The following is a 72,089-nucleotide window of genomic DNA, read 5'->3' as shown; positions in this document are numbered from 1 at the left end:
GGTGTGTATTCACACACCCACCACTAACTGTTTCTGTTTCTGCCAGCAGTACCGGGTCTGACTGCTGAAGACAGTGGCCACCTGGGGCGCAGGGCTTGGCGGCTCCGGTGTTCTTCAGATCCGTTGGTGGTGGAAGCTGTGTGGGATCCGGCTCTTCTCTCGCCAGACGTCTTCTATCTTCGAACCTGCCCACACGTCACCTTGTGTATAATTGACAATCCACAGTATTGTTATTGTCTGTATTTCGTTGTGCGATTCACAACATTAAATTGTTACTTTTGGCTTATCCATTGTCCGTTCATTAACGCCCCCTGTTGTGGGTCCGTGTCACGACACCTTCCCGACAGCTGCCATGCGATTGGCCGCAACGAATAGCTATTTGTGTACCCAATAAATTGGGCAGTGATTGTATTTTTTATGCAATCTGTAGAAAACCAAAATGTGGACTTGTTTTTATGTTTTTGCTTTATAAATGTGTGTGTGTGTGTGTGTGTGTGTGTGTGTGTGTGTGTGTGTGTGTGTGTGTGTGTGAGAGAGAGAGAGAAAATCTTTGTCACAAAATGGGCATGGTGTTTTTTTGGTGCTAAAGTAGAGTGTAAAGGTGCCAAAGGCCATCAATATTTTATTTTTTAAATCTTTTATATAATTCCAAATGTTTCTGCTGTTAAATTTTCTATATTTAGCAACGTCACAAATATTAATAAAGTAGCTGTTATTGTATTCCTGAAGTAACCATTTTGAAAAATGTATAACTTGAAATAAAATTCTGTCTTCACCTAAATACTTGTCTTTTTTAAATGCATTTATTTATTATCATTGTTGAACATGAACTACGTACAGCCAGTCTGCTTTGTGTCAGCCTGATCCTGTCAGGTCACAGCTGCTAATCAGAGTAGGTCCTGATTAGTACTTGGATGGGAGACCTCTTTGGAAGCCCAAGGGCGTCAGGTAGGACACCCGGGGTAAAACTTGTGCCAAATCCCTTTGCAGGTCTGTACTGAATCTGCTGTGGCAACTCTAAGCAAACGGGCAGCTGAAAGTCAAACAACATTGTTGAATGTGAACACATTTTCCTGATATTTGCTTTATTCTTTGTAAACTGAAACACAGTAAATGACTCCGGTGTAATAACTTTTCTTTTAGGTGTGCGATTTAAGTGGAAATTGTACAAAAAACACTCAAATGTTATAAAGGGTTAATGGCAGATGCTGTTATTATTTCTGCCAACCAATGGAAAACAGGGAGCCCGGTGGCTGTTGCCACACAACAAAAAGGTCATGGGATTGCTAGGGATTGCTACCCACCCACCCAACCCCCGGCCCTTTCTGTGTGGAGTTTGCATGTTCTCCCCGTGTTTATTTGGGTTCCTGTTGGGTGCTCAGGCTTATTCCTACTTCCGAAGACATGCAGGTTAGGGAAATTGGTGACTCTAAATTGGCCGTAGGTGTGAATGTATTTGTCTGTCTTTATGTGGCCCTGTGAGAGACTGACGTCCTGTCATGGTTGTGCCCTGTGAATGCTGGGATAGGCTCCAGCCCCGTGACCCTTGAATGGAGAAAGCAGGTATAGAAAACAAATAATGGAAAACGGTTCTCAAATTTCTGATTTTTAGCCCAACATGTGGTTTGATTGATTTTGGTGGTCATTTACAGTTTGTACGTTCATGCCATTTGGTAAGGCTCTTCTGGATCGCCTGTATGTGAGCAACCAAGACGTTATGTGGACGTTATAAACTTTGATCTATCTTCTAATGTTTTTACATTATATCATCATTAAAGGCAAACAATCTCACAAATATTGAACTCAAATCTGTCAATATTATATACAACCCCTGGCAAAAATTATGGAATCACCGGCCTCGGAGGATGTTCATTCAGTTGTTTAATTTTGTAGAAAAAAAGCAGATCAGAGACATGACACAAAACTAAAGTAATTTCAAATGGCAACTTTCTGGCTTTAAGAAACACTATAAGAAATCAGGAAAAAAAAATTGTGGCAGTCAGTAACGGTTACTTTTTTAGACCAAGCAGAGGGAAAAAAAATGGAATCATTCAATTCTAAGGAAAAAATTATGGAATCATGAAAAACAAAAGAACGCTCCAACACATCACTAGTATTTTGTTGCACCACCTCTGGCTTTTATAACAGCTTGCAGTCTCTGAGGCATGGACTTAATGAGTGACAAACAGTACTCTTCATCAATCTGACTCCAACTTTCTCTGATTGCTGTTGCCAGATCAGCTTTGCAGGTTGGAGCCTTGTCATGGACCATTTTCTTCAACTTCCACCAAAGATTTTCAATTGGATTAAGATCCGGACTATTTGCAGGCAATGACATTGACCCTATGTGTCTTTTTGCAAGGAATGTTTTCACAGTTTTTGCTCTATGGCAAGATGCATTATCATCTTGAAAAATGATTTCATCATCCCCAAACATCCTTTCAATTGATTGGATAAGAAAAGTGTCCAAAATATCAACGTAAACTTGTGCATTTATTGATGATGTAATGACAGCCATCTCCCCAGTGCCATTACCTGACATGCAGCCCCATATCATCAATGACTGTGGAAATTTACATGTTCTCTTCAGGCAGTCATCTTTATAAATCTCATTGGAACGGCACCAAACAAAAGTTCCAGCATCATCACCTTGTCCAATGCAGATTTGAGATTCATCACTGAATATGACTTTCATCCAGTCATCCAAAGTCCACGATTGCTTTTCCTTAGCCCATTGTAACCTTGTTTTTTTCTGTTTAAGTGTTAATGATGGCTTTCGTTTAGCTTTTCTGTATGTAAATCCCATTTCCTTTAGGCGGTTTCTTACAGTTCGGTCACAGACGCTGACTCCAGTTTCCTCCCATTTGTTTTGTTGTGCATTTTCGATTTTTGAGACATATTTCTTATAGTGTTTCTTAAAGCCAGAAAGTTGCCATTTGAAATGACTTTAGTTTTGTGTCATGTCTGTGATCTGCTTTTTTTCTACAAAATTAAACAACTGAATGAACATCCTCCGAGGCCGGTGATTTCCATAATTTTTGCCAGGGGTTGTAGCAAAAATGACTGGTAAGAAATCAAAGGAAAACCCGGTGACACGGACCAAATGGTCCCCCCAAAAATCGGTCCGCCCGCCTTCACTGCACATGCATCATCAGCCGCGGGTCACGGATTATCACCTCGTTTCTGCTTAAAACTGCACTCCAGTCATCATCTATCTCAGCAACAGATATCTGAAGCTTTTGTACAACAATCATTTCCACATAAATTCAACATTATTTTGTAATAAAAGACAGAGGAAGTGATCAGAGTGCCGCGGCTACATGAGCTGCTGGCTGCTGCGTTCACTTACCGATTATCGCCTGTTTTCTGCTTAAAACTGATTTTAGAGTGATTTAAGTTTTTAGGTTTTACCGTGTCATCTGATGGTTAATAATCCCATTAATACATTTGATCACTTTGGGTGAAGAGACTGTCTTAGACAAATTAATTAGTCTGAAATGAGTTGACACATGGGCAGTGGAGGCAGGGTGGACCGATTTTTAGTGGGGGTTGTTCGGTCTGTGACACCGGGATTGAAAATATATAAAGATATGATGTCATAAATGCAATATGAAAAAAAAAAACAGCTGTGGATCAACATATATAATGGACTGCATTTATATATCGCTTTTCCATTTGCATCAGAAACTCAAAGCACTTTACAATTATGCCTCACATTCATCCGTTCACACACTCTAAAACATGCAGCTGCGTTTAGTTATGTCCACTTGCTACCTCTCTTTAACATAAAGAGCTCTTAAGTTTTGGATGTTGAACTCAACTTTGCAAGTTGAGTTGTAAAGTTGAGTTCAACATCCAAAACTTGTAAGAGCTCTTTACGTTAAAGAGATGCAGCAAGTGGACATAACTAACTGAGGCTGCAATGTTTTAGAGTGCACCAGTGTCAGGGTGCTGCCATGCAAGGTGATGAGTAGACACAAGGAGCAACAAGGGATTAAGGAACTTGTCCAAGGGACCCTTTGTGATTTTCCAGTCTGGATGGGTTTTGACCCAAGGATCCTCTGGTCTGAAGCCCAACGCTTAACCACTAGACCATCACCTCCCTGCCTCAGCTGTATATAATGTAATTGCATATAATCAACACCTTTTTGATCCTAAGACCATTTCTCCATCAAATACAATCAAAATCTGCTACATTTTGTGTTATTGTCTCCACAAACAGATGGGGGCGCTCACGTACCACACCTTCTCTGGATCTCTGTTAGCTGGAAGAGTTTAAAAAAAAAAAATCTCAAACATTTCTTGTGCTGGTTTGTGTTGACAAAGAGCAGAGTGCTCTCAAACTCAAAAATGGCCAAAAATGTGCAGGTGTTTCTTCTTTTCATTCGCTTCTTTTGGTGACTATTGAGGGTTAAAGGTTTCTGTGATTTTTATATATATTTTGTGGACTGCTGTTTCTGCTGCTTGGCTTCCAACTGCATTAGACAGCTGAGGTTAACTTCATTGCTTGTACAACATCTGTGCTGACTCATGACCCCAGGCCAAAGGGTAAGAACACTGCCAGCAGTGATTTAGAGTCATAAAACATCCAGGACAGATGATGCAGCTATTTTAAAAACACAATACTATAATAATAATTGGATATGTTTATTCAGGATATCCTGATTTTCCACTGAAGGCATTGAGTAATACGGGGTTTGGCCTACAGGCCCTGCGAGCTTATAATTTGTCTCAGTTGTGGGGGCAGATCTTTTTAGGGTGAAAAAACATGATTATTTCTCATGACATACTTACTTTCATGATTACTCCTCATACATGTGGACCATCACACATAAAATCTAATTAACCCTTAACAGTACTGCCCTGAAGTTGGCATGGACAGTTTCTCGATGAATGATTGCTTAAAAGCCCCTTTCACACTGGGCCAACATAGAGTTGCGTAATGCAGCGTACCGATTATGCCGAGCTTATGCAGCACTATGAGGCAACATTATGAGGGACGCAAAGTGGTTCGCGAAATGGATGCAACACTCAGCTGCTGTATGCAAGTCCACATAACACTGCGCAACTGTACACCGTGCTTTCGCAATTGTATGCTACCCTACGCCAGTCCAGCGAACAATCCTTTCAGGTTTTTTATCAGTACATACTTGCATTACAAGATTTTATTCATCCCACTGAACTTTGCTGGCAGTGAAGCTTCAAAACCACAGAAGAAGGGGGGGGGGGGCTTGGCACATTCATACACACACATTCCTGCGTACTAGATACGCAACAACAACACAAAAACAAAAGCACATATCGCATCTTGGACTGAACTATTGTGCTTGTTTTGTTTTGTTTTTTCCTTTGTGAACTGCAGGCCACATCCACAGTGGGGTGGACTGCAGCAGATCAAGTCTCCTGTTGGACGAGTTGCAGACTAAAACTTCTTTTTAGAACTGCGGGCCACAGGGACAGCAGAGTCTAAAACCTAAATTTGCAGGGTGGGCCGAAGAATTTTATTTGTGGAGCAGGTGTGGACATGTAAAATTTACTGATGCAGAGCCTTAATATAGACACCAGACATGTACAGCAGGGACCATATATTATATTTCACACTCATTCATGCTTCACAGTCATTCACACACTGAATGAACATGTTTTAACGCTGGGAGGACACCGGTGTACACAACACAAACCCATGCAGACACAAGGAGAACATGGAAACTTCACACAGATGGGAACTGCTCCTAGGTGTGAGGCAAGACAGATAAATGCTGTTCCCCTCTACTGCTAACCATGATTGCACCATACTACTCCAAATGTGGGTGAAAGTTAAAAAAAGATACGGCACACATCAAAATTGTTGCATTTACGTGACGTCGTTGACTACTAGTAAGAGTAAGTCCCTCTGGCTGCTCCCTTGTCAACCCAGTCTCACGGCACTTTGTGATGGTTTTATAAAAAGTACATTAATCTATTGGTTCGCGATAGGGGCATTAAAATGGGGCGCTTTAATGACAGGGGCACGACAAAAAACCATGAGACTGGATCGCCACTGTAGATCCTGGGTGGAGCTTAATTACCCTTCGACTGATATGGTAGAGCATTGGTCAAGTGAACAAGGAGTCCGGGAGTCACAATAATAGTATATTCCTCAGTTACATGAAGATGATATCAACTGCAGCTCACGATAATGTTTAGCGTCAACCTTGGTTAGTTCAGGGTTGGACTCCCTTTTTGCTTCAGAACTGCCCTAATACTTGCTCACATACAGTGCACCTGGAAAGTATTCACAGCGCGTCCATATTTTGTTATGTTACAGCCTTATTCGAAAATGGAATAAATAATTTTCACTCAAAATTATACTCACCCCATAACGACAACATGAAAAAGGTTTGTTGAAATTTTTGCAAATTTATTAAAAATAAAAATAAAAAACTAAGAAATCACTCATACATAAGTATTCACTCACTTTGCTCAATACTTTGTTGATGTAGTTTGGCAGCAATTACAACCTCAAGTTTTCTGGAATATGATGCCTCAAGCTTGGTGCACCTATCATTGGGCAGTTTTGCCCATTCCTCTGTGCTGCACCTGTCCAGGTCCATCAGGTTGGTTGAGGAGCGTCGGTGCACAGCCATTTTCAGATCTCTCCAGAGATGTTCAATCACAGACAGGTCTGGGCTCTGGCTGGGCCACTCAAGGACATTCACAGAGTTGTCCTGACAGAGTGTCCATTGTGTTCTTGGTCACCTCCCTGGCTAAGGCCCTTCTCCCCAGATCGCTCAGTTTAGACTGGCGGCCAGCTCTAGGTAGAGTCCTGGTGGATCCCTACGTCTTCCATTTATGGATGATGGAGGCCACTGTGCTCATTGGGGACTTCAGAGCAGCGGAAATGTTTCAGTACTCTTTCCCAGATTTGTGCCTTGAGACAATCCTGTCTCAGAGGTCTACAGACAATTCCTTTGACTTCATGCTTGGTTTGTGCTCTGACATGCACTGTCAACTGTGAACCTTTGCGTTTCATGGCATATATCATTGGGGTTTTGTTGAACCCCTGTCTGTTGTGGCCTCAGTTTCCTGTTCTTAGCTGACAGGAGTGGAAGACGGTGTGGTTTTCTGCTTCTGCAACCTGTCTGCTTCAAGGTGCAACATGTGCATTCAGAAATGGTCTACTGCATATCTTGATTGTCAAGACTTAATATTTGAATTAATGGTGCTTTTCTATCCAGTTGAACTCGTCTGACCATCAGTTCTTGGCCACCAACACTAGAGTTTCACCCAGAGAAGTGTGTCAAGCTGCGTGGAAAAACCAAGAACAAGCCAGAGTTTTTTGTCCTTCTGCACTCTGCCACAAGGAGGTGCTATTTATTTTAAACACCAACAATACAGAGGTGGCAGAGGACATGAAACGCAAGGCACTTTTCACTCATGATGACAACATGACTATTAACTAAACTGACTAACCTACTTGAACTACAAAAATACAACAAATCTATAAGACTAACAACACTGCTAAACCAACATGAATTACAATAACAACACTCAAAACCCCCCAAACTCTGAACTCCCATAATGCATTGCAGCACAACAAATCACAGTCTTAGCGACCGGCCCGGCTATTGTTAAATCACCATTGCTCAATGGATTTCTCTTCTTTAAACCCTTCAACCAGCTAGTCAGGTGCCAACAACTAAAGTTGCCATGCTGATGTTTGGTTTAAACTTTAGCAGATGCTCTTGGCCATGTCTACTGTACATGCCTAAATTAGAGCCCAAATGATATATCAGCTGAACAACAGTATCAGCTGATATGAGCCTTTCACAAAGATATCCTATCGGCATCATTTTTTACCAATATGAAACCTTTTATTTTACCAAATAAACAATGAGGAAAAACACCCTGGCTGGTGGAAATAGTGTCATAATGTATTTTGGCCAGCAGATGGCATTGTTTACAATGCTGTCAAGCATTGCTGGGACCCCTTAACCATTTGATCACATTAGCTACAAGAGGCAAAGTGACCAGCTACCATTAATTTTCAATCAGAGTGAGTGTTGTACAGTGACAAAACAAGTGGTCTCCATTACTGCTAGCTAGGCGGGTGGAATGCTAAGTGATGCAACACAGCAACCCAATCTGAGTGAAGGCGGCATGACGGCAGTGTGACGTATGCTGGTTGGTTGCTGGTTATATTTATAGTTATTTATAATAAAGTTTATGTTTAAACAATAACACATCAAGCCTCCTTTGTCATAAAAGTTTGATAATGAAATTTTAGGAATCATTGCAATATTTGGTGTACATATTGGCAGATATATCAGAATTTTTTTTCTCTCCCTAATATTGTATTGCTTTGACATCCAAAAATTATCAGTTGGGCTCTTCTACCCTGAATCCATTAAGGTTCTGCCCAGTTAACTGGTAGGGTATTTACTTTAATGAGCAGCTGAACAGGCGTACCTAATGAAGTGGCCAGTGACTGTATGTTGGCCTTGTTGAAGCAAGGCATCTCTGAAGCAAGTAACATTCAACTTAATAAGCAGTCTGAGATCAAACAGCTTTTGGCACCAGCAAAATAAACATTTAAGAATTAAGACCTTCACAGCTGCTGTGTGTCTTCACGAAAAGTGTAAATTACAGTAGTGTTCAGAATAATAGTAGTGCTATGTGACTAAAAAGATTAATCCAGGTTTTGAGTATATTTCTTATTGTTACATGGGAAACAAGGTACCAGTAGATTCAGTAGATTCTCACAAATCCAACAAGACCAAGCATTCATGATATGCACACTCTTAAGGCTATGAAATTGGGCTATTAGTAAAAAAAAAGTAGAAAAGGGGGTGTTCACAAAAATAGTAGTGTGGCATTCAGTCAGTGAGTTCGTCAATTCTGTGGAACAAACAGGTGTGAATCAGGTGTCCCCTATTTAAGGATGAAGCCAGGACCTGTTGAACATGCTTTTCTCTTTGAAAGCCTGAGGAAAATGGGACATTCAAGACATTGTTCAGAAGAACAGCGTAGTTTGATTAAAAAGTTGATTGGAGAGGGGAAAACTTATATGCAGGTGCAAAAAATTATAGGCTGTTCATCTCCAATGATCTCCAATGCTTTAAAATGGAAAAAAAAAAAAAAGACGCGTAGAAGAAAATGGAAAACAACCATCAAAATGGATAGAAGAATAACCAGAATGGCAAAGGCTCACCCACTGATCAGCTCCAGGATGATCAAAGACAGTCTGGAGTTACCTGTAAGTGTTGTGACAGTTAGAAGACGCCAAAGAACACATCAACTGGCCTAAAGAGAAATGGAGGAATATTTTGTGGATTGATGAGAGTAAAATTGTTCTTTTTGGGTCCAAGGGCCGCAGACAGTTTGTGAGACGACCCCCAAACTCTGAATTCAAGCCACAGTTCACAGTGAAGACAGTGAAACATGGTGGTGCAAGCATCATGATATGGGCATGTGTTGTGTGTGGGCCGCCAGAAGAGGAGGTACTGCTGGCCCACCACCAGTGGGCGCTCTGCCTGAAGTGCGGGCTTCAGGCACGAGAGGGCGCTGCCGCCATGGACACAGCCGGAGGTGACAGCTGTCGCTCATTACCTCTTGACAGCTGTCACCCATCTACTCAACATCATCTCACTTCATAAAGACCAGACGTCATCTCCACCTCGTTGCCAAGATATCATACTTCATTGGAGGTAATATCCTCAGCCTTTGTAAATCTGTTTATTGTGAGTGTTTGCAGGAGAACCGGTCGTTTTTGAGGAGGCTGTGCAAGACGGCGCTCCTTTTCAGCTGAGACCGCTGCAACGCGCTGAGTGTGAGGTGGAGGTGGCATTCCCACCGTTATTGTTACTGGGTGTACACACACCCACACTTGACTGTCTTTGTTCTTCGCCAGCAGTACCAGATCCGACAGTCGGGGACGGTGATCACCTGGGAATTCGGGACTTGGCGGCTCCAGTATTCACCAGGTTCTGGGGCGGCGGAAATCGTGTGGTTCCGACTCTCCTCAGGACAGACGTCTTCTATCCTCAAGCCTGCCCACACGTCACCTTTGTGTATTGACTGTTGTGATATTCTGAGATTGTCTGTATGTTCGTTGTGCACATTCACAACATTAAATTGTTATATTTTGGCTCATCTATTGACCGTTCATTTGCGCCCCCTGTTGTGGGTCCGTGTCACTACACTTTCCCAACAGGATATCTCGGCCAGCGTCATGGACTCCGAGGGGCGTCACCCGGCTGTTGAACGACCAATGGGAGAGCAGGGAGCGCAGGCGTCTGCAGGAGACGTGATTGGTGAGCTGCAGCACATTCTCACCGCCTTTACGGCTCGGTTGGATCAAATGACTGAGCAAAACATCCTCCTGAACCGCAGGGTGGAGGCTCTCTCCGCACAGATGGCGGCGAGCGCTCAGGGCGCTGCTGCAGCTCGTCCTCCTGCCGACCCTGTGCAGGATATAAATGTTCCAGTGGTGGTTCAACAACCCCTCCCACCATCCCCTGAAGCATACATAAGCCCTCCTGAGCCGTACGGAGGTTGTGTGGAGACGTGCGCGGACTTTCTTATGCAGTGTTCGCTCGTCTTCGCACAACGTCCCGTCATGTACGCGTCAGATGCTAGTAAAATAGCTTATGTGATTGCTCTGCTTCGGGGTAAAGCACGCGCCTGGGCTACGGCGCTCTGGGAACAGAACTCACGGTTGTTATCAGCATACACTGGGTTTGTGGGGGAGTTCAGAACAGTGTTTGATCACCCTAACAGAGGAGAGACCGCTTCAACAGTGCTGCTGTCAATGAGACAGGGACGCGAGAGCGCAGCCGCTTATGCAGTCAACTTCCGCATCGCGGCTGTGAGGTCCGGCTGGAATAACGTTGCGCTCCGCGCCGCCTTCATAAACGGACTGTCGTTGGTTCTGAAGGAGCAGCTGGTAGCTAAGGAGGAACCGCGGGATTTAGATGGGCTTATCGATCTCGTTATACGGTTAGACAATTGGTTGGAGGAACGCCGTCGGGAGCGAGGCGAAGGACGTGACCGGATACGCGCCGCCCCTCTCCCTTCCGGGTTCGAAAAGGGCCGCCCTCCCCACGCTCCACAGCCGCAGCGCTTTGTGGGGCAACAGCTCCCCCTGCTGACGTTGTTAGGGAAATGCACAGGGCCAAAATGGGGAGGCTGATCCGTGGAAAGTGTTTTCTCTGCAGCTCAACTGAGCACACACAGAGAAACTGCCCCAAACGGCCAAAACGACAACACTCGCCCTTAGAGACTGGGCTAAGGGGGGGTCAAAACATTCAAGTAAGACACACACAAATTGCCACACGACTCCCAGTCACAATCCTGAGTGGGGATTTAACCCTTCAAGCCCGAGCACTGGTGGACACGGGGTCAGAAGGGAATCTGCTAGACAGCAGATGGGCAAGGGAGGTAGGGCTCCCTCTGGTGGCGCTTCCTTCGCCATTGCAGGTGCGGGCACTAGATGGCACCCTCCTCCCTTTACTCACACACAAGACACAACCAGTAACTCTGGTGGTGTCTGGAAACCATCGGGAGGAGATTGAGTTTTTTGTAACTCCTTCTACCTCCCTGGTGATTTTGGGCATCCCATGGATGTTGAAGCACAATCCCCGCATTGATTGGCCGTCTGGGGTGGTGGTTCAGTGGAGCGAAACCTGCCATCGGGGGTGTTTAGGATCCTCGGTTCCTCCCGGTTCACAGGCTAAGGAGGAGGTCAAAGTCCCTCCGGTTGAGTACCACGATCTTGCTGACGTCTTCAGCAAGGATCTGGCACTCACCCTTCCCCCGCACCGTCCGTACGATTGTGCCATTGATTTGGTTCCAGGCGCTGAGTTCCCGTCCAGCAGGCTGTACAACCTCTCACGACCTGAGCGCGAATCAATGGAGACCTACATCCGGGACTCATTAGCTGCCGGGCTGATCCGGAACTCCACCTCCCCGATGGGGGCAGGTTTCTTTTTTGTGGGCAAGAAAGATGGCGGACTCCGTCCATGCATTGATTACAGGGGGCTGAATGAGATTACGGTTCGCAACCGATACCCGTTGCCATTGTTAGATTCCGTGTTCACCCCCCTGCATGGAGCCAAAATCTTTACTAAGCTGGATCTTAGAAATGCGTATCACCTGGTTCGGATCCGGAAGGGAGACGAATGGAAGACGGCATTTAACACCCCGTTAGGTCACTTTGAGTACCTGGTCATGCCGTTCGGCCTCACCAACGCCACCGCGACGTTCCAAGCCTTGGTTAACGACGTCTTGCGGGACTTCCTGCACCGATTAGTCTTCGTATATCTGGACGATATTCTCATCTTTTCTCCGGATCCTGAGACCCATGTCCAGCATGTACGTCAGGTCCTGCAGCGGTTGTTAGAGAACCGACTGTTTGTGAAGGGCGAGAAGTGCGAGTTTCACCGCACGTCTTTGTCCTTCCTGGGGTTTATAATCTCCTCCAACTCCGTCGCCCCTGATCCGGCCAAGGTTGCGGCGGTGAGAGATTGGCCCCAACCAACAAGCCGTAGGAAGCTGCAACAGTTCCTCGGTTTCGCTAATTTCTATAGGAGGTTCATTAAGGGCTACAGTCAGGTAGTTAGCCCCCTGACAGCCCTGACCTCTCCAAAAGTCCCCTTCACCTGGTCGGATCGGTGCGAAGCCGCGTTCAAGGAGTTGAAACGACGGTTCTCTACTGCGCCAGTTTTGGTGCAGCCCGACCCTAGCCGCCAGTTCATGGTTGAAGTGGACGCCTCTGACTCAGGGATAGGAGCCGTGCTGTCCCAGAGCGGAGAGACCGATAAGGTTCTTCACCCGTGTGCCTACTTTTCACGCAGGTTGACCCCGGCTGAACGGAACTATGACGTCGGCAATCGAGAACTCCTTGCGGTGAAAGAGGCTCTTGAGGAGTGGAGACACCTGTTGGAGGGAGCGTCTGTGCCGTTCACGGTTTTCACTGACCATCGGAACCTGGAGTATATCAGGACCGCCAAGCGGCTGAACCCCAGGCAAGCCCGCTGGTCACTGTTCTTCGGGCGTTTTGACTTCCGGATCACCTATCGCCCCGGGACCAAGAACCAGAGGTCGGATGCCTTGTCCCGGGTACACGAAGAGGAGGTCAAAACTGCACTGTCGGATCCACCGGAGCCCATCCTGCCTGAGTCCACTATCGTGGCCACCCTCACCTGGGACGTGGAGAAGACCGTCCGGGAGGCCCTGGCACGGAGCCCGGACCCAAGAACAGGTCCGAAGAACCGTCTGTACGTCCCACCAGAGGCCAGAGCTGCAGTCTTGGACTTCTGTCACGGTTCCAAGCTCTCCTGTCATCCAGGGGTGCGAAGGACCGTGGCAGTTGTCCGGCAGCGCTTCTGGTGGGCGTCTATGGAGGCAGACGTCCGGGAATATATCCAGGCCTGCACCACCTGTGCCAGGGGCAAGGCAGTACACACGAATGCCCAAGGACTCCTCCAGCCACTGCCGGTGCCTCATCGCCCCTGGTCCCACATCGGCCTGGATTTCGTCACGGGCCTCCCGCCGTCCCAGGGCAACACCACCATCTTCACGATAGTGGGCCGTTTCTCCAAGTCGGCCCACTTCGTGGCCCTCCCGAAGCTCCCAACAGCCCAGGAGACAGCAGACCTCCTGGTCCACCACGTTGTCCGTCTGCATGGGATACCCTCCGACATCGTCTCAGATCGTGGTCCCCAGTTCTCCTCACACGTCTGGAGGAGCTTCTGCAGGGAACTGGGGGCCACCGTGAGCCTCTCGTCCGGGTACCATCCACAGACGAACGGACAGGCAGAGCGGGTCAACCAGGAACTGGAACAGACCCTCCACTGCGTCACATCCGCGCACCCGACGGCCTGGAGTAACCATCTGGCCTGGATCGAGTATGCGCATAACAGCCAGGTGTCTTCGGCCACCGGCCTCTCCCCATTTGAGGTGTGTTTGGGGTATCAGCCCCCGTTGTTTCCCGTGGTGGAGGGAGAGGTCGGTGTGCCCTCGGTCCAGGCCCACCTGCGGAAGTGCCGTCGGGTGTGGCGCTCCGCCCGCTCTGCCTTGTTGAAGGCCCGGATGAGGGCGAAGACCCATGCAGACCGCCGGCGATCCCCGGCCCCTGCTTACCAGCCCGGGCAGGAGGTGTGGCTTTCCACGAAGGACATCCCCCTCCAGGTGGACCCCCGAAACTTCAGGACAGGTACATTGGCCCCTTCACGATCCTCAAAGTCCTCAGTCCTGCCGCAGTGAAGCTCCAACTCCCGGCTTCACTGCGGATCCATCCGGTTTTCCACGTGTCACGTATCAAACCTCATCACACCTCACCCCTCTGTGCTCCCGGACCGGCGCCCCCTCCTGCTCGGATCATCGACGGGGGGCCGGCTTGGACGGTGCGCCGGCTCCTGGACGTCCGTCGGATGGGTCGGGGGTTCCAGTACTTGGTGGACTGGGAGGGGTATGGACCCGAAGAACGCTCCTGGGTGAAGAGGAGCTTCATCCTGGATCCGGCCCTCCTGGCCGACTTCTACCGTCGACACCCCAACAAGCCGGGGGTTGAGGGGGGGGTCCTGTTGTGTGTGGGCCGCCAGAAGAGGAGGTACTGCTGGCCCACCACCAGTGGGCGCTCTGCCTGAAGTGCGGGCTTCAGGCACGAGAGGGCGCTGCCGCCATGGACACAGCCGGGGGTGACAGCTGTCGCTCATTACCTCTTGACAGCTGTCACCCATCTACTCAACTTACTTCATTGGAGGTAATATCCTCAGCCTTTGTAAATCTGTTTATTGTGAGTGTTTGCAGGAGAACCGGTCGTTTTTGAGGAGGCTGTGCAAGACGGCACTCCTTTTCAGCTGAGACCGCTGCAACGCGCTGAGTGTGAGGTGGAGGTGGCATTCCCACCGTTATTGTTACTGGGTGTACACACACCCACACTTGACTGTCTTTGTTCTTCGCCAGCAGTACCAGATCCGACAGTCGGGGACGGTGATCACCTGGGAATTCGGGACTTGGCGGCTCCAGTATTCACCAGGTTCTGGGGCGGCGGAAATCGTGTGGTTCCAGCTCTCCTCAGGACAGACGTCTTCTATCCTCGAGCCTGCCCACACGTCACCTTTGTGTATTGACTGTTGTGATATTCTGAGATTGTCTGTATGTTCGTTGTGCACATTCACAACATTAAATTGTTATATTTTGGCTCATCTATTGACCGTTCATTTGCGCCCCCTGTTGTGGGTCCGTGTCACTACACTTTCCCAACAGGCATGTTTCTCCTACTATGGTGTTGGGCCTATATATCGCATACCAGGTATCATGGATCAGTTTGGATATGTCAAAATACTTGAAGAGGTCATGTTGCCTTATGCTGAAGAGGACATGCCCTTGAAATGGGTGTTTCAACAAGACAATGACCCCAAGCACACTAGTAAACAAGCAAATTCTTGGTTCCAAACCAACAAAATTAATGCCTCGCAGATGTGAAGAAATCATGAAAAACTGTGGTTATACAACTAAATACTAGTTTAGTGATTCACAGGATTGCTAAAAAAGCAGTTTGAACATAATAGTTTTGAGTTTGTAGCGTCAGCAGCAGATGCTACTATTATTATGAACACCCCCTTTTCTACTTTTTTTTTTACTAATAGCCCAATTTCATAGCCTTAAGAGTGTGCATATCATGAATGCTTGGTCTTGTTGGATTTGTGAGAATCTACTGAATCTGCTGGTACCTTGTTTCCCATGTAACAATAAGAAATATACTCAAAACCTGGATTAATCTTTTTAGTCACATAGCACTACTATTATTCTGAACACTACTGTATAAGCAGTTTTCATTGTGACAACATAGAAAGGTCAGTGGATGAAACATTTATGATGTCTGTGATTTTCGGTATTGTGTTGTGTTGTTTTCCTATACATAATCAATAAACACATTCATCTGGCTCTTTCACACTTTTACAGCTTCAGCAGATCTCATCAGTGGGACAGCATTCAACACAGCAAGGTATTCTACTTTTCAGACATGTTGCATTTCTTTGTGAACCCGAAAGCAAAGTCAACATCTGAATGATAACCCATCGGTAAACTCCTGCTCTGGTCTGTGATCTCATGTCCAAAGGGCATGAAGGATCCAGCAGTGCAGCAGAAAGCGCCTGTGTGGTTATTATTACTGCTGTAACTGACAGCGTGTCAAAGCCCAGCCATGGTAGAGGAGAGAGGAGAACCGACACAGAGGAAAGGGGTGAGTGCAACACCCAGGAGGATTTGTACAACCATTACAAATCATATTTTTCTGAATGTTTGTGTTCAAAAGCAAGGTTTCACATGGGGGGGTTGTTGTTCCTGGCAGAGACTCACTGCTGTCTTGGCACTTGCAACACTTGTGTCGACATTTGGCTCGTCCTTTCAGTACGGCTATAATGTGGCTGTGATCAACTCGCCTGCACCGGTAAACCAACTTTCCTACACAGTTACAGTCACAGGCTGCATGTACATTTACAACCGAAGTGACCTGAATCAGATATTTTGTTTTTCATATTGGGCATGGTCCACATGAACCATTCTGATACACAGGTTAAAGAGGTCAGAAGAAACTGTGTCATTTAGACTTTTGATCATTTTGAGTCTGTAAATCATGCTGTGATGCCATTGTTTCATTATGTTGTAATGTTTTTAAATTATGTGTTATGTTGTGATGCAGTTGTTTCATTGTTGTAGACTTTAAAAACTATACTAGTGTGTTGCCCGTGGGGATCCATGGGTTCTAGATTGGGTAGAGTTTATAAAATGGGTAGCAGACATTTTTCAAGGTTGGTAACAAATTGTGCATAGTTTTTATAATGAGTTGGAATGATGTGTGAGTCGAACATTCAGAACATTAGACCTTAGAACTCAACCCTTTTATTTCCTGTTAATTAATTTTTTAATGTTAATTTATTGTCTTAATGTATTTATGAATTGTTTAGGGTTTTTTAATCATAAACACACTATTATTATTATTATTGTTTTTCTTATTATTGTTTTTATTATTTTTTTGTTTTATTATTCTATTTTATCATTTGATTTTTAAATGGACCATAATGGAATGGCGTATGAGTCCAGAATGTAATTATCAACGTACATTGTTCAGTGTTGTTAGCTAATATCAATAGTTTCTCCAAAAATATTAGTCCTATCAACGTTCTCTTTTGGAGGCGTTCATCCTTTACCTAAAAAATGTCAGCTCTCCCCAGTTTTTCCAGAATTGAAGTTATAAACATGCACACACGCACGCACGCACAGCTTTTTGTCTTTTATACATTGTGCTGTAAGCAGGTGCTTCTATTTTTAAACACCCACAAACAGAGACATGGCAGATGGCATCAAAAGCACTACACTTCTCACTCATGTTAACGGCAACATCACACTTAACTGACTAAACCAATTGAACTACAAAACACAATAAATCAATAACACTAACAAATCAGAGTGTTAAACTAACAAACTCCCATGGCGCATTGCAGCACAACGTCTATTGTTCACTGTTGTTAGCTAATATCGCTAATGTCTCAAAAAATATTAGTCATATCAACTTTCTGTTTTCACAGCGTTCATCCTGGACCCAAAATACATAAGCATACCAAATGGCAAATGCTGGCTCTCCCCAGTTTTTCCATGATCAAAGCCAAACACACGCACACACACCTTTTTTGTCTTTTCTGCATTCTGCTGCAGAAAAGACAAAATAGAAGCAGGTGTGTAAGAAACAGAAGCAAGTGCTTCTATTTCTTACACACCCACAGAGACGGTGGCGGATGACATCAAAGCACTACACTTCTTGCTCATGGTAACGGCAACATGACACTTAACTGACTAAACCAATTGAACTACAAAAACACAATAAATCAATAATACTAACAACACTGTTAAACTAACATGAACCACAATAACATTTAAAATCCCAAACACCAAACTCCCATGGCGCATTGCAGCGCAACATCCATTGTTCACTGTTGTTAGTTTATATCGCTAATTTTTCCAAAAATATCAGTCCTATCAACTTTCTGTTTCTGCAGTGTTCATCCTTGACCCAAAATACATAAGCATACCAAATAGAAAATGTCAGCTCTCCCTAGTTTCTCTGTAATTGAAACTGCATGCACGCACGTATGCACACAGAGGCCACTTTGCTATTATAATATAGATCTTATGCTGTGATGCAATTGTTTCATTTAGTCTTTTGAGCATTTTGAAACTATAAATTATTTTGTGAACCATTTGTTCGGGTGACTGAAAATATTTATTTTCTAAAAATGTAGTGCTTCAAATAGTTAAAAAAGTTAATCATTTTACAATATAGTTGTTTCACTTAATGTTTCTAGATTTATGAAGTTGTGATTCAGTTTGTCATACAATTGCATTGTTTTGTTTCAAGCATTTTTAGACAGTGAATCATTTTCCAAAAGACCTGTTTTATTGATTGTTTTAATGGTTCCAAACAATTATTTACTAAAGTAATTGTTTTATTCAATTTTTCCAGGTATTTCTAAACAATGAATTTGTTCCTGAAGCCATTGGTTTGTTTCGCTAAACGTTTTCAAAAAGCCATGATTCTGTCATCACAATAGTTGAAATACTTTGGCAGAGTTCAAACCCAAACCCACTACTTATGTCTGTGGTGAACCATCAACTCAGATCAGACTTTTGCCATGCTCTCTGCAGTTCATGCAGCAGTTCTATAACACCACCTACCTGGAACGTTATGGCAGGCCGATGGAGGGGAACCTGCTGACCCTGCTGTGGTCTCTGTCCGTGTCGATGTACCCTCTAGGAGGCTTCTTCGGCTCTCTGATGGTGGCCCCTCTCGCCAACAAATTAGGGAGGTAACACCCTGCCAGTATAAATCTCATTTAGTGTTCTCAGTAAAAAACAGCTTATTTTAATGTGACTTGATGTGCACTGATGCTACGGCAGGAAGGGCACCCTCCTCTTCAACAACATCTTTTCCATCATCCCTGCTGTGATGATGGGAGTGAGTGAGATCACCAAATCCTATGAGATAATCATTGTAGCTCGGTTCATAGTGGGGATCTGTGCAGGTCAGGACTAACATTCTGATCACTACTATGGATTGGCAGCAATGGTATGACTTCATCTGTTCTTCTTCCTGCAGGTCTTTCATCCAACGTGGTGCCTATGTATCTTGGCGAACTCTCTCCGAAGAATCTGAGGGGGGCCATTGGAATTATACCACAGCTGTTCATAACTATTGGGATCCTCAGTGCCCAAGTTCTGGGCATCAGAAACATACTGGGCAACAGCACAGGTACTGAGTGCCGTACGGCATCCTGCTCAATATTTGCCTTTCTTAAGCTGATGTTAAATAAGATTATTAGCTCTTATTAGTTGGTTCGAAGAAGTGTTCCCTGTCCATCCAGGTTGGACTCTAATGCTGGGCCTAACTGGTATTCCTGCCCTGATGGAACTACTGCTGTTGCCCTTTTTCCCTGAGAGTCCCAGGTACATGCTCATCCAGAGAGGAGATGAGGAGACTGCAAGGAAAGGTGATAAACCACAGATCACTGTCTCATGCCATTCCCCAGGGATGTGCTCTGGCTCCAACACTATTCAAAGCTTGCATGGACTGAGTGTTGGGTAGGGTTGTGGAAACCACTGCCTGTCTCGGCATGGAAAGGTGTAATCTTTAAGTGCTGTGATCTTTGTGTAATCAATGAGTACTCTGAGTGCAGCACTTGAGAGGATGAGTGTCTGGGTTTGTGATGCTCCTGGATAGAACCACATTTTCAATAACTCCATGGACTTAGCCATCAGCAGGCAAACGTTGTTGACCTTGTTGAAGAATTTGATTTATTTTCATTCATGTCCCTGGTTCCTGCACCTTTAATATCTGAATTTGCCTGGGAAAAACATATATAGTCTTGACAACATTGAATGGAGTTGTTTGGTGATGACAACACCTTTGCATGAGAACAAATGTGCAAGTCTTTGTACATTTCTTGCCATTGTATGGTTGTATGAGATGTGGACACTTATCAGTGACCTCAAGTGATGACTAGATGTCTTTGGCACTTATTTCAACAATGACATTCGTGTCTCTGCATCCTCGGCCTTTGAGAGACCCCTGGGAAGAGCTTGCGGAGTCATGAGTATGTGGGACAGAGGAATTTGATGCTGAAGACAAATTTCCACTATGGGGGACATTAAAATTTTTTTTTACAGGAGGACAAAGGTCCATGTCTTTATGATCCAAGTGCTTCCTGTCTTACACTGTGGTTGTGAGACTTAAATGATAACTATTAACCCAATTTGATGACTAGATGTCTTTGGTAACAGAGGATCCTCACTGGAATGACCATGTCAAATGAACAGTTATTTAGAGAGACAAAGACAGTATCTGTTATGGTTTGCCCAACCCAGGCTCACGGATTGTTGTGATTCAGCATCACAAAATATACATTAATCTATTGGTTCATCATATTGTCACGAAAAATGCTAAATTTTCATCATGGGAGCACAAATTCATTCTAAGTCCTTCCGTGACGGCTGTACAAAATTAAAAGTGCAGCAGGGGGGTCGGGGTGGTTATGGTTAGGGTTGGGGATTGGATTAGGGTTAGTAATACTGAGTTAAAAAAATTCCCCATCATGAAAATTTGAATCATTTCATGACGGGAAGATGACATAAAAAAAAAAAAAAAAAAAAAAATGTGAGCCTGGGCTGGGTCTGCCATAGGCAGAGTTACAATACCCCAAATGCAGGACAGCCAGACACAGGGATGGAGAAAGAATAGTTTAATATAAAGTGCATAAACGTCTTCCAGGTGTGACAAAACTCAGCTATCTTCTTCAGTATAAATGCAAACCGAACTCGGGTATAAAAGTGCAGATAAACTCAGATTTCCTCTTCAGTAGAGTGCAGACAAATGCATATCTTCAGAATTGGTGTGGTAGCAATGCAGACAAAAACTCAGGTTTCTTCCTTGTAATCTGCACAGACAAAAACTCAGATATCGTCTTCAACTGCGGGAGAGCAAAAAACAGATGTGTTTTTTCCTCAATACTTCTCCTCCACTGAGGGAGAGTGCAAACACAAATCTTCTCCAGAGCAAAAATAGACAGAGTACTTACAAGGACAGCTGGACTAGAGGGAAAACTACAACAAACTAGAAGGCGCAGGAACACCAGAGACAACCAACCACAGTGAGAATGTAATGGACCCACAACCTAAAGGAGGAAAGACAATGATTGAAATACCCAAACTAATCAGAAAGCAGGTGCAGAATCCAACAGGTGGGAAGAATCAACACTAAAGATGTATAGGGACAAGAATGAACACCAGAGGGAGATCAAGGGTGAGAGAGAACAGACACAGAGGAGACAGAGTGAAGTGTAAGGAACCTACAGGAAACAGACTAAGACAGACAGAGGAAATGAGGGAGACTAAACCAACTAAAATGGGAATACAGACAGAACTTCAAAAAACAACTTGACCTGAACTGGACCACGACAGTATCACTTGCATTGTGAGGGAACATCAGCTCTGATAATTTGTCTATGTGGTGCGTTTCTCTGTGCATGATCCAACATGCCAGGTTCTTCAGTGTTAAGGACCCCAGGGGCATGTTTCGCCTGTCTGTGGCAGATTGATGATTACTTTACAGAGGTGGTTGATTGGCCAGTTGTTTGCTTGGTATCAAGAACTAAAGGTAGTTCCATGGTGTGGTAGATACTGCAATGTGCAGCACCAGTGTGCCCATATTTCACCCAAATGTTAAAGGCATCACATAATCATTTAATTAAAGCACTGTCATCATTCCATATGCTTGTGCGCATGTGGATTAGGTATTTTCAAGCTTCAGGTTCATCGAATAAACGTTCCTTGGGTGCAGCATGCTTCTTTGTGGGTCTTAGAAAATGTGCTTCAGAGATGAGAAGTTCTTGCACATTGTTAGCATCCTTTCTTGTTGCTGATGGAGATTCCAACATGCTACTAACAGTGGCGGTAGCTTTGTTCGCTGATGGTGACCATTGCAAATGTTAATGTTAACATATGAATCCTGGACAGCGTTCGCAACATCTTTTCGGGATGAATCGCTTTCGGGTGCATCTGCCATTTTTGTCAGTCAAACTACCATTTTATTTATTTATTTTTCTATTTTTGTCTATGATGCTCATTGTGTGTCCCACTTCCAGTTTTATCATTAAACATTAAAGTGCAATTTTCTTTGACTAGTTAGTAGAATTACTATGTCATAACATTGTTCTTTTTCCTTGTGGCTGCTCCCGTTTTTTCAGGGTCACCACAGCAGATCCAACATGGATCCACATTGGGATTTTCCACAGTTTTTGCCACAGTAGCTCTTCCTGACACAACTCCAGTTTCATGTAGAGAAACAGACAGATCTGGTGGTCTTCCTAAGAGATCCCCCATCCAAGTACTAACCAGGTCTCTCTGCTTAACTTCTGAGACTTGGCAGGATCAGGCTTATACACAGCAGACTGCGTGCACTATGTTGTAACATTACCAGCAAGTAAACAGAGAACTGTATTGTTTAGGAGACCAGGAACCCCACATGTCTTTCCCATTTTAAATATTTATCATAAAACCACACATGCAACTTGAACTACATATTTTGTAAGCTACATATAGTTTTGATGGATCTGCTGTGGTGACCCCAAGTGAAAACAAGGTAGAAGTCGAAGGGACTTAGTTTTATTATTTGCCAACACACGTCCTGTGCATTGGGTGACTCTATAACATCTCAGCTGTTTGTAGCCTAAAGAGTTATGGTTCTGTGATGTTGTCATTATTGTACCAAACAACATTCAGAGTTTGGTGATGGTCTAAGCATTGGGCTTGAGACCAGAGGATCCTTGGTTCAAATCCCAGCCTGAGCAGAAAATCACTAAGGGCCCTTGGGTAAGGTCCTTAATCCCCTAGTTGCTCCCGGTGTGTAGTGAGCACCTTGCAGGGCAGCACCCTGACATCAGGGTGAATGTAAGGCATTAATGTAAAGCACTTTGAGCATCTGATGCAGATGGAAAAGCGCTATATAAATGCAGTCCATTTACCATTTATTTGTCAGGACATTTTCATGATGCCTTATTGACATGTTTATTTACATCATTTGGAAGCACTGGACTCTACATCACGGTGACTGACCACTTATGTGATCTCTGTTAGCGCTGCAGCGCCTGCGTGGCTGGGAGGACGTGGACAGCGAGCTGTCTGAGATGCGTCTGGAGGACCAATCAGAGAGGGCAGAGGGCCGTTTGACTGTACTCACCCTGCTGTCTCAGCACTCCCTTCACTGGCAGCTGGTCTCCATCATCATTATGAACATGGGTCAGCAGCTGTCAGGGGTCAACGCGGTGAGGCGGGCCGGTCCTTCCATATGTCCACACGGCCTCTGCTTCACATGCAGTAACACACACTTTATTTGCTCCAGATCACATTGTGTTGCATCATCCTGTTGTTTTCCCTCACTATCCTCAGATTTACTATTATGCAGACAGTATATACGCCACAGCAGGGGTCAAGCAGAATGACATCCAGTATGTTACCGTGGGAACGGGGGCAGTGAATGTCTTCATGACTGTTGCTGCTGTAGGTACCATGTGGGTTAAAAGTTTAAAAGTCAGCAGGTAACAATATTCAGTCTTAATCTGCTATTTGACTTCTCAGGTGTTCATCGTGGAGGGATCAGGGAGACGCCTCCTCCTCCTGTGTGGTTTTGGGATCTGCTGTGGAGCATGTGCGCTCCTAACTGTAGCACTAAACTTCCAGGTACCATGACAAACCCTCAGTGTCATTCTGCTGCCCTCTCATGGACAAGGCCTGTCCTGCTTTAGAGTTCAACTTGGACGTCAGAAAAATATTTATGGAGTCCTTATGGCTGTTATTTATGAGACAGATATGATAAAGTAAACAGGCTGTAACTTATATAATCCTGTCAGACTCAAAAGATAAGTTCACATTGTCCCTGCAGTGATAACGACGAAGAGCTTGTACAACAAAACTATAGATGAGTGGGTGAGTGAGTGGATTAGAATGAGTTTTTTTGACAGTTGCATTAAAAACAGAATGGGCTTCATTCTTCAAAATAAACAACTCTCTTGAACGGGGTGCCCAAATTCTTCCTTGTGCACTCAAAAAAAAGGGCTCATTGGATGAACTCAATTCAGTTATGTGCAGGATTTCCATCTAATAAATATATGTAGCCTCAACTCAAATAAAACATGTCCGTGCAAGATAATGTAATTTCATTTAGTTGGGGCAACATATATTATTAGATGGAATCCAATCCAATGAGTCAGTTTTTTGAGTGAACACTCAAACAACTGACTCATTGGATGAACTCAATTCAATTATGGGCACGATTTCCATCCAATACATATATGTAGCCTCAACTCAAATAAAACATATCCATTCTAGGTAATGTAATTTAATTTAGGCGGGACTACATATATGTATTAGATAGAATCCAATCCAATGAGTCAATTTTTTGAGTGAACACTCAAACAAATGACTCATTCGATGAACTCAATTCAATTATGGGCACAATTTCTATCTAATAAATATATGTATCCCCAACTCAAATAAAGCACATCCATGTAAGATAATTTAATTTAATTTAGCTGGGATTACATATATTTATTAGATGGAAATCCTGCTCATAAATTAAATGAATTGAGTTCATCCAGTGCATCAGTTCTTGAGTGCGTAGGGCCGATTCTAATCCAATTAAATTTGTTCCGCAAATCTGTTTGGTTAATCGTGTGAGATTTCAGACCGTAAAATATCGAGTAGACTGAGGCAAAATATTCGACTGTTTCACATTTGATGTATAACTCCGCGCCCTGACCATGTTGCTGCGCAGGTGTCAATCATGGCACTGTCAGCTGAGAGCGACAGAAACTGGCAGAGCAACGACGATGATGAAATGTGTAGATTCAGTGGATTTAACTGGATTGATTGATGAATTTAACTCAATGCAGCTGACAAGATGGAAAAATCTGTGGGTCTGCTCACAGAATTTCCAGTTTGGCATGAAGACGCTGGTGCTATGGTAAGCTTTGAGGAGCCGACCACACCCTTTGAGGATTCGCCAACCAAATTACTTACAGAAAAATAAACCGTGCAAATGATGGAATTGGATTAGAATGGGAATAACCCCCTTGTGTCTGATAATTTGCGGACGTTCATGCTGGAATTTCCGATCGCAAATTGAGTTATAAAACGGATATAACAAACCCAATCATATTTACATTGAATGCAGAGAAGGCATTTGACAACGTCAACTGGCAATTTCTATTTGTCACACTAAAGGCATTTGATTTTGGGGAGTCATTTGTACATTGGATCAAAACATTACACTCTTCATTGTATGGCCATGGTCTTTACTATAGGGGAAGCTGGGGCACAGTGGATCAGAAATGTTGTTTTGTGGCATCATAAACACATTATGCATAGGTTTAGGTCACTCTATTGCAGTGTTGTATAGTAACGAAGTAAAAATACTTCACTACTGTACTTAAGTACATTTTGGGAGACTTTGTACTTTACTTGAGTTTTTTAAATTCAGCTTACTTTCACTTTTACTTCACTACATTTCCGACCTTAATTGCGTACTTCTACTCTGATACATTTTTGCGCCATGCTGTTACTCGTTACAAAAAACAAAAGAACACACACACACACACACACGAAAAAAGTCGTGTTTTCACCCAGAGACTGCAACGAAGTCAGGCCGATTAGTCATGAGGCATGTCCGGTAGGCTTTTTTGCAGTTGTGCACTTGGGGTGTTTGTCAGGAAAATGATAATTTCTCTACATTGATTACAGACCTGCAGCAGGTCTGTAATCAACTTTTCTGCAGCGCGGCTTTGCTTTGAACCTTGAACCAATCGAAGCAGTGATTCGCAGGTCGAAGCACACCTGCAATAAAACAATCAATTCGTGGATTGATTGTTTTATTTCCCTTTATCCTAATTTTTCCCCGCTAAAACCCCGAAGAGCATATCTCTGTGAGTAATATTTAATATTTTTATGTTAAACCGACCTGTTATGGTCTTCTGAAACAGTTGATAGATTTATTTTATAACTTAAAAATGGGACAGATGCTAATGCGTTAGCATGTCTATGGCGTTTTCAATGTTAAAGTTAGCATTAAGCTGTTCGCATCAGCACGTTTGTGTTGATTTGTGTTCATTGTCGTAAAAGAGTTAAATTGTAATTTTTAAATTAATTTTTATTCATATACTATAGCAACAACAATAATAGTCTACATGATAGACTATAATAGTCAATAATAATAGACTAATAATGTTACAGTACAATTTTAGAGAAAGAGACAAAAAGAACCTAATGAAACAAAACACTACAGAAAAGATAAAACCATGTAACAATGAAAATAAATAAATATATATAGAAATAAAAAACTGTTTCCTGTGAACACCTAGTGAGTAGCCTACTCTCGTTTAGGTTTTGAAACCTTGTTTCTGAAGTGTTTTTGTGTGATGTGCACAGGTTTCAGTATTTCGACTAATACTACCAGTCATTTACAAGCCTAGATAAACTTTATATATATATATATCAAAAAAATCAGTCCGTTTTTGATTATTAACATTTACTTGTACTTTTACTTTCAATACTTGAGTACATTTAGTTGTACATTACTTGTCATACTTAAGTACAATAAATACTAGATACTTTAAGACTTTTACTTGAGTAGCATTTCAATCGGTGACTTGAACTTCTACCAAAGTCATTTTTTTAATGGGTATCTGTACTTTTACTTAAGTGTGATTTTCCGGTACTTTATACAACACTGTTCTATTGTGGATTTAATACAGCAAGTTATTGTTTATAAGGCTGTGTTATTTATGTCTCCCCAAGTGTAATTTACAGGTGTTTAAAATCAATTTTTAAATTTTTGATTAACTGTGCCCTGGACACTAATTCACGGGGCACAGTGAATCAGTGTCCGAGACAAAGTGAATCAACTTAGAATGTTGTTGTCCATTCAGCTGCTCCCATTTGTTCGGGGTCGCCACAGCGGATACAGCCAGATCCGCATTGGCATTTGGCACAAGTTTTACACCGGATGCCCTTTCTGATGCAACTCCAGTGTAACCTGGAGAAACACACACAGCCACTGGTGTTCCAAAGAGGTCTCCCATCCAAGTACTAACCAGGCCCAGCACTGCTTAGCTTCTGAGATCTAACGGGATCAGGCTTACACAGAGCAGATTGATTGCTAGTGAATCAACTTAGAATATAATGAAAAAAAAAAAAACACGATTATAAAGATTTCTTCAACATTATTAAATATATGCTCATGCATATACAAACAATAATCCAGCAAACCAGCTGTGTAATGTGTGACTGTCTTATATAGTGATATGTCCTTTAGAAACTATTATAAATACAACTGTCAGAATTTCTGTTCAAACATGAAAACAGTTGTTTATATACACAAATTATAGAAATAATTCATGGAAAAATAAATGTATAAGCTTCAACAAGTAATATTTCTCGTCCACTTGATACTGGGGCTTAGTAAATCACTTTCTAGACTGATTCACTGTGCCCCGGGTGCATGTGACACACACGAATCACGTTATCAAATAGCTGATAGTCTGGAGAAGACATAACACATGCTTATCAGTTGGACAGGGTAATCTTCTAACTAATAATTTTTTGGGCCACCTTTCCTCTGTTGTGAGAAATAAATACAAAGACACTGACATCCACAAAATTTACTTTTGATAGGAAAAAACTGACTTCACTTGCCATTTAGTTTTACCTTAATGTATCCAAAAACAAAATACTAATTTATAAAGGGGATGCCTTTATGCATAAAAATATGGCATAACTGCTGCAAATATATATGTAGTTTTGCAGATATAGCTACTGATTCACTGTGCCCCGTGATTCACCTTGCCCAAGGTTTAAATTACAGAGGTGCACTAAGCAGGGATGTTCACTCTTTTATTATTTGTTTGTTACTTTTATTGAACCTATATGTCTATCAGCAGCTATATGTAAGAATAAATATTTGACAGGAATAAAGACACCCCCATCCCAAGTTATCATCATAATATAATCCTTTATGCTGATGATATATTATTGTTTGTGCAAGGCTCTTCATCTTTAGAGGTCTCTATTAAGCCTCTGTTATCTAATTTTTTAATTCAGTGGTCAAATTCAACTATTCTCCTTCTATCTACAGGTGGATGGGATGGGGCAGCCCTTTTACAGCCTGCTCATTTTCACACTGGCAGTATCACATATTTAGGGGTTAACACCTTTGAACACATGGTCAGAGTTTGTCAACCTCAATTTCATCTCAGTAGTCAAAATGATCTGATCTGAATGATTGATCTTTTGCGCTGGATGAATGTACCATTGTCTATCACGGGAAGAACAGCAACTATCAAAATGGCAGTATGACATAAAATAAATTATTTATTCTGTAAGATCCCAATTCAGTCATCTTACAGGAAGAACAGCAACTATCAAAATGGCAGTATGACATAAAATAAATTATTTATTCTGTAAGATCCCAATTCAGTCATCTTATAAAACCCTGTTGTTACAAAATTTGACTGGAAAAATAAAACACAAAAAATGAGTCTAGCTACACTTCAGCAACCTAAATTCTTGGGATGACTGGAGGCTCCAAACTTCTGTTATTTTATTGCAAATAATCTACAATATCTATCGATGGACCCCTCCTAAATACTTCGACAACATCTGGATGGACCTCAAGGAAACAGAAGAAATTGGAGTCACAGATTTGCTTTTTTAAGCCAATCCAAATATCATGTTTGCTTCAAAACTCCAACAATTTCAACAACTTTGACAGTATGGTGGAAATTTTGTAAGACATTTGAAAGGTGAAACTTGCTTCCTGGAATATTCACAGATTAAATCAGTGACCAAAAATAAATAAATAAATAAAGTCAAATGTTAATGTTTCAGATTTCACTCTTTTGATATTGGAATGATTAAACTTCACAAATAAAACAAAATAATGACCTTACAGCTCACACAGACACACACCCCACAGGTCCACAAAACCACAGCGCCCTCTACTGCAACTTAATAATCTCAGTATGACCCAGCCTGGTGATTTAAAATAAATCAATCAATAAATAAAACTTGCAAATCTTGTCCCAAAAATCAAAATAGGAAAAAAGAATCTTATGCACATGTTACAACATTGATCCACTGTGAGTGTTTAATGACAAACAGCACATGTTGGTTGTGTGTTGACAGGAGGCTGTAACATGGATGCCCTATGTCAGCATCACCTGTGTTATCATCTACGTTACAGGACACGCCATCGGACCCAGTGAGTGCTGCCTGCTGGTTATTTACACAGAGAACGCTCCATTAGATGAAGTGTTGCTTGAATGTGAGCAGATGTCTGATGATGGTCAAGATCTGAGCATATTTATTTATGACATGGAAGAATGATGATGTGTCTCAGATGATTTTGATTATAGTTAACCACATTTGTGCTGCAGGTCCAATTCCTTATGTGGTAACCACTGAGATGTTCAGGCAGTCAGCCAGACCTGCTGCTTTCATGGTTGCAGGCTCCGTCCACTGGCTCTCCAATTTCACAGTCGGACTGCTCTTCCCCTTCCTAGAGGTCAGTTACTTCATTTTTAAGAGTTAGTACTTTTAGACAGTGCAAAGGTTTATTGATTTTAAGTGTAGCTGTTTACAGATGGATTGTAAGATGTAACCAACATGACGGTGGACTGAAGAACTGCTAAATGCTTCAGGGATTTACATGCAAGCATTTAGTTTAGACAGAATTGAGGCAGTGCAGATGTGAATATTTTATCATATTAAAATAAAACATTTTAATGAATCTATTGTACCAAATAGTTGCTTAGCAACACAGTGACAGTTCAATGAGCTTTAATTTAATTGTTGCTTGGAACGTGGGGTTTGGTCCAGCAGCATGGGCTGATACTGTTGTGTGGGCCGCTGAAGAGGAGGTACTGCTGGCCCACCACCACCAGATGGCGCCCTGCTTGGAGTGCGGGCTTCAAGCACAAGAGGGCGCCGGAGCCACTGGGAGTGACAGCTGTCACTCTTCATCAGCACCAGCTGTCACTCAGTCAACTCATCACCATCTCCATAAAGGCCGGACTGCGACTCCACCTCCTCGCCGAGAAATCAACTACCATTCAGGTAACTTCTCTGCTGACTTACATTGAGTAACAATCTGAACTTCTTTGCAGCCGTTTTCCTGTGGTGTGTTCTTATCTGTAGGATTGGCGTTTGGTGTGGACTGCGACGGCTTTGCCTCACACCCCAAACCAGATAAGTGGTTAAACAGGAGCTGCACGAGTGTGTGATTGGAGGTGGAGGTGCTCCCTCCTAACTAAACACAGACTGTGGGATTACTGAGTGTGCGAACTCGCACTCATCAATACTGTTTCTGTTCTCTGCCAGCAGTACCGGGTCTGACTGCTGAAGACAGTGGCCACCTGGGGCGCAGGGCTTGGTGTTCTTCAGATCCGTTGGTGGTGGAAGCTGTGTGGGATCCGGCTCTTCTATCGCCAGACGTCTTCTATCGTCGAGCCTGCCCACACGTCACCTTGTGTATAATTGACATTCCACCATATTGTTATTGTCTGTACTTCGTTGTGCAATTCACAACATTAAATTGCTATGTTTTGGCTTATCCATTGTCCATTCATTACCGCCCCCTGTTGTGGGTCCGTGTCACGACACTTTCACAACAGATATGGCATCCACCACCATGCTGAACTGCCTTGGGTCCTAGATGCCAACCACCCCGGCAGATATCCAGTCGTTTTCCAAACATTATTACTTCCTTTTATATATTGACAAGTCATGCTTTTAGTTGAGGCAAATTTGACAAATATATTAGTCTCATTCTTACTCCAAATTTCTTTCAGTGACTATGACTTTATGTAACGTTACCAGAATGTTGTGGAAACATTTGGATGAAACATATCTTTAGGTGACTTTATGTAATGTTATTGTCAAACGTTCTGGGAACCAAAAAGAAACTTTCCTAAAAACATGCCTGGGATATTAGGCCTAACGTTCTCAAAACATTTGTGCTAACATTATTATCAAACGTTCTGGGAACCCCCCCAAAAAACCTTTCCTTTGAAACATTCTGAGAACTTTACAGCTAACGTCCTGATAACATTTGACAAATGTTCTTATAACATTTTGGGAACTTTATTTTGTTAGCTGGGTAGAAACCTTTTTTTGTACAACATTCTGGGGAGGTTTTTGAGACTTTTGCATAGTGTAAATGCTTAAGTTGTTATTATAATCACTGCTTTGCAATTTTAGAGTTGTAAAAATTGCAATTTAAAAGTTAGAGTATATATAGGAAGATTTTACTGAACAATAAGCTAAATGTGTTATTTGATTATATTAGCTGATAATACAATGAACTTTCTGCTACAATTCAGAATATACACTCAACAAAAATATAAACGCAACACTTTTGGTTTTGCTCCCATTTTGTATGAGATGAACTCAAAGATCTAAAACTTTTTCTGCATACACAATATCACCATTTCCCTCAAATATTGTTCACAAACCAGTCTAAATCTGTGATAGTGAGCACTTCTCCTTTGCTGAGATAATCCATCCCACCTCACAGGTGTGCCATACCAAGATGCTGATTAGACACCATGATTAGTGCACAGGTGTGCCTTAGACTGCCCACAATAAAAGGCCACTCTGAAAGGTGCAGTTTTATCACACAGCACAATGCCACAGATGTCGCAAGATTTGAGGGAGCGTGCAATTGGCATGCTGACAGCAGGAATATCAACCAGAGCTGTTGCTCGTGTATTGAATGTTCATTTCTCTACCATAAGCCGTCTCCAAAGGCGTTTCAGAGAATTTGGCAGTACATCCAACCAGCCTCACAACCGCAGACCACGTGTAACCACACCAGCCCAGGACCTCCACATCCAGTATGTTCATCTCCAAGATCGTCTGAGACCAGCCACTCGGACAGCTGCTGAAACAATCGGTTTGCATAACCAAAGGATTTCTGCACAAACTGTCAGAAACCGTCTCAGGGAAGCTCATCTGCATGCTTGTCGTCCTCATCGGGGTCTCGACCTGACTCCAGTTCGTCGTCGTAACCGACTTGAGTGGGCAAATGCTCACATTCGCTGGCGTTTGGCACGTTGGAGAGGTGTTCTCTTCACGGATGAATCCCGGTTCACACTGTCCAGGGCAGATGGCAGACAGCGTGTGTGGCGTCGTGTGGGTGAGCGGTTTTCTGATGTCAATGTTGTGGATCGAGTGGCCCATGGTGGCGGTGCAGTTATGGTATGGGCAGGCGTCTGTTATGGACGAAGGACACAGATGCATTTTATTGATGGCATTTTGAATGCACAGAGATACCGTGACGAGATCCTGAGGCCCATTGTTGTGCCATACATCCAAGAACATCACCTCATGTTGTAGCAGGATAATGCACGGCTCCATGTTGCAAGGATCTGTACACAATTCTTTGAAGCTGAAAATGTCCCAGTTCTTGCATGGCCGGACTCACCGGACATGTCACCCTTTGAGCATGTTTGGGATGCTCTGGACCGGCGTATACGACAGGGTGTACCAGTTCCTGCCAATATCCAGCAACTTCGCACAGCCATTGAAGAGGAGTGGACCAACATTCCACAGGCCACAATTGACAACCTGATCAACTCTATGTGAAGGAGATGTGTTGCACTGCATGAGGCAAATGGTGGTCACACCAGATACTGACTGGTATCCACCCCAATAAAACAAAACTGCACCTTTCAGAGTGGCCTTTTATTGTGGACAGTCTAAGGCACACCTGTGCACTAATCATGGTGTCTAATCAGCATCTTGGTATGGCACACCTGTGAGGTGGGATGGATTATCTCAGCAAAGGAAAAGTGCTCACTATCACAGATTTAGACTGGTTTGTGAACAATATTTGAGGGAAATGGTGATATTGTGTATGTGGAAAAAGTTTTAGATCTTTGAGTTCATCTCATACAAAATGGGAGCAAAACCAAAAGTGTTGCATTTATATTTTTGTTGAGTGTGTGTGTGTGTGTGTGTGTGTGTGTGTGTGGGTGGGCGGGTGTGTGAGTGTGGTCAAGTGGTTAGTTCACTGGGTTTCAGTGCAGAAGGTTGCCGGTGTCGCAGACCGAACGGTCCGCCCCTAAAAATCGGCCCGCCTTCTGCATCTGCGCATGCGTCATTTCAGACCACAGCAGCTCGTCTGAGACGGAGCTTCTTCACCCAAAGCAATCAATTGGATTAATGGGATTAATAACTATCAGACGACAAGGTGAAAACCTCTTAAATCATTCTAAAGTCAGTTTTAAGCAGAAACTCAACAAAATTTTGTGACGCTTTGAAATGAGCGACACGCAGTGAACGCATCAGCTAGCAACTCGTGTAGCTGTGGCGCTCTGATCACTTCCGCCGCCTTTTATGATGAAATAATGCTTAATTTATGTTGTACTAAAGCTTCAGATATCTGTCGCTGAGATAGATGATGACTGGAGTGAAGTTTGAAGCAGAGACGAGGTGTTAATCCGTGAACCGCGTCATCAGGGAGGACCGATTTTTAGGGGGACCGTTCGGTCGGTGACACCGGTTCATACTTCACCCCTGCCACATTTCTCCATGTAATGTGGAGTTGCGGCAGGAAGAGCGTCCATTGTAAAACCTGTGCCAAATCAACATGCAGTCCCACCTTGGATCTGCTGTGGCGACACCTAATGAAAACAAGGGAGCAGCTGAAGGGACTTTCTTTAGTTTTATATTGTCCAAGCACAAATGTTTTGAGAACATTAGACCTAATGTTCTTGGAATGTTTGTGCTAACATTATTGTCAAACATTCTGGGATCCAAAAAGGAACTTTCCTTAAAATGTTCAGAGAATTTTACAGCTAATGTTCTGATAACATTTGACAAACGTTCTTCTAATGTTTTGGGACCTTTATTTTGTCAGGTGGGAAAACAGCTTAACTTGACCAATTTATATTAAAGTTCAAATTGTAGCACATTTAGATTAATTCAGGGGTCCATGTATAGATATAGTTGTATCTATTACTTTAAAATCATTTTTTTTATTTGTATCCCTTAAATCATATGTGTCAAACTCAAGACCCGCGGACCATATCCGGCCCAGCATGTAATTTTATCTGGCCCGCGAGATCACTTTATGTATTGTTATTAATGGCCCGGCGATATGAAGCACTGGTAACACAATAAACTACAGATCCCATAATGCAGCGCTTCAGCTGCCTTGCCAGATCCCATAATGCAGCGCTTCAGTTGCCTTGCCAAACGCTTCGCGCTCATTTAGCCTAGCTTATGATGCTGCAAGTTATTGCGCCCGAATTATTGAGCCCTCACGATGCCGAAGAGAAAGGTCGATTCTGAAAACAGAGCCTTTAAAAGCCGATGGGAGGCTGAGTATATGTTTACTGACATTGCCGGTAAACCCGTGTGTCTCATTTGTGGAGCTAATGTGGTTGTAATTAAAGAATTTAATCTAAGACGGCACTATGAAACAAAACATCAGGATAACCTGAAAGACCTGAATGCAGAGCAGAAGATACAGAAAGCAGAAGAGTTAAAGAAGAATTTGACACTTCGGCAGACGTTTTTTACCCGTGCAAAATCACAAAGTGAAGCTGCTGTGAAAGCAAGTTTTATTGCAGCAGCGGAGATCGCTAAATCAGCCAGGCCATTTACAGAGGGAGAATTTCTGAAGAGCTGCATGATCAAGGTGTTTGATGTCTTATGTCCAGACAAAAAGCAGATGCTGGCAAATGTAAGCCTGAGTAGAAATACAATTGCTGATCGAGTTTGTGAGATGGCCACTGATTTAAGAACACAGCTGAGTGAAAGAAGCAAAGACTTTATTGCATACTCTCTTGCTGTGGATGAAAGTACTGACATGACTGACACTGCACAGCTGGCAATCTTCATCCGTGGAGTGGACTCCAATTTGCGCATTACAGAGGAAATAATGGACATTAAATCGATGCACGGGACAACGACTGGAAAAGACATTTTTGAAAATGTATGTCAAAGTATAACTGACATGAAACTGCCCTGGGACAAACTTATTGCACTTACTACTGATGGAGCGCCATCTATGTGTAGTGAAAAAAGAGGACAAGTGGGAAGGATGCGAGTAAAGATGCAGGAGGAGAACTGTACTGGTGAGTTAACTGCACATCACTGCATTATACACCAGGAAGCACTATGTGGCAAAGTCCTGAAGATGGACCATGTAATGAGCACTGTAACACAAACCGTAAACTTTATCTGAGCTAAAGGTTTAAATCACCGGCAATTTCAGTCCTTTATGCGGGAGATAGATTCAGAGTTTGCTGACATTCCTTATCATACAGAGGTGCGTTGGCTAAGTCGGGGAAAAGTTCTCAACAGAGTTTTTGAGCTCAGCAACGAAATCTGTCAGTTCATGGACAGTAAAGGAAAAGACTCCATCAGTTTTAGGGATGAAAAGTGGAAATGCGAGTTGGCATTTCTGGCTGACATAACAGCTCATCTCAACACCTTAAACCTCCAGCTCCAGGGACGTGACCGCATGATCACTGACATGTATGACTCAGTGAAGGCATTTCAAGTGAAGCTGCTTTTATGGGAGACACAAATGCACCAGTGCAATTTGTCCCACTTTCCCTGTTGCCAAGTAATGTTGAACCAAGTGGGCACAACGGTGTTCCCAAATACACACTTTGCTGATAAACTGAGGGCACTGCGCACTGAGTTTGCACGGCACTTTAGTGACTTTGAAGAACAAAAAAAGAATTTTGAGTTGCTTCGCAACCCATTTGCCGTCGATGTGGAAACTGCACCTGTGCAGATTCAGATGGAGCTGATTGAGCTGCAGTGTAATGGCACACTGAAGGCAAAGTACAACACTGCAGGGCTCACACAGTTTATTCATGCCATTCCTGCAGAAATGCCCCAGCTCCGTCTACATGTGGCTCGAACTTTGTGCATGTTTGGTAGCACATACCTGTGTGAGAAGCTCTTCTCAGTGATGAAGACTAACAAAGCAGCACACAGGAGTCGTCTCACTGATGAGCACCTGCAGTCCATCCTGAGAATCTCCACAACACAGAAACTCACACCAAACATAAACAAACTTGTTGCCAAAAAAAGATGCCAGGCCTCCAGCTCTGATAAAACGACATAAGAGCAAAGAAAACTGAATGATTTGATTTGTTATTGCTGAAATTTTATTTATATTTCCAGGTTTTGTTATGCAGCATGTTCATATTTTGAATTTGAATAGTTTTGACAGGATATAATTTTATGGAGAGCAAAATCTTTTAGGATATTTTAGTAAGTTTAAATTTAAGTTTATTTTTTATATAAAATGACGTAAGAGTAAAGACATTTGAATGTTTGTTCTTTTAACGTTTACTTTTTTCTAACTTGTATAATTTAGACAGGATATATTTTTATGGAGAGCAAAATATTATAAGTTATTTAAGGTTTAAGTTGATTTATTCCGGAATAATAGTCCTGTCTGTTTTTATTCACATTCATGTTCAAAAAAGTTAAGTTCTAAAAGTTTTAGTGTGTTCAATAAATGTTCATCCTGTTCGGCCCGCGACCTAAAGTGCGTTTTTGGATTCTGGCCCCCTGTGCAATTAAGTTTGACACCCCTGCCTTAAATGTTACACCGCTAGTATTTGCATTTAATGGCGTAAACATGTACATGTGTCTCCATGAGACCAGACACCTCTAATGACATTTTTGCCTTTTCAGTGGCCACAAGAAACAGTTTACAGTGTTTCTAGCTTGCGGCGTGCAATAACATCATGTAGCTAGTTGGCTAATGACGGTGTTTGTGTTCTAAATCAGTATTGCACTAATTACATTTGTTTCTGTCCTGAGTGAAAACATGAACCCAAAAACATCTAAAAACAGAGCCCAGGTTGAAAAACACGCATTTAACTTTAAATAATTCCTTGAAATAACCATTCTAAAGAATTACTATGTTGAAGCATTAAGGTAAAATCTTTACCTTGGCCAGTGACCTTGTTTTTTTTTTTTTTTTTGTTAGAGCAATTTTTTAAAATATTAAATCGCTGCATCCTTCACCAGCAACTCAGATTATTCCACCATGTTTTGTGTATGTTGTATCAAAACTCTGAGTTATTTTCCATACATGCATGCACACACACACACACACACGAAGCACCGCTAGTTTGTATTTATTCAAAGCAATTGCATAGTGTCCTTTTAAATGGACATTTTACCATAAATATAAACATCATGTTCTTCTTGTGTTTACATCCTTCTTCAAGTAGTCATCAACAAACCAAAACCCCAACAAGATTCAACTGTGTGTTTGAAATTCCAGTGTCTGAGTAGCCAGTGATGAGAATTCCAGTAAAAGGTTCACATTGGTTGGTGTTTATGCCCTTAAACTACATGAGGCTAACAAACATCTGTCAGGTTTCATTAGGATCACACACTCTGTTTCTCTCTCCAGGGAGGCCTGGGCTCTTACAGTTTCATCATTTTTTCCGCTATCTGTCTGGCCACACTGGTCTACATCTGGCTGGTGGTCCCTGAGACCAAAAACAAGACTTTCTTGGAGATCTGCCAGATGTTTGCCAAGAGGAACAACGTGGAGATCAAACTGGGCGATGGAGAGATGCCGCTGAAAGAGAGCAAAGACAGCCTGGAGGATCAGGCAAAGGTCACGGCTTTCTGAAGGAAAATGAGAACACTGAGAGGAGAGGAAGTGTTCCCTTCAGGAGGGAAATACAGCTGGACTAGATCTGCTTTATAAATTAAAGCACGTCTAGCCAGCTGCAGTCAGCCTCTTTATTTTTAAAGGAGTCTTTACACAGTCACGTGTTTCGCACCTGCCATTGAAAATAAAAAGCTTTGTGAGTGTTTGAGTTAAAGTAGTTTCAACACTAATTAAATGAGCCAAGACATCACTTGTAGACTTTTAATGATGAAATGTTATTCATACACCACACAGCTGAAGTTATCAGAGTTGTTTCTGTTCAGTATTGACTCCCAAAGACATTCTGCTACCTTACATTTAATTTATCTTTTGCATATAATGAAATACATAAAGCTCATAAAAGCAGACAGGTCTGAGGCTGTGTGTTTAGGAGCATCTGTACTGGTTGTCTAGCTGCACCCCACCATACAAGCTCAGAGTTGTAGATCCCCAGCTGAACACGTTCCCCATGACCGTGCCATTCTGATCACATGACATCTGGTCACGGATGTCTGCCATAGTCAGCACGTAGTTCCACACGTTGACATCAGTCATCTTGCCCTCAAATTTGCCTTCACTGGAAGTATCCCATAAGCCATCTTGGTCCCTGCCAAGGATGAACTCACCTCCCGGGCTAATTTTGTAGCCAGACTTCAGGTAGCGCTGCTCCCCCACCATGCCATTGACCCATAGCTCTGCCCCGCCTGTGTGAGAGGACCAGGTGACGCAGTAGTTGGCCCAGTCGAGCGCTCTAAGGTTGTGTGGCAGGTTGATAAACTCGTTGCCAATCCAGAGGCCCACCTCTTTATTGCCATTCACTTCACTAATGGAGATCGCCAGCTCATTGTCATTACCATTGCTGGAGTAAGAGATGACAGTGTTGGTCCCGCGGTCCTGTGGCAGGACGTGCATGCACACAGTGAAGGCATCAAGGTCCATAGAACTGACGAGGCGGGCCAAAGCATAACTTCCAGTATTCTTCTCCGGAAAGCTGAGCACCAGCGGAAATAAAGGTCGTTCTGATGAAGACAGGTTAATCAAAATCAAAATCTTGTGTACATGACTCCATTTTAAACTGTAGCTGCATCAAAGCACTCACCATGTCTGGAAAACCTCACATTATGAGAGCCACCTTAAGGGAACAAGAAGAAGAGATGCAAAGAGTCTGAGATGACTGTTCTGTGTATGAGACAAAAGCTTGATTTGATTTCAAAGCTTCAGCTCACTCACCTGAATAGATGTGCTTTCCAATGGATGCTATTAGACCCTCAATCTTCAGCAACTTGGATTCAATTTCTTCTTGCCGACAAAATGCTGAACATAAAGCAAGTGAGCCAAAATGATTAGGATTAAGTTTTGGTTATACAGGAAAAAGATGCTGCCATCATGCTCAAACAACAAGCTACACACTTCCTTTCCCTAAGTGTGGCAGAAAAGACGACTCCACCACGCGGTCATTCAGAGGCTGCACCACGCGGTAGTCATTCCACAGCGTTTTGTTGTCAATATCCATCAGCGTACTTTCCAGTTTCCGTATCTGAGCAAAAACAGAAGATAAAAACCATCATGGTGCCAATTAAAATTGTGTAATTTTACAAGCATGTCCAGATGTACCTGGTTACGGGAGAGAGTAATCGGGGTATCGAACACAGTCCAGAGGATACTCTCAAAGCAGGGTGGTGTGGTGAGAGAACCCTGATATCTGAAGAAATTGTTGAGGTTCTCGGGGAGCATGGAGCGCACATTAATGCTGGATATGTTCATAGTCTGACCTGCCAGAGTCACATTTGTATTATATTTAAGAAAAGGTTTACAAACAACAAACTCTCATAGTGTCAGTACATTCCAGTGTTGTTTGCTAAATTACCTGCATACTTGATGTTGTCCAGGTTATTGATGAAGTCACTGTAGTACGTGTTCTCAAAATGTCCATCCTACAAATATATGACAATTATTTCAATCAGGCTGTACTAAATATAAAATGTCTTTGGGTAATTTTCAGTGGTGGGCACAGCTCAGCTAATCAGCTAATGGCTAATTAGCAAAGCTATGTTTTTCATTAGCAGATTAGGTTTTCAGCTAACTTTGAAAACCATTCGTGGACCAATTAGCTTCCACTAAATTTAGTTCGGAAAGTTTGGATCAGCTAACTTTTTTGAATATCGTTTAAGGCTTATACACTAATCCAATATGTAAAAACTACACATTGCGCAAAGACAGCATCATCTGGAGGAGATGGAGGATCAAGAAGTCAAGCCAGAGTAAATTCATTAATTAGATAATTAAATGTATTTTTTATTTCTTAAAACATTCACTTAATACAGAAAGTATTCAACAAATTATAATTTGGGTCTGTTTTTGAGGGACAGAGCCAAAAAAAGGAATTAAAAATAATAACATAAAAAATAAGACAAAGCTAATTCACAAATAAAATACAGCAACTATTTGGTAGCTTCAGCTTAATGTTTTATCAATTTAGTGCTTCAACATTATCACAATTAAGTTTTCCGTTAACTGATTAGCTGTTATTTAAGCCAATGGCAGCACGGTGGCTTAGTGGTTAGTGTTGCTTGACAGCAAGAAGGTCATGGGATCACTTCCTGCCTTTCTGTGTGGAGTTAGCATGTTCTCTTCTGTGTCTGTGTGGGTTTCCTCCGGACACTCTGGTTTCCTTCCGCAATCAAAAACATGTTTATTTAGGGTCTGCTCTTTTCTCTGCCCCTGACAAAGGCAGCATCTCTACATCTGGAGTTGGTCCCCGGGCGCCGGACTCTGGCTGCCCCACTGCCCCTAGTGGTTGGATTGTGTCTAACTGTAATAAGGATGAGTTAAATGCAGAGCACATTTTTGTTGTATATATGTACAATGATAATAAAGGCACTTCACTAACCATTACGGTAATTTTGACTATTGTACAAAACCTTTTGCTATGTCCAAGAATCTGAAGCATACATTCATATATGTCAATGTGCTACTATCATAGTGAATGTCACCAGGAGTGTTGCTACAGTGACTCCTGTGGGAACAAGCCCTCAAATGCATCAACCTGGACTGATGGCTCAGTAGAGCGTTTTAGCCACCAGGATGCCTGAAACACTGAGAATTTCATGAATGACATAATGCTGGCTACATATGCTAAAAGGAGCAAAGAACCTGAAAGAATCCAAAAGAAAAACAGCTAAAGAGTTGTACACATACGTCATAAAAAAAGGCGAGCACTGCCAACCCATCTGGCTGATCTTTGGCTTCGGAAAAGCTCTTGTACTTGTCGGAGTTGTAATGGACAACATGGAGCTGGAAGACATGGATTAGGAGTGGGTTAGGGGCAGAAATACTGTATAATCACTGACATGCTTTAGAAATGGAAACTCCATTAAAAACCCACTGGTGAACTATGAACATGAAAAAAGTTAATTAATTGAGAACAAATATTTAGGCAGACAACACACACCCTTATCCTGAATTGTTTAACTTTCCCTAAAAAATTGCATGAAATTTTTTCAAAAGGTGAAACTTAACATGTAGAAATAGATCCAGGTGGTTGCCATCCGGGACCAGTGTGGTTCTGTGTTGTGATGGATGTGGTGATGTGCATTCCCAGTGCATATGTCCCAGACTTGACTTTCTTTAGTCACAGATGGAAAATGGGTTGGCGCACGCATGATCCATCTACTGGCTTAAAAAGGATAAGAGGTGCAAATGAATGAAGACAAACGTTTAAGTTCTTATATGCAGTTAACACAGATATATTATTTACTAAGTAAGTCCCTTGGGCTTCTCCCTTGTTTCACTCAAGATCAGTACAACAGATCCAAGGTGGATCTGTAAGTTGATTTAGCACAAGTTTTACACCGGATACCCTTCCCGTCATAATTCTACATTATATGGAGAATTTACCAGGAGAACCAGGAACCTTCTGCACTGGAAACAGGCACACTTAACTGCTTGGCCACCACCCCTACAACCCCTGGCAATAATTATGGAATCACCGGCCTCTGAGGATGTTCATTCAGTTGTTTAATTTTGTAGAAAAAAGCAGATCACAGACATGACACAAAACTAAAGTCATTTCAAATGGCAATTTTCTGGCTTTAAGAAACACTATAAGAAATCAGGAAAAATAATTGTGGCAGTCAGTAATGGTTACTTTTTTAGACCAAGCAGAGGGAAAAAAATATGGACTCACTCAATTCTGAGGAAAAAATCATGGAATCACCCTGTAAATTTTCATCCCCAAAACACCTGCATCAAATCAGATCTGCCCGATAGTCTGCATCTAAAAAGGAGTGATCACACCTTGGAGAGCTGTTGCACCAAGTGGACTGACATGAATCATGGCTCCAACATGAGAGATGTCAATTGAAACAAAGGAGAGGATTATCAAACTCTTAAAAGAGGGTAAATCATCACGCAATGTTGCAAAAGCTGTTGGTTGTTCACAGTCAGCTGTGTTTAAACTCTGGACCAAATACAAACAACATGGGAAGGTTGTTAAAGGCAAACATACTGGTAGACCAAGGAAGACATCAAAACGTCAAGACAGAAAACTTAAAGCAATATGTCTCAAAAATCGAAAATGCACAACAAAACAAATGAGGAACGAATGGAAGGAAACTGGAGTCAACGTCTGTGACCGAACTGTAAGAAACTGCCTAAAGGAAATGGGATTTACATACAGAAAAGTTAAACAAAAGCCATCATTAACACCTAAACAGAAAAAAACAAGGTTACAATGGGCTAAGGAAAAGCAATCGTGGACTGTGGATGACTGGATGAAAGTCATATTCAGTGATGAATCTCGAATCTGCATTGGGCAAGGTGATGATGCTGGAACTTTTGTTTGGTGCCGTTCCAATGAGATTTATAAAGATGACTGCCTGAAGAGAACATGTAAATTTCCACAGTCATTGATGATATGGGGCTGCATGTCAGGTAAAGGCACTGGGGAGATGGCTGTCATTACATCATCAATAAATGCACAAGTTTACGTTGATATTTTGGACACTTTTCTTATCCCATCAATTGAAATGATGTTTGGGGATGATGAAATAATTTTTCAAGATGATAATGCATCTTGCCATAGAGCAAAAACTGTGAAAACATTCCTTGCAAAAAGACACATAGGGTCAATGTCATGGCCTGCAAATAGTCCGGATCTTAATCCAATTGAAAATCTTTGGTGGAAGTTAAAGAAAATGGTCCATGACAAGGCTCCAACCTGCAAAGCTGATCTGGCAACAGCAGTCAGAGAAAGTTGGAGCCAGATTGATGAAGAGTACTGTTTGTCACTCATTAAGTCCATGCCTCAGAGACTGCAAGCTGTTATAAAAGCCAGAGGTGGTCCAACAAAATACTAGTGATGTGTTGGAGTGTTCTTTTGTTTTTCATGATTCCATAACTTTTTCCTCAGAATTGAGTGAGTCCATATTTTTTCCCTCTGCTTGGTCTAAAAAAGTAAGTTACTGACTGCCACAATTTTTTTTTCCTGATTTCTTATAGTGTTTCTTAAAGCCAGAAAGTTGCCATTTGAAATGACTAATTTTATGTCATGTCTGTGATCTGCTTTTTTTCTACAAAATTAAACAACTGAATGAACATCCTCCGAGGCCGGTGATTCCATAATTTTTGCCAGGGGTTGTAAATGCAGTCCGTTTACCATTTAACTCTTATCTTAGCCCCATGAGCCTGCTACAATTTAACACTGTGGCAGCAATCTTATTTTACAAGGCTCCTACAGTGAAACTGTCACTGCTTTATGATTAAGACTGTGATAAGTCAAAGCTTTACACATTTCACTTACTGCTGACAGCATCAGTGAAATGAAAAAACAGCGAAGCTCTCTGCAACAAAGCTGCTTTGGATGTATTTCCAGAGGCCGGTGATTCCATAATTTTTGCCAGGGGTTGTACTCCTACAGATATATTATTTAGTCATAATCAGGAATTTTAGTCTTCCCTTTGTTTCTGGGAAAAGCTGTGAAATTTCCAAGGTACTGTCATGTAGTAGGTGACGCACACAGAACTAGAAAAGACTGAGAGTGTAAAGGTTTTACCAGAGGGGGCTGGGGGGCAACAGGGCAACTGTTTTTAGAATTTAGAAGCAGTGAGAGAGCCACAGAGGTGTGAATATGGCTGAGTTGGTAAAGAATCTATTGGAAATAAAGTCATCCTGGATCATTACAAATACTTTGATTTGAACAGTACCTAGTAGTGACACAGTGCATTTAAAAGAAATCCTGTGTAGAAAAAAAAATGCATTAGGATGCAACAATATAGAAAGAATGAATGTTTATGAGTTCAATGGTACGAATATTTCATGAGGTGAAAGAGGGAATGGTTTGTTCCAGCTTTCACCAAATTAAATAAAGTAAATATTGAAGAAATTGAAGAAATAGAAATATTCGTTCTATTGAAAGAATGAAAAACATTATTTGTTTTATCTAACCATTGAAATAGATCCTTGTCATTTGATATTTTATTAATTTCTAAACAACAGAAAAGGGACTTACATTTTGATGTGCATCACTGGTCCTTTGACCTCAACAGTGCAACACGAACTTTAAATACCAGTCCAAAATTGTTCTCAGTCAGCTTGGAAAAACATAGTTAAAAATAATCCTGATGATGCCATCTGTGCACTGGCTTCATGTACTTCCTCTCCCCCCCGTCCAAAAAAGACTTTCTGTACTTCCTCAGTCCAGTGAAAAATCACGTCAGAAATTTGCGCAGGTTTTGATCCTAGCATCCTCTTTATCCTAACAGCTCTTCATGCCTCCAGACGGATTAGGGTGTATTGGATTTGTTTTTTGATTTTTGTGTGTGTGTGTGTGTGTGTGTGTGTGTGTGTGTGTGTGTGTGTGTGTGTGTGTGTGTGTGTGTGTGTGTGTGTGTGTGTGTGTGTGTGTGTGTGTGTGTGTGTGTGTGTGTGTGTGTGTGTGTGTGTGTGTGTGTGTGTGTGTGTGTGTTGGAAGAATTCTTTCAAATCACAGTCAGTCAGCAAAACAAACTCTGCCATGTTTAGCTAAAGTTCTCCCCTGCTAGTGTGTGTATGGACGGAGTTAGCAGTTTGTAATGGTACAAAATGTATAGAACCAAATTTGCAGGGTAAATGGAACCAAATTTGCACGCTAAATGCAACGCAACACAAATAGGGAAAATAATCCGTCACGTGACATACAAAGCACCAATCAAATCACAAGGATCCACTCAGCCGTTATATAATAATTATTTTATAATCTAATCACAGCTCTCTGAATTGTAATTGAATCAAATTGTGAGGTGCCTTGAGATTCCCACCCCTAGATGCATGTAATAAGAGGGGCTAATGTTAATTAGTACAAGTCTTATGTTTGTCTCTTGTTATGTTTGCTATACTTATGCATTGCTTATAAATGGGATGACAGTTATTAGTCCAACTGAAATAGCAAAGATTAGATCTAAACATTCAGATATTAGATATAAAACATAAGAAAAGCTACAATTTGTGCAGAATGGTGTTTATTTTCTCTCTATTTGTTTTGGGGGTTAGGTGTATGGAGGTGGGTGTCACACAAGTTAGAACCACCTGTGCCAAGATCTCTGACCAGGTCTTAGGGCCCCTTCACACATAGTACGAATAAATCAGGGCGACTCACGGCGGAACAGTTCGTATGAGCAAACCACGAAAACGTCGAGCTGACGGGCAGGTGTGCACGATCCCGGTGCGACAGTGTCCTGGACGCAACTATATCATGCGAGCAGGAACACAGTGCAAGCAGCTGCACCACATCGCACCCCTGATGTGGAGGAAAATGGCCAACCCGGACAGTGGGAATACCACCTCAACCGGCAACTTAGCCCCGCGACTGGACAGCAACAACGTCCGAGGCCCGCCCAACGTGGTGAATTCACTGAGGCCGCGCGCTGCGTCATTAGAGCCGCGCGTCACGAGTGCCGCTTCCCCGAGGCCTCGTGCAGCCACCGCGGATCCATCAGCGCGGAAACACCGAGGCCGCGCGGCACCAGCGCAGTGCAGATCCATCCCGGTGATAAACAACACAGGCTGTTAACATCGGCGATCGACAAGCTGCTCATAAGCCGACCATGGGGCCTAAGAAGGTTCTGACAGCGGAGGAAGGTGACGATATTAAAAAATCTCTGGACTTTTTATCAGAGGAGATTTCTGTTGTGAAGCAGCAACAGAAATCAATCATGGATCTGGTGGAAGAGGTGAAGGCATTACGGCTCCAGAATGCCGAGAAAGACCGGCATCTGGTGCAGCTGGAAAATAGAGTGGCTGAATTGGAGCAGTACACCAGAATCAACGACGTCATCATCACAGGTCTTCACATCAAACCACGGTCCTACGCACGGGCGGTAACAGATGAGAGCGGAGGGGAGCCCAGTGAACAGGAGGTCAGCTCTGTGGAAAAACAGGTTGCTGATTTCCTCCTATCTAAAGGTATAGAAATGGATTTAAATAACATTGAAGCGTGCCACCCTCTGCCCCGGAGAAATGACGGTGATAAACGAACCGTCATCATGAGATTCATCAACAGAAAACACAAAACAGCACTGTTAAAACAAGGAAGAAAACTGAAAGGGACAAACGTATTCATCAATGAACATCTCACCAAACGGAATGCCGACATCGCCAGGAAAGCACGCTTCTTGAAGAAACAGGGAAAAATCCAGCACACATGGACTTCAAACTGTAAAATATTCATCAAACTGAACGGATCACCAGAACAAGCAAAAGTCATGGCAATAAGGAACATCGAGGAGCTGGACAAATATGAACAATAGTGTTTCTTAAAGCGAGGATCTGGACAGATATGACCAATAAGGTATGAGGACACAAACACATCACAACACCATGACACAGACCAGAGGAACCTATTCATCTACTACCTATTCATCTACATCTGGAGACAAGAAGGATATAACTCAAAGGATTGCTGATCATGGAAAAGTAGAACTGAGAACATTTAAATACACAGACCACAATGTACTGGACTTGGAGCACGATATAGACCCGGACAATAATTTCTTCTCAAATATCAATGACAGTTGTTGCTATTATACAGATGAACAGTTTAATCGGATCATTAAAACGGATAACAAATTATCAATAATCCATTTCAACAGCAGAAGTCTATATGCAAACTTTAACAACATTAAAGAATATTTAAGTCAGTTAAAAAAATATTTAACATAATTGCTATATCAGAAACATGGATCAATGAAGATAAAGGAATGGATTTTGAACTGGATGGATATGAATTTAATTGTGTAAACAGAAAGAATAAGAGTGGAGGAGGAGTGGCTGTGTATGTGGATAAGAACATGGATTATAAAATAGTAGACAATATGACAACTGTGATTGATAACTTATTAGAATGTATAACTATTGAAATATGTGAAGAAAAAAGCAAAAATGTATTAGTCAGCTGTATATATAGAGCACCAGGATCTAGTATTGAAACATTCATTGACTGTATGGGAAAAATGTTCTCAAAAACTAATCAAAAAACTGTGTTCATTTGTGGTGACTTAAATATTGATCTGCTCAATCCAAATAAGCATAAAATAACAGATGAATTTATCAGTATAATGTACAGTATGAGTTTATATCCAAAAATCACCAGGCCAAGCAGAATTACATCCCATAGTGCTACCTTAATTGATAATATATTCAGCAATGATATTGAGAATAACACTGTGAGTGGATTATTAATCAATGACATTAGTGATCATCTACCAGTTTTCATCGTTTATAATAGAAACCATCGGCGGAATCAGCCAGAGGAGAAAATAAAATACAGGCGAGTGCGGACAGAGGAAAACATGAACACACTAAAGAAGGATTTACAGGAGCAAAACTGGGAAAAGGTATACAGTGAAAGTGATGTTGATAGTGCATATGAAACTTTTTTACAAATATTTACATCATTATATGATAAAAATTGTCCAATTAAACAAGACTACAGAAAACAAAAAATCCAAGCTCGACCATGGATGACGAAAGGGTTACGAAATGCATGTAATAAGAAAAATACACTGTATAGAGAATTCATAAAACTAAAGACTAAAGAGGCAGAAAATAGATATAAGAAATACAAAAATAGATTAACTAATATTATACGGGTATGTAGGAAGGAATATTATAGTAACATATTATATAATAACAAAAACAATATTAAAGGAATATGGGATATATTAAATAGCATTATCAAAAATGGTAATAAAAAACAGAGTTACCCTCAGTATTTCATTGATAATAATGTCAAGAAGGAAAATAAGGATGAGGTAGTCAACGGTTTTAATAATTTTTTTGTAAATATTGGACCAAGCTTGGCAGAAAAAATTCCCGATTCCCAACCTGAGGATTGGGATAATAATCTCATAGAAAGAAATCCCTGTTCAATGTTCCTCACAGCAGTGGATGGAAATGAAATTATAGACATTGTGAATAATTGTAAATATAAAACATCTACCGATTTAAATGAAATTGATATGGTGGTGGTAAAACAGGTCATTGAATGGATTGTAGAACCATTAACATACATCTGTAACTTATCATTTCAAACCGGTAAATTTCCCAATCAAATGAAAATAGCTAAGGTTGTGCCGCTGTATAAGACTGGGGATAGACACCACTTCACAAATTATAGACCTGTTTCTTTGCTTCCACAATTTTCCAAATTATTAGAAAAGTTATTCAATAATAGATTAGACAAATTCATAAATAAACATAAATTACTTACTGATAGTCAATATGGATTCAGAGCACATAGTTTAACATCACTTGCATTAATAGAATCAGTTGAGGAGATTACAAACGCCATAGACCACAAATTACATTCAGTTGGAATATTTATAGATCTTAAAAAGGCTTTTGATACAATTAATCATGACATATTAATCAATAAACTTGAACAGTATGGGATTAGGGGGTTGGTGTTGCACTGGGTGAGAAGCTACTTAAGTAACAGAAAACAGTTTGTGAAGTTGGGGGAATATACATCATCATGCTTGGACAATGCTTGTGGCGTCCCACAGGGGTCAGTATTGGGTCCAAAACTGTTTCTAATTTATATAAATATTGTCAATGTTTCCAAAATATTAAAATTAGTATTATTTGCAGATGACACAAGCATTTTTTGTTCAGGGGGGGATTTGCAGGAGTTACTGAGGAGGATCAGTATAGAAATGGGAAAATTGAAAATATGGTTTGACAGAAATAAATTATCATTAAACTTAAGTAAAACAAAATACATGTTATTTGGCTATTGTAATACAGACATACAGGTTCAGTTACAAGTCGAGGGGGTAGATATTGAAAGGGTACATGAAAATAAGTTTCTGGGGGTGATAATAGATGATAAGATAAACTGGAAGACTCATATAAAACATATACAAAGTAAACTGTCAAGAAGCATTTCAGTTCTAAACAAAGCGAAACATATTCTGGACCACAACTCACTCCGCATTCTTTACTGCTCACTGGTTTTACCATATTTACAGTACTGTGCAGAGGTATGGGGTAATACTTATAAAGGTACAACACAATCACTATCAGTAATGCAGAAAAGAGCTATAAGAATTATTCATAATACTGGCTATAGAGATCATACAAATCCACTATTTTTACAATCCAAATTCTTAAAATTCACAGACTTGGTTCATTTTCAAACAGTACAAATTGTGTATAAAGCAATAAACAATTTACTTCCAGCAAATATTAAAAATATGTTTTTAACAGATCAGGGGATTACAGTCTGAGGGGGAAATTTAATTTAAAGCATCAGTGGGCACGAACAACATTAAAAGGTTTCTGTATTTCTGTCTGTGGGGTGAGGATGTGGAACAGATTGGGAGTGGGGCTCAAGCAATGTCCAAGCATGAACCAGTTCAAACAGCGGTACAAAAATATGTTTTTTTCTGGGTATAGGGAGGAGGAAGGGTAATGAGGGTTAGGGTGTTTTTGTTGTTTGCTTCGGCTTGTAAATATATAGTATTTTGTATGTAAGTAGGTATGTGTAGGTGTATATTTATGTTTGTGTATATATATGTGTATATATGTATATGTGTATATATGTGTATGTTGATGTGTATATGTATGTGTGTGTATATATATGTATATATATATATATATTGATATCGGTTTAGGTGTGTAGGAATTTATGTGTATATGTGGCAAAGGGTATTACTGGTTGTGGGGAAGAAGGGGTAGGGATAAATAAGCTGATGCTTCACCCTACCCCTTTTCGGACATGTTGGGTACACAGTAGGAACTTTTTTGTTGTTGTCTTTACTGATCTATCTTGTAATTGTTGTATCAAATGTTCAAATAAACAGTTTTCATTCATTCATTCATTCATTCATTCATTCATTCAAAATAAAATAAAAACCAGCTGTGTAATTAGTGAATATCACTGGGCACTCAACAAAAATATAAACGCAACACTTTTGGTTTTGCTCCCATTTTGTATGAGATGAACTCAAAGATCTAAAACTTTTTCCACATACACAATATCACCATTTCCCTCAAATATTGTTCACAAACCAGTCTAAATCTGTGATAGTGAGCACTTCTCCTTTGCTGAGATAATCCATCCCACCTCACAGGTGTGCCATATCAAGATGCTGATTAGACACGATTAGTGCACAGGTGTGCCTTAGACTGCCCACAATAAAAGGCCACTCTGAAAGGTGCAGTTTTATCACACAGCACAATCTCACAGATGTCGCAAGATTTGAGGGAGTGTGCAATTGGCATGCTGACAGCAGGAATGTCAACCAGAGCTGTTGCTCGTGTATTGAATGTTCATTTCTCTACCATAAGCCGTCTCCAAAGTCGTTTCAGAGAATTTGGCAGTACATCCAACCAGCCTCACAACCGCAGACCACGTGTAACCACACCAGCCCAGGACCTCCACATCCAGCACGTTCACCTCCAAGATCGTCTGAGACCAGCCACTCGGACAGCTGCTGAAACAATTGGTTTGCATAACCAAAGAATATCTGCACAAACTGTCAGAAACCGTCTCAGGGAAGCTCATCTGCATGCTCGTCGTCCTCATCGGGGTCTCGACCTGACTCCAGTTCGTCGTCGTAACCGACTTGAGTGGGCAAATGCTCACATTCGCTGGCGTTTGGCACACTGGAGAGGTGTTCTCTTCACGGATGATGCGAAGGAGATGTGTTGCACTGCATGAGGCAAATGGTGGTCACACCAGATACTGACTGGTATCCCCCCCCAATAAAACAAAACTGCACCTTTCAGAGTGGCCTTTTATTGTGGGCAGTCTAAGGCACACCTGTGCACTAATCATGGTGTCTAATCAGCATCTTGGTATGGCACACCTGTGAGGTGGGATGGATTATCACAGCAAAGGAGAAGTGCTCACTATCACAGATTTAGACTGGTTTGTGAACAATATTTGAGGGAAATGATGATATTGTGTATGTGGAAAAAGTTTTAGATCTTTGAGTTCATCTCATACAAAATGGGAGCAAAACCAAAAGTGCTGCGTTTATATTTTTGTTGAGTATAATAATAAAAGGTGAGGCAACCCTTACCAAAAAGTAGTATATGCAAGTATGTTTCAAGTATACTTCTAGTTTACTTTTTATATACTTATCAGTACTATTTTTTGGTAAGGGAATACAGAACCCCGCGGTTAAATACCCTGTTTAATTAAAAAATAAATGCCATTCATGGGATTCCAACCCATCTGATTACCAGACAGAAACTTTACCACTGCACTACAATTACTGTATTTTAACAGGAGTGTGAAATGGCTAAAATCAACAAGCAGATAAATGTATTTTTTCAAAAAGAGAGAAAAAAAAACGATGTGATAACTGACAAAACGGTGTTTGTTACAACGTATTTCTGCTGATACGTGACTGAAAGTGGCGCATTTGTCGCACTGTTGGCTTGTCCCGCGTTGCACCGCTCACAGCCCTCACGGCCCAACATGCATGTCCTGTCAGACAGATGTGACATTAAAGGCACTTTTCTACTACAAAGCTCCAGCACTACTCGGTTTGGTTCCAAGCGCGTCCTTTTCTACTGCAAATAGTATCTCTTCAACGTGGGCGGGGTCAGCAGAGCAAACTGCGGTGACGTCGTTTTATACGCGACACAAACATAAACAGTGGTGGACTCTGTGTGTTTACTGCTGTGAGTTTTTAAGAGAAAGTTGCTGGCGGCGAGACAAAACATGCTTGAGAAGTACAGAAGACTTTGGGAATTCATACAACAATATGAAGATGAAGACGAGAAGATACAAGCTGCTAAAGAGACGATGAGACAAAGCATGATGGTAAGCTGATTGTTAGCTTCCTAAGTAGCTCGTAAATATGTAATAACTGCAGGCTGTCGCTATTAACTATTAAAATTGTGGCTGTCAAAATAAAGCGTTAATTTAGATTAATTACAGCACCTATCGGGCCTTCAGTCACACTTTGCTCTATTTTGTTTTGACGTCAGTGACTTGGTCTGTGAATAAAGACACATTTCTGAGAGCAATAAACCTGTTAATGTCAATACTTTTTTTTTTTTACCAAAGTAACTTGCTTTGATAACTTATTGTTAAATCTCAAATGTGGGAGTTTGTGCGTTTACCGACGTTCACGCACAAAATGTTGATTTGGTTTTAATGACTGTTAATTAATGTTGTCACTGAAGTCGAACAGGCTTAAAACACATTAAAAACATTTGTTTTTCATCCAGATTTTAATGTTCAATGGACAAATTTAAAATATGAAATCTAATAAGATAATTATTAAAGGAGTCATATTGTGTAGAAAGAATCAGCTTCCAAACTCCCGCAATTCTGTTTTTATAGACATTCTTTATAATATAGCCTTTTTACACAAACAATGAAATTTGCCTGTATTTAACCCATCCACATTACACTTAGACAGTTCTCCCAATTTAAGATCAATTTACAGCTTGTTTAATACCTCCTTGATATGTAACAAAAATAACCCTGATCCTTCACCTGATTATTAAATGCCCCAAACACACAGATCTGAGTTTTTTAATATACCTGCAATTAAATGATTCATTTACATTAACTAATCACAAACCCTGTAATCAATTACATTATTTTTTTAATAACCTGACAGCACTAATTAAAATATGTATGCTGTGTGTGTGTTTCAGATGGTTTTCTCAGAGTCACCACCGCAGAGGTTCATGCCACGGAATGGGACACCTTTGTCATCATCATCATGTTATGTTTCACTATGAATTTTGAATAAATTTGTACTTTTTGCTAAAACGTCTCCACGTTTGTGTAACATCAGTTTGATTTGTAAAAGTTACCAAGGTTTACTGATTTAAAGGCTAACAGTTTGAAAAGCTGTTTAAGCATAATCCAGTAGTAAAATAAGTTTTACATTTAATGGGGTCATAAATGTAAATGTAACAGACAGTAAAACTGGTTGTTCAAAATTCCTTGATGTAATGGTGCCTTCACTGAAGTGACTAAACCTTTTTGTTTATGTTAAATACCATTTGGTAAAATCTCAGTTTAGACATGCTTATTCCAGCATCTGTGTAAAGATTCAGCCAGGTGTAGTGTGCAGTGTCTTCTGGAGTGGCAAAAACCCAAATAAAAAATTCTTAGAAATGAACCTTCATTGCACCAAAACATCAATGACAAAATGTTTTTTACTGTTGACTCAGCATGAAATGACAAATTATGATACAGTCACAAGTCAAATTGTTTACTGCAACAAAAAAGAGCTAATACAAAAAAAAAAAAAAAAAACTACACAAAATTTTCATGTGTCTGTAGTCTGGGTTGGGGGCGCAGGTCACATGCGGTCATGCATCGCGTGCACAAGGTCGCCCAGCACGCCAAGATATGCCTGATTAAATGCAGCTTCCACCACCGTTGCTTCCTCAAGGATCAGCCGGATGTGTCGATCACACTGAAACCAGTTCAGCTTCAGCCTCAACATCCCTCAAGATGTTGAGATTCTCCTGCTGGAACTGGCTCCTTTTTCTCTTGCCTGGACAATAATGAAGGTAGAAATGGGAAAGCAAATTAAAAAAAAAAAACAACAAAACCTTCAGTCTCTGTATAATCATTCCCCAGAGTTTCAGTTATCTTGGTCACTGCATAAAAATTATGTTCTTTCAAAATGATCCTCCAACAAATCAGACCATTTGGAGCATCATTTTGAAAGAACATTACTTTTTTGCAAAGCAACCAAGATAACTGAAACTTTGGGAAGGTCCAGCAAAATTTGCTGGACCTTTGTGGAATTTATTACAATATTTATGGGTTCTGGGTTTTTGTTTTTGTGAAGGGGGGGGAGGGTGTCACCCTGTATATATGGTATTTGGGAAAGTTACATGATGAGACACGTTATTCTTACCAGTGATGACACGTTGCTGTGTGGTGCTGGACGTTGATACAGATGTTGAAGCTGCTGGTCGAACCCTCCTCGCTTATGGAACTGGATTCTTCAACAAAAACACAAAATGGCGACATGTCAAAAAAAAAAAAAACCATCACCGTAATGGCACTAAATGAGTCAAATGTACGTTTGTTTTCTTGCTGAGTTTAGGTGTTTTTCTGTCAGAAGTTAATACTTTAAAGCGGAGCACGGAGTTAGCTAGCTCGCTAGTTAGCAGTCAGCTAGCTCACTGTGTCCGCGTACATGAGACAACGATTTTACTTTAACACAAGTTTAGACTCACAATCTTAGTTTGTTAAAGTGTGCTTCCCACCAATGGGATAAGTAACGTTAAACGGTGCTTTCAAGCAGATTACAGACACAAAAACACTTACCAGCCGTCACTTCTAACAAAGCCAAGTCGCGGTCATCCTGCCTCCCGTTGCTCCCCGGTCGGTGTCCGTAAACAGTGTTCCTGTGTTCGAACCGTTTCCAGCCCTTACGGTCTGACCTACTCCGGTCACTGTGGTTCTGTAATCACTTTTAAGCTTTTTCAGCTGTTCTCTGAGTTGCTGTAATGTTCGATAAGCCGAGTGCGGCCAAAGACTGGGAGATTTTCTCATTTCGGATCGCTTCATCCACCAAACACAAACGTCCGCAACTCATCCACAGACCACGGTGTGGTTATGTACGAGTAAAAAAAAAAACAAAACAAAAAAAAAAAACACAGTGAAACAAAAGAAAACAATGGTCGCTGTAACGCCGCTGTGACTATTTAAAAATGTCGGGTTTTGATTTTCGTCTCGGACAGCGGCGCTCATGACTCGTCCAGTGACAACATTCTCTGACCAATCAGTGGCCGGCAGCCTATTGACGTCACATTTTAGTATCGGCTCGGCTCGCTTGGAACCGCTCCTGAGCAGGTACTAAAAAAGCACCCGGTACCAGGTACTAACCCTAGTGGAAAAGCAAAACAACCTAGTAGAGTCGAGCCGAGTAGTGCCGAGTAGTGCTACTTTTGTGAAGTAGAAAAGCGCCATTAGATCGCCTGCTGTGTGTCCACTTGAACTGACGGCCCGTTTCTCCACCCTGTCACAAAAGCGATATGTGTTTTTATGCATTTCCATATGATGACAGCAAGCACACACATCCGCATCTGTCAAAACATGGGACGTGTTCTGCAGCTGTGACGTCCAGGACCAAAGATGTCTCAACAGCTGTTGGCAGCCAGCCATGCCCCCTGTCCTGTCAGCACACAGACCAAGGTGTCACTCTGAGATCAGGTGCCTCGCCTGTGTGGCCTGTGTTGGGGGGTTGCGCTTAACACATGCACACATGTGTTGGTGGGGGAGCTGACACTTTGGCACACCACATGTGCACTTGGCAACTCTCTAGTCGTGGGGCACTTAAGCCTGGGTCCCACCAAATAATGAAGTATGAATAATGAGCCACGTAGCATGTTTTCTTTGCTACAACAGGGTTTATTCAACTATCGTGGGAGAAAGAGCGATTTTGCAGAAATAAACAGAAGAACACAAAGTTAAAAGTGATCACAGTGTAAAAATGACTGTGTTTAAAGCCAGGGAAAAAATAAAGCCAGCAAGCCATGGATGGAAAGGAAGCCAGTGAGATGGAGCACAGAGGCGGCTCTCCAGGAATGGACAACAGCGGCGCGTGCGCAAAAGAGCGATTTTGCCGAAATAAACGGATGAACAGTTTATAGTAAAGTTTATAGTGGGATCATGGTGTGTGTCTTTAAAGCCGCAGAAGAAATAAAGCCAGCGAGCCGCGGAGCCAGCGAGGAGCACAGAGGCGGGTCTCCAGGAAACCTTGGTTCAGTTCTAGCTGGTCTGGTGCATTACAGGTGGACAGCAGCTTGGCACACAACGCACAACCGTGGGACTGTACTGGAGCCTCTATTTTTATACTGCAAAAAAGTGACATCTTTAAATGCTGCTGTGAATCTGTGAACTGAAAACCCTCACTTTAAAGGGACCAGGTGTGGGAGGGCTGGAGGTTTGGACCAAACCCATTCCTAAACGCACGCCAACATGGCGCTATCATGGCGCTATCACGGCACTACTTGGCTTAGTGTGGCTGATGTGAGCCATTCGAGGCTCTAATGACAGGTCGGTCGTGGCTCACTAGAGGCTGTTACATGACACATGCGGGGTCTAGAGAGGCACATAGAGGCACCTTCATAGCGGATACGTAATAGATGAAAACATGGGTCATTCTTTGAATAATTGCTGACACACCCATGCGTGGCTCATTATTCATTCTTCAAAATCCTTTTGTCTAAAGCCTGGGTCCCACCCAGGCTTTAGACAAATTTCACATCCAGCTTGACAGTGATCGTCTGCTGACTGTTGTTGTGCTAATAGTGCAAATGGCCACACATTTTTAAAGTGCCAAACAAGCGTGTTAAGGTGCACTGACACGTGCATGACTTTGATTCATGCACTTGCGCGCATGTCGTCCTGACGATCCCATCTGCTGTGTTCCCAGCTGGATGCCGTGCTTTGTTCCACTGTCTGCCACGCGCTCTACGCTGGACGCTGGACGCTGCTTATATAAAATAATTATTGTGGATGAATAATTTTCTCTGCAAATTGTCTGTTGAAAACGGTTCTAATCGCTTCCTGAATCACAGAGGACCGCTCCAGCAGTGCTGTGCGCACTGAATGAGCTGGAGAAAACATTTAGCGCCATCTAAAAAGGTAATTATTTGTCATGTTTACATTATCATGGCTTGGTAAAACAATTGCATTATCTTTCCTTCTTGTCTGCAGCTATTAAAGTATGTTTATGATAGATTTAACACCTTGTTTTAATAGTTCAGATAAGCTGCGCTCTGATGCAGCTACGATTTTACACGTATTGCATACGATTCCTGCTTCATGCGCAATTTGACCACATTCATAATATGTGTGAAGGGGCCCTTATAAGGTGCCTTGCAGATGAGACTCTTCTCTTTGCACAGATTCAACACTTTTCTTATGCATTCTTTTGTACTGTGTCACATATGTTTTTCAATCTAATATGTGCACGGGTCTGGGTTTATGTTAAACTGCCCTGTTAATCCAAAGGATTTAATACAAAAGATGTTGGCATCTTTGACTGATTAATCTCTCATAATAACCTGCTGTCCCTCTCTTGATTTATATGGATGGCACAAATTTATTGTCAGTTCTTCACATTATTTCCCCCCCCCCCCAAACCTCTGCCATATAACGGATTCCATCCAGGGTGTGCTCTGATCCACTGGCCTCCAGATCCCAGCCGCCCCAGTGCAGGTGCATCTGAACAGCCGTGTACGTTCCTGGGAGACCGTTGGTGATCTTCATAGTAGGGAGAAGATCAATTTGAACTGAAGGAAAAACAATAATCACATTTATTTGCCTGACAAAGAACACAGAATATGTACTTAACGAACCATATTAGTGTTTTTGCATGCTTTGGACTATTCGCAAATTGCACAAATAATGACTTTCCAAAAAGATGAATTTTAATATTTTTATTTCACAATAGTGTAAGGCAGGCTATGGCAGTTCTTAATCATTTTCAACATATGACTCTTTTATATTTTTATCTTGATTGATAAGGAATCAAAAATATTACACGTTATCAGATTCCAGTCCACTTCACCTCTCATGCTGTATTTCCATCTGACACTTAAGAATTCTTTATTTCGTTATTTGTGCAATTTTTGAATTTCCCTGCATCTTTCTGGAATGAATTTTCTTATGTACTTTTTCTATCAGGGGTTTATTTTAGTTAAAATAAATAAAGGTGTAGACAGAAGACTTGAAATTTGCTTGAATGAAGGTTAAATGCTGCAGGACTTCATGACCCTTGTGAGGTCGGAATGTATTTACACTGTTTGCAGATGCTCAGGGAAATGACAAAACAAACTGTCCTCGTGCAAATGATCATATTAAACAAGGAAACTGATGACCAACTTTAGCATTTTCCTAATTGTTGTGATCCATTTTTCATTGTTGTTGATTTGCCTGCAGACAAAACAGTATGACAAAAGGCTCTGCATGGGCATAGAAGGAAAAAAGAAAAATGAACATGTTGACTGACTGACACCAACCGACTAATCATCACAAAAAACTGGAGCACCTGTCCATTTGTCAGACTCAGAATGTGGCAAATTTTATGCTGCATTCCATATACTTTGGAACTCGAAAGTCAGAACTGGGAATGGCGTCACGTCTGAAGTGAATGATTTCCACTTTCCACACAGCCGGAATTCAGAAAACACAATGAATGCCGCTAAGATTTTGGAGTATAGAATGCTACAAAAATATTCTGTTCATCACAAAAACCTTATGAAAGAGAACAGGTGGTGCAGAAGTTACATTAGTGTTAATTTACTACTTGGTTTGTAACATGGTGTAGACACTCGTTAGTAAGTTATTCAGTATTCGCAGCACCCGTTGATGAGTGCATTATGTTGTATTTCAAAAAACAAAAATACTGCAGCCCTGTCATAGACTGGCATACTGTCTAGGTGTACCTCGCCTCTCGTCCAGTGTCTGGTGGGATAGGCTTCAGCTCCCCCTTGAGCCTTGAGTGGAATAGGTGGTATAGAAAATGAATGAATGACTGACAAATAACGCAGTGGCATGTCCACAGACAACAGCAGGACAGTACTGGAGGTGATGGTCTAGTGTAGGGGTGGGCAACGAGGGCAGAGACACTGCAGGTTTTCCTTGCAACCAATCGCCTCACCAGGTTGGTTGCTGATGAGCTTCTTCCCTGCACATAAACACCTGGTCATCAATGAAATCACCTGCTGAGACACCTGAACATTAATGAAATCACCTGCGAAGGTGAATGGTAGCAAGGAAAACCTGCAATGTCTTGGCCCTTTATGGCACATGATTGCCCACCCCTGGTCTAGTGGTTAAGCGTTGGGCTTCAAACCAGAGGATTCTTGGTTCAAATTCCAGCCTGACCGGAAAATCACTAAGGCAAGGTCCTTAAACCCCAAGTTGCTCCCGGTATGTAGTGGGCGCCTTGTATGGCAACACTTTCACATTGGTGTGTGAGTGTGTATGAGTGAATGTGAGGCATAATAAACAAAGTGCACATCTCGAGCCGCGCGGTGCATTATGGGTACACTAAATTTTTCGGCTACCAATCCACATTCAAAGACAGTGGTGCTATGATTTGGACCATTTCAACCGCTGGAAAGTTGATGATTTAAAGCGTTTTTGTAAGCTCCGCAGATTGCCCATTACAACCAGGACTGCATACGGCAGTAGACAGAAATGGAAAGAAGAGCTGGCTGTGCTTGCGTGTGCTGCATCGGTACAGAAACTACCGTTGGTGCTGACAAAGGAGGAAGAGAGAGCTGCTAGCGAAAATGATTACCTTGTTGATAGTTGGAGACAAACAAATTTCTGACCCCTTGAAGGCAACTGACGGATGGTTAGATGAAGTCCAGAGACTGAAACTGTGGATATTGCAGAATATTTACTAAGCAGGGATGAGAAATCGTTACTCCGCCAGCTTCGTAATGACTACGAGGAAGGTGCGTCTCACATATAACCTCTCTGGTGTCACGTTTGTTTTGATAAGTAGACAGACATACAATAATATGTGCATGCATGCAGTTTGTTTATAGAACATGTCAATATTACAATATTACGCGCCATGTCATTCATGGCACGACATTACAGTCATAAGCCGATGCACGAAAACGGAGCCATCAACCACATTATAATTCTGCACGGTTTCAGGATATTGACAAAATAAATGTGTGCAAGAAACTTACAATTTTAGTCCCTCTTTTATGTCCGTGTGGAACTTTCTTTTCTGTGGGGAAATTGTGTAGAATAAACGGAGGTTTACGACCACATTTCTTCTTCTTTGTCTTTGTGTGGACTCGGCGGAGCTTTGCAATCGTGTGTTTTCAGCCAACTTTCAAGCCTATGAATTCCGATTGAGTATTTGAAAACAGCACAATGCACACCTGTCATTATTGTATGCGTCGCGTAAGGCTTAAAGCCTTTGAAACAATCCCTGTAAGCCTTAAGTTTCACAGTCCGCTAATGCTACTGTATACGAAATTCAGTGGAAGAGGTGTGAGTTAGGTAGCTGGAATTTTTGACCCCGTTTGACCCACGCATGCGCAGATGTGTTGCGTACTTCGCTTATTGTAAAGTGCCTGAGCGTCTGATGCAGATGGAAAAGCGCGATACAAATGTATTCGATTTACTGCATGACTTATTAAATTAGACACAAAGACAGAAGAGCAAAAAAACATTAAAAACTACAGATTTCACTTCTGTTGTTGCCAGGAGCACTCATGTTGGAATGTGAGCGTGGGGTTCATATGACTTGTCGATTTGGAATTCTGACTTCAGGGAGTGTTCCTGGGGGTAGGCAACTAGGAATTCTGACCCCGGAGTACAAATGGAATGCACCATTGTTGCCCATACCTCCTATTTTTAGCATCAAACACCGGCCTGCAGCACTGCCTTTAGTCTTGAATTATTGTCAGACGTGTATGTGTACTCTCTCTCTCTCTCTCTCTCTCTCTCTCTCTCTCTCTCTCTCTCTCTCTCTCTCTCTCTATATATATATATATATATATATACATACAGTAGGGTTCAGAATAATAGTAGTGCTATGTGACTAAAAAGATTAATCCACGTTTTGAGTATACGAGGTCTGTTAGAAAAGTATCCGACCTTTTTATTTTTTTCAAAAACCATATGGATTTGAATCACGTGTGATTGCATCAGCCAAGCTTGAACCTTCGTGCGCATGCATGAGTTTTTTCACACCTGTCGGTTGCGTCATTCGCCTGTGAGCAGACTTTGTGTGAACAGTGGTCCACCCTCTCGTCGTCGTTTTTTTATTGCGAATAAATGAACGATTTGGAGCTTTGCTGCATCAATTTTTTTCGAGAAACTGTGAGAGACCTCCAGGTGGACACCGTTTGGAAAATTAATATGGCTTTCAGGGACGATTTTGTGGAGATTACACAGATTAATGAGTGTTACTACCGCTTTAAGGACGGCCCACAGCGTCTGAGAGCGCGCCGCGCTCCGAGCGCCGATCGACAGGCTGACACCCCGCTCAAACAACCAGATCATTTCCAATGTGAAGGCTTTGTTGATCCGGGACATCATCTGACTTTCACAAAAAGGCAGGAGACGTGGACATCAGCACTTTTTCGGCACATTCCACTGTTACAGGAGTTTTTTTCATGGAAAGAAAAGCGGAGGATTGCGCCACCATGCCGTTCATGGTGCGGGACAAAACCACCTCCGTGTTGGTCTCACAGGACGGCTTTCAGGTGGATTTCAGATGGCTTCTGGTTGCTTTTCAGTCGTGTGATTATCCGAGAAGTTGAGCATGAGCTGGACATGCCCCAACATGTCCTGTGAGGCTTCATCACGGCGTTGCTTTGCACCATGCGGCTCCACCACGACGCACGGTACTCCTCCACACGTCTGTCTCAATGTGCCGAAAAAGTGCTGATGTCCACGTCTTTTCACAATTCCTGTGCTAGTCAGACGACATACCGGCTCAAGACAGCATCCAGTTTAGAAATGAACGGCACATTCCACTGTTATAGAAGTTTTTGTCATGGAAAGAGGAGCGGAATTCCGCGCGTCGCAGTGGAGCCGCATGGTGCAAAGCAACGCCGTGATGAAGCCTCACAGGACATGTTGGGGCATGTCCAGCTCATGCTCAATTTCTCAGATAATCACACGACTGAAAAGCAACCGACAGCCGTCTGAAATCCACCTGAAAGCCGTCCTGTGAGACCAACACGGAAGTGGTTTTGTGCCGCGTAATGAACGGCTCCGTGGCGCGTCCCTCCGCTTTTCTTTCCATGAAAAAAAACTCCTGTAACAGTGGAATGTGCCGTTCATTTCTAAACTGGACGCTGTCTTGATCCGGTATGTCATCTGACTAGCACAGGAATTGTGGAAGACGTGGACTTCAGCACTTTTTTGGCACACTGAGACAGACGTGTGGAGGAGCCACATGGTGCAAAGCAACGCTGTGATGAAGCCTCACAGGACATGTTCTGGCATGTCCAGGCTCATCCACAATTTCTCGGTTAGTCACACGACTGAAAACCCACCGACAGCCGTCTGAAAGCCATCTCAAAGCCGTCCTGTGAGACCAACACGGAGGTGGTTTTGTGCCGCGTAATGAACGGCTCCGTGGCGCGTCCTTCCGCTTTTCTTTCCATGAAAAAAACTCCTGTAACAGTGGAATGTGCCGAAAAAGTGCTGATGTCCACGTCTCCTGCCTTTTTGTGAAAGTCAGACGACGTCTCGGATCAACAAAGCCTTCACGTTGGAAATGATCTGGTTGTTTCAGCGGGGTGTGAGCCTGTCGATCGGCGCTCGGAGCGCTCTCAGACACTGCGGGCCGTCCTTAAAGTGGCAGTAACACTCCTTAATCTGTGTAATCCCCACAAAATCGTCCCTGAAAGCCATATTAATTTTCCGAACGGTGTCCACCTGGAGGTCTCTCACAGTTTCTGGAAAAAAAATTGATGCAGCAAAGCTCCAAATCGTTGAGACATTTATTCGCAATAAAAAAATGACGAGAAGGGTGGACCAGTGCTCACACAAAGCCTGCTCACAGGCGATAATGCAACCGACAGGCGTGAAAAACACGCATGCGCATGAAGGCTCAAGCTTGGCTGATGCAATCACACGTGATTCAAATCCATATAGTTTTTGAAAAAATAAAAAGGTCAGATACTTTTCTAACAGACCTCGTATTTCTTATTGTTACATGGGAAATAAGGTACCAGTAGATTCAGTAGAGTCTCATAAATCCAACAAGACTGTTGTGAAAAGTGTGATGACACGGACCCACAATGGCGTAAATGAACAGTCAATGGGAATGCAAGAATAACAATTTAATGTTGTGAAATGTGCACAACGAATGCAGATACAATCAATACTACAGTCAATCTCAAGTTGGTGTAGTGTGGGCAGGCTCGAGGATAGGAGACGCCCGTCCACGCAAAACCAAGCAAAACCAAGAAATGTGAATGAATTGTGGAATGTTGTTAAAGAATCTTGGAGTGGAATAACAGCTGAAAGGTGCCACAAGTTGGTTGACTCCATGCCTCGCAGATGTGAAGAAGTCATGAAAAACTGTGGTTATACAGCTAAATACCAGTTTAGTGATTCACAGGATTGCTAAAAAAGCAGTTTGAACATAATACACTCAACAAAAATATAAACGCAACACTTTTGGTTTTGCTCCCATTTTGTATGAGATGAACTCAAAGATCTAAAACTTTTTCCACATACAGAATATCACCATTTCCCTCAAATATTGTTCACAAACCAGTCTAAATCTGTGATAGTGAGCACTTCTCCTTTGCTGAGATAATCCATCCCACCTCACAGGTGTGCCATATCAAGATGCTGATTAGACACCATGATTAATGCACAGGTGTGCCTTAGACTGTCCACAATAAAAGGCCACTCTGAAAGGTGCAGTTTTGTTTTTTTTGGGGGGATATCAGTCAGTATCTGGTGTGACCACCATTTGCCTCATGCAGTGCAACACATCTCCTTCGCATAGAGTTGATCAGGTTTTCAATTGTGGCCTATGGAATGTTGGTCCACTCCTCTTCAATGGCTGTGCGAAGTTGCTGGATATTGGCAGGAACTGGTACACGCTGTCGTATACGCCGGTCCAGAGCATCCCAAACATGCTCAATGGGTGACATGTCCGGTGATTATGCCGGCCATGCAAGAACTGGGACATTTTCAGCTTCCAAGAATTGTGTACATATCCTTGCAACATGGGGCTGTGCATTATCCTGCTGCAACATGAGGTGATGTTCTTGGATGTATGGCACAACAATGGGCCTCAGGATCTCGTCACGGTATCTCTGTGCATTCAAAATGCCATCAATAAAATGCACCTGGGTTCTTCATCCATAACAGACGCCTGCCCATACCATAACCCCACCGCCACCATGGGCCACTCGATCCACAACATTGACATCAGAAAACCGCTCACCCACACGACGCCACACACGCTGTCTGCCATCTGCCCTGGACAGTGTGAACCGGGATTCATCCGTGAAGAGAACACCTCTCCAAAGTGCCAAACGCCAGCGAATGTGAGCATTTGCCCACTCAAGTCGGTTACGACGACGAACTGGAGTCAGGTCGAGACCCCGATGAGGACGACGAGCATGCACATGAGCTTCCCTGAGACGGTTTCTGACAGTTTGTGCAGAAATTCTTTGGTTATGCAAACCGATTGTTTCAGCAGCTGTCCGAGTGGCTGGTCTCAGACGATCTTGGAGGTGAACATGCTGGATGTGGAGGTCCTGGGCTGGTGTGGTTACATGTGGTCTGCGGTTGTGAGGCTGGTTGGATGTACTGCCAACTTCTCTGAAACGCCTTTGGAGACGGCTTATGGTAGAGAAATGAACATTCAGTACACGAGCAACAGCTCTGGTTGACATTCCTGCTGTCAGCATGCCAATTGCGCGCTCCCTCAAATCTTGCGACATCTGTGGCATTGTGCTGTGTGATAAAACTGCACCTTTCAGAGTGGCCTTTTATTGTGGGCAGTCTAAGGCATACCTGTGCACTAATCATGGTGTCTAATCAGCATCTTGATATGGCACACCTGTGAGGTGGGATGGATTATCTCAGCAAAGGAAAAGTGCTCACTATTACAGATTTAGACTGGTTTGTGAACAATATTTGAGGGAAATGGTGATATTGTGTATGCAGAAAAAGTTTTAGATCTTTGAGTTCATCTCATACAAAATGGTAGCAAAATCCAAAGTGTTGCGTTTATATTTTTGTTGAGTGTAGTTTTGAGTTTGTAGCGTCAACAGCAGATGCTACTACAGTATTATTGTGAACACCCCCTTTTCTACTTTTTTTTTTTAACTAATAGCCCAATTTCATAGCCTTAAGGGTGTGCATATCATGAATGCTTGGTCTTGTTGGATTTGTGAGAATCTACTGAATCTACTGGTACCTTGTTTCCCATTTAACAATAAGAAATATACTCAAAACCTGGATTAATCTTTTTAGTTACATAGCACTACTATTATTCTGAACACTATATATATTCCTCATAATATTGCTGCGGAGGTTTGTTGGTTTATTTGGGAGTTTTAAAGTGCCACTGTTTGAAATCTGTTATTGCAAAATTGTAATGAAAATTTAGGATTACGGAAAATTAACAGATCAGTGTTTCGACATGAATTCATCACTCAAAAAAACAACAAAAACCCAAAACACTTAAACTAAACGGAAAAAGCTTGTATCTTTTTATTTCACTTTTTGATCATATTCATGTTAAAAACTGGAATATTTCATGCTAAAACCTTTAAAGGATGATAGGTCATTGATTACTACCACGGTTTAAAATGTACTGTTGCACAATTAATTGAAAATGTACTGTTGCATAACAATTGAAAATGTACTGTTGCTTAATAAAAATTTTGTGAAGTATTTAGCAAAATATATACAAATCTGAACTAAATATTTCAGCAAATATTAAATAAATACTCATTACTAATAACTGTGTGTGTGCACGCACTACATATACCCATTAAATCAGCAGAGACTCACACAGCGTTTTCATTTGTGGGCACTGACTCTGATTCACACGTCAAGCCACAAATAAAATCAAGCACACACCCCACCAAAGAAACTACCGTTTTCCTCTGCTGCCCACTCCTATAAGTCTATTACGACCTGAGGTTCCACATTTATGAACACTTTTCATTCAAGGGCAAAGTACTAAATTCTTGTCAACATTTATAACTGGACAAAAATAACTGTGCAGTAACATCATGACAAGTACAATAACATGGCTGAAAGTGTGACTGTGACACATAATTTTTTTTAAATTTTATATTTATATTCACACTTACATAAATATTTAAACATTTTTTTGAAGGAGCTGATTCTGTTCTTATATTTATTTATGTATGTATTAATGTATGCAATATTTAAAGTATGTACCACTGAGGACATGGTTTAGGGCCCCTTCACACATAGTGCAAATTTGGTCAAATTGCACATAAAGTGTGCAAGAAGCAGGAATCGTATGCAAAACATGTAAAATTGCACCTGCCTCTAACACCTCGTAGACCTGTTGCTACAAGTATTTGTGCACACCAGCGGCTAAAAGAGTGTGCGCTGTGTGAGCCCATCGAACCCTCTCGCGGCAGGTGTCGGCCAAATTCCAGCTGACACACGAACATCTAACACCACTCTTTTGGCACTTAGAAAATGTGTGGCCATTCGTGCTATCATCAAGTTGCCGAGTGCACATGTGACGTGCCAGAGTGTTGGCTCCCCCCACAACACGTGTGCGTGTGTCGCGCGCCGGCCCCCCCACTCTCCTCCCCCCAACATGTGCATGCGTGTCATTCACGAGACGCCTCTCAGCTGATCACAGTGTGACACCTTGCCACGGATGGGAGCATGGCAGCTGTTGACAACTGTGGTCCTGGACATTAGAGGTGCAGAACACGCACCGTGTTTTGACCGACGTGCGTGTGTGTGCTTGCTGTCCTCACATCAAAATACATAAAAACATATATCACTTCTGCGATGGGCTGGAAAGCGTGCACATTAACAGGCTATTCCAGCTGGACCGGACCGCCAGCTCATGTGGACATGCAAATGATCTGAACGTCACGTTTGTCTGACAGGACAGTGTGCAGGGCACCACAGGACCATATGACAGGTCCAACAGTAAGATAAATATGCCACTTTCAGTCACATATCAGCAGAAGTACACCATAACAAATGCCGTTTGGTCAGTTATCACAGCGCTTTTTTTTCCCTTTTTTAAAAAAAATTCATTTGGCTGCTTGTTGATTTTAGCCATTTCACGCTCCTGTTATAAGACTGATTGTGGCACAGTGGTAAAGTTTCCATCTGGTAATCAGAGCGTGCAGGTACAAATCCTGTGAGTGGCAGTTTTTTAAAACCAGGGTTATTTAACCGCAGGGATCTGTATTGCCTCCACTTTTATGCATTATTTATATCAACCCAGTGATATTCACTTATTATACAGGTGATTTTTATTTTATTTTCTTCCACATCAGCAGTGTGACACGGTACAGCTCATTCCATGGAATTGTGTTCCTGCTTGAAAGACACCATCGCATGCACGAACCACCACACTGGGACTGTGCACGCCTGCCGGTCAGCGCAATGTTTCGTGGTTAGCTCATAGTTGTACAAGCTGTTTTGCCGTGAGTCACCCTGAGTTGTACATATTCGCACTGTGTGTGAAGAGGCCCTAAAGTTTGGTTGTACAGAAAGGCAATGGCAAATAAAGGCATTCCATATATTGGGTTTTTGCAAAAAACTAAAAAATGACAGTTTTCAACCTAAATGTCATGATAAAGTTAACTAAAAACATGTAATCTGTTTTCCCAAATGTAGAAAATTGAACCTTTAATTTGAACAGTGTGCAAATGGCTCCTTATACTTATAAAAGACTTGAGTTTCACTGTGATAGCAAATATCAAGTCTGATAACTGATTTTTATACCTTACAGAAATTAATGAAATTGGGTGCACATTGAAAAATACAATTTACTGTACCATGCACACAAGTTTACATGAGTTTAACTTTGTAAAAAAAACATTTTTAAACAGTGCAAGTTTAAACTGATGGTGCAGAAGTACTGGATCACCTGAATGCCCATTGTTGGACATGAGGAAATTCCCTGTCTGAGTGTCATATCCACTGAGCTCCAGCTGCAGGATGTCTGGGTTGTGTCTGACTTTGCCCCGTTGGATGTCTATGGGAGACTGCTTCTTTCCACCACATGCAGGATATTTCATCGGCCAGTGCTTCTGGTCCAAGGCTCCCTCTGATATTTGCACATCAAACATTTAAAATCGATGAGATTTCAAAAGCAAACAGCCATATATCACTCTTGACGTGCAAGAGAGATCTGCTCAGCATGTCGCAGTCTTAAACATTGAAAAGGGTTGGCAGCCAAGTGGTTCGTGCACTTGGTTTCAGCGAGGTTCCTTGTTCAAACCCCACCCCTGCCACATTTCTACATGTAATATGGAGTTGCATGAGGAAGGGCATCTCACGTAAAACCTGCGCCAACTGAACATAAATATGCACCTTGGATAGGCTGTGGCGACCCTGAGTGCAAACAAGGGAGCAACAGAAGGGATTAATGGGGTTTAAACGTTGAAAACACTGGGCACACGGGACTTGGATATGTATGCAATCCCATATTCACACCCAGACTGGGCTGGTTTTCACCCGCTCCACTGTGTGCCTTCGCAGGAGCTCGTGAGTCTGGCTGCGGTTCTCCGAGCTGTTACGAAACAATTTGACAAATAACTCGCAGTAATGCTCTTTAATTAGCAGGACAAAATATGACAACTTGGAATTATTTTGGAAATGACGGCTACTCTGTGAGCTTTGCTGTTTGAACTGCGTATTTACGCAGCGTTTTTACGCGCTGCAATAGAAGCTCTGGAATAACTGATTTCGGTCACTGTTACTGTTTATTTGAGTGAATTTTTTTAACCAATAAAACTGGTTAAAAAAAATCACGATATCTTTCAGTTAATGGAAGCCTACCTGTGTATGTCCAGTGGATGTCGTCATGAGGACCGCCACTGACGGCACTGACCAAAAACGCGCAGACCAACACGGAGACAAACTCCATTGCTGTGAATTCCCTTCACGCAGCGCACTGCCGCCTCGCAGTTTTCCTCTGCAGATTTATACTGCCGGAAAAGGTGGTGTCACAGCAAATAAAACCTAAGATGAAAACGCCTGGAGCTCTTCCCACAAGACCAAACACGACTCTTGCAAAATATATTTAAAGTGAGGATCTTTGAATGTCTGAGACGTGGGCAGTGAAGGGGGTGCAGGAGATGAAGGTAAATGTGTCAGAAACGAAAATACTGAGATGGATGTGTAGAGGCACAAGGATGGACAGAATAAGAAAAAAGAGAATCAAAGATAGATGAAAATGTTAGAAGTGTGTGATAGCATGGACAGGATCCACGTATGGATATACACATGTACATGTTTACCTCAGTAAATGAAAAGAAACTTTTTAAAAAATGTCTAATTATAAAGGCAGTGACTTAACTTATTAGTCTTCTGGTTTGACCACACTGGTCTCCACTAAGTCCAAGCAATTCAGTTATCAAAGAGGTAGCCCTTCATTGACAATTGAGTTGCAAAGTCTGGAAACTGTGCCATTGTTGGTCAAAAAAAGAATAAAATGAGAATAAAATAAGGCCGGAAGGCCTTGAGTCCCCCGTTGCAGAAATGTGTGTAGTCCCATCCCTATTTGTGAATGGGCAAAATTTTCATGCAGCCATGTCATAAAACTAAGAATGTAGCAAGATTACTTCAAACTGCATTGTAATAATCACTGTAGAAACTAGTTTACAATTTTTTTTATTGGAGACTACATTCAGAGAAAAAAAGGGAACCAGGAATACTTTGTGCATAAGTCAAGATTTTATTAATTTGGAAGAGGTGTGAGAAAGATGTGAACGTATGAGTGAAAACAGCATAAAGGCTACAGTGCCGGAAGAAGAACATGACCTAGATCTTTAAGGGATGCATCCTTGCAGCAAATGAAATCCCTGGAAATTTTTGTTATGTACACAGACACAATTTTTAGCTCTGTAACCTTCAAAACTAGGTGAAGACCATTCATCACTGAGCATGACTGAGACTTTTTTTTTATCCTTGCTCCCAATTTGGTAAATCTGTGTCATTTCTTTAAAACATTATTGGGAACACAGTCTTGTGGATAATTTTGGCCCTATGACCTTCAATATTTGGTCAAAGTCACTCATTATCAAACACACGCTCAACCTTCAAGGGATGCATCTCTGCTGCAAAATTTGGTAAACCTTTCTCAAATCTATGAAACGTTATTGGGAGTTTTGGATGGACGCAAGGACAGGAGAACATTTCCATATCCTTCTGTAGGGGCAATGGGGGACAAGAAGGAAAGTACTTTGGAAGGTATTTGGAGATGAGTAAAGTGTGGAGTTGAGAGTTGGAACTTTAAATTTTGGCAACATGACTGTTAAAGGGGGGAGTGTGGTGTATTGGAGGGGAGGGGTGTAGGAGTAGGGTTAGTAATAGTGAGTTTAAAAAAAAATCACAAAAATTTGACTCATTTTGTGATGGGAGCATGAAAAAAAATGTGAGACTGGGCTGCTGACAGAGTGATGAGTGTGAAACTTTAAGGAGATGACAGCGTGGCTAGACAGTATAGGATTGTCAGGCATGGCACAAACTGGGTGGACACAAATGCAAACTCTCACAGTTGATGGAGTTAGAATAAGGTTTAATGGAAAAACAGACAGGGAGTCGGGCACATGGGGGGGTCTAGCAGCAAGGCAAAGGTACAGACAGACGTGAGGCTGAGGCGTGGTACTAAAAAACAGGCATGGTGACATTCAGAGGCAAAGACAATAACATGGTCGAGGGCAAAAGAAGGTCAAATACCGGCAGACTGATAACAAGGCAATACAAGACAAGGTACGGAGACTGGAAAGTGAATAACATTCACCAATCTGGCAGGGAAGTGAGGGACTATGAGGTCTTAATGGCAGGCTAATCAGGGTGTAAAATGAGGAACAGGTGTGAGGAAGGTTCTTCGAAGGGGCGTGACTGACAAACACAAAGGCAGGTGCAAGATAGTGAAGTGACACAAAAACCAAAGCAAACCAAAGCAAGAAAATTAAGTGGCAGGAAAACCCAATGATGAAAAACATGACATGCTCAAAGACCTACAATAAGTGGTATGAAAAGGAAAAAAAGGCAGCAACCAAGGAAATAATGTGACCAGCCTAAAAAAAGATAAGCAAATAAAAGACTATGACCCAAAACCAACACAGAACTGATACTGTTGTGTGGGCCACTGAAGAGGAGGTACTGCTGGCCCACCACCACCAGAGGGCGCCCTGCTTGGAGTGCGGGCTCCAGGCACGAGAGGGCGCCAGACCTAGAAGAAGTGACAGCTGTCATTCATCCCCTGCACCAGCTGTCACTCGTTCATCATCATCACACCATAAAAGCCGGACTGCAACTCCACCTCCTCGCCGAGAAATCGACTACCAATACCAAGGTAATTTCTCTGCTGACTGACACTTTGTGTGTATAACCTGAACTTCTATTGCAGCCATTTTTCCTGGAGTGTTGCCTTATCTGGAGGATTGGCGTTTGGTGTGATAGCGACGGCTTCGCCTCACACCCCATCTCAGATAAGTGGTTGACCAGGAGCTGCACGTGTGTGTGTGATTTGGAGGTGGAGGTGCTCCCTCCTAACTGTGTTTGGACTGTGAATTACTGAGTGTGCGGACTCACACTCACACATCATATCTCTGCTTTCTGCCAGCAGTACCAGGGTCGACAGCCGAAGACAGAGGCCACCTGGGGACTCGGGACTTGGCGGCTCCGGTGTTCTTCAGACCGTTGGTGGTGGAAGCCGTGTGGGACGCGGCTTCTCTCTCGTCAGGGGTCTTCTATCTTCGAGCCTGCCCACACGTCACCTGGTGTTTATTGACTGTGAAAATTACTGTACGTTTCGTTGTGTATTATCACAACATTAAATTGTTACCTTTTGGCTTACTCATTGTCCGTTCATTTGCGCCCCCTGTTGTGGGTCCGTGCTACGACACCTTCCCAACAGGATTTCTCGGCCATCGTCATGGATTCCGAGGGGCGTCAACCCGAACTTGAACGGCCAGTGGAAGAGCCAGGAGCGCAGGCGTCAGCGGGAGGCGTGTTGAGTGAGCTGCAGCAGATCTTAACCGCCTTCACGGCTCGGTTAGATTTAGTGACCGAGCAGAATGTCCTCCTTAATCGGAGGGTGGAGGCTCTCACCGCCAGGGTGGAAGC

The 72,089-nt window shown here is 42.2% G+C and overlaps 2 protein-coding genes across 2 annotated transcripts; one reads left to right on the top strand and one right to left on the bottom strand.

The window, feature by feature from the left end:
- The first annotated feature begins 15,921 nt into the window (after positions 1-15,921).
- On the top strand, positions 15,922-37,782 carry LOC117512226 (solute carrier family 2, facilitated glucose transporter member 5-like). Its single transcript, XM_034172212.1, has 12 exons — positions 15,922-16,228; positions 16,337-16,435; positions 18,688-18,848; positions 18,940-19,064; positions 19,139-19,291; positions 19,404-19,529; positions 23,170-23,357; positions 23,482-23,592; positions 23,671-23,772; positions 29,269-29,344; positions 29,520-29,647; positions 37,538-37,782. The coding sequence occupies exons 1-12, from the start codon at positions 16,190-16,192 to the stop codon at positions 37,760-37,762; spliced, it is 1,533 nt and encodes a 510-aa protein (XP_034028103.1). The 5' UTR covers positions 15,922-16,189; the 3' UTR covers positions 37,763-37,782.
- Positions 37,783-37,991: 209 nt separating this feature from the next.
- On the bottom strand, positions 37,992-68,941 carry ca6 (carbonic anhydrase VI). The gene is made up of 10 exons (XM_034172211.1): positions 68,793-68,941; positions 67,879-68,058; positions 57,405-57,553; positions 40,982-41,077; positions 39,651-39,717; positions 39,398-39,555; positions 39,194-39,320; positions 39,014-39,097; positions 38,883-38,915; positions 37,992-38,802 (listed from the first exon to the last, which is right to left on the bottom strand). Exons 1-10 carry the CDS (start codon positions 68,878-68,880, stop codon positions 38,171-38,173), a joined length of 1,614 nt encoding a protein of 537 aa, XP_034028102.1. The 5' UTR covers positions 68,881-68,941; the 3' UTR covers positions 37,992-38,170.
- Between the last annotated feature and the right edge of the window lie 3,148 nt (positions 68,942-72,089).

The sequence above is a fragment of the Thalassophryne amazonica genome, chromosome 6, assembly GCF_902500255.1.
Source record: "Thalassophryne amazonica chromosome 6, fThaAma1.1, whole genome shotgun sequence".
Lineage (NCBI taxonomy): Eukaryota > Metazoa > Chordata > Actinopteri > Batrachoidiformes > Batrachoididae > Thalassophryne > Thalassophryne amazonica.
Note: the sequence above shows the minus strand (reverse complement) of the source record. Positions and strands in the feature narration are given on the sequence as shown.

Bases quoted from the DNA above. Each gene is read 5' to 3' on its own strand.
- LOC117512226 (XM_034172212.1), top strand. From the start codon at position 16,190: ATGGTAGAGGAGAGAGGAGAACCGACACAGAGGAAAGGG. The intron at 16,436-18,687 runs GTAAACCAACTT...TGCTCTCTGCAG, and splicing joins TGATCAACTCGCCTGCACCG to TTCATGCAGCAGTTCTATAA. The intron at 18,849-18,939 runs GTAACACCCTGC...ATGCTACGGCAG, and splicing joins CTCGCCAACAAATTAGGGAG to GAAGGGCACCCTCCTCTTCA.
- ca6 (XM_034172211.1), bottom strand. From the start codon at position 68,880: ATGGAGTTTGTCTCCGTGTTGGTCTGCGCGTTTTTGGTCAGTGCCGTC. The intron at 41,078-57,404 runs GTTTGGGGGGGG...CATGTCTTCCAG, and splicing joins GAATCCGTTATATGGCAGAG to CTCCATGTTGTCCATTACAA. The intron at 39,556-39,650 runs GTAATTTAGCAA...TGACTCTGGCAG, and splicing joins GGACAACATCAAGTATGCAG to GTCAGACTATGAACATATCC.